Source organism: Pseudochaenichthys georgianus, chromosome 5, assembly GCF_902827115.2.
Source record: "Pseudochaenichthys georgianus chromosome 5, fPseGeo1.2, whole genome shotgun sequence".
NCBI lineage: Eukaryota > Metazoa > Chordata > Actinopteri > Perciformes > Channichthyidae > Pseudochaenichthys > Pseudochaenichthys georgianus.
In genome coordinates this window covers 12,875,793-12,947,881 of record NC_047507.1, presented here as the reverse complement: position 1 = coordinate 12,947,881, position 72,089 = coordinate 12,875,793, and the positions used below count along the sequence as shown (strand labels likewise).

The 72,089-nt window shown below is 41.7% G+C and overlaps 2 protein-coding genes across 5 annotated transcripts; one reads left to right on the top strand and one right to left on the bottom strand.

The window, feature by feature from the left end:
- The first annotated feature begins 8,679 nt into the window (after positions 1 to 8,679).
- LOC117447322 (twist-related protein 2-like) lies at positions 8,680 to 9,252 on the top strand. Its single transcript, XM_034084023.1, has one exon. It carries the CDS (start codon positions 8,680 to 8,682, stop codon positions 9,250 to 9,252), a length of 573 nt encoding a protein of 190 aa, XP_033939914.1.
- Positions 9,253 to 18,951: 9,699 nt separating this feature from the next.
- Positions 18,952 to 61,606, bottom strand: LOC117446538 (histone deacetylase 7-like). Of its 4 annotated transcripts, XM_034082782.1 has the most exons (26): positions 61,461 to 61,606; positions 54,875 to 54,954; positions 44,495 to 44,679; positions 44,009 to 44,075; positions 43,461 to 43,575; positions 42,254 to 42,333; positions 41,170 to 41,283; positions 40,866 to 40,963; positions 40,071 to 40,151; positions 39,544 to 39,697; positions 37,435 to 37,679; positions 37,029 to 37,268; positions 36,355 to 36,547; positions 36,085 to 36,218; positions 35,742 to 35,862; positions 35,597 to 35,646; positions 34,122 to 34,229; positions 33,831 to 33,886; positions 32,134 to 32,221; positions 31,119 to 31,238; positions 28,550 to 28,647; positions 24,029 to 24,147; positions 22,965 to 23,098; positions 22,781 to 22,865; positions 21,306 to 21,444; positions 18,952 to 21,210 (listed from the first exon to the last, which is right to left on the bottom strand). In XM_034082782.1, exons 3-26 carry the CDS (start codon positions 44,624 to 44,626, stop codon positions 21,168 to 21,170), a joined length of 2,814 nt encoding a protein of 937 aa, XP_033938673.1. In that variant the 5' UTR covers positions 44,627 to 44,679; positions 54,875 to 54,954; positions 61,461 to 61,606; the 3' UTR covers positions 18,952 to 21,167. The 4 variants fall into 4 exon arrangements, with proteins under 4 accessions (XP_033938673.1, XP_033938672.1, XP_033938671.1 ...); XM_034082781.1 differs by lacking the exon at positions 54,875 to 54,954; XM_034082780.1 differs by lacking the exons at positions 54,875 to 54,954; positions 61,461 to 61,606 and adding an exon at positions 47,001 to 47,103.
- Positions 61,607 to 72,089: the final 10,483 nt, after the last annotated feature.

Below are 72,089 nucleotides of genomic sequence, written 5' to 3'. Positions count from 1 at the left end.
CCACATCTCAGTTTTTTCTCAACACATTTTTATATCATACATTTTAAATTGTTTAAATAATCATTTTCGTGTAATGCTACCAAAATAACTTTGTACATCGGTTATAAGCATCAGGTTTATTGTGCCCAAAAATGTCTTTCCAAATGTCCTGATCTATTTTTTGTGTTAAGTATTCAAGGTTCTTTATTGTCAAACTAACATAGCTACAGAGTAATTATGTCGTTGAAAATCTTAGGTCACAGGCTTCTCCAACAATGCAACACAATAATACAGATAAGCAGACAATATTAAAACAATAATAAAGTATATTATATTAAAAGTAATACAAAAAAGAAAAATAGTTTTTAAAAAAGTGAAAAAAAAGAAATAGTGGAATAGTGCAATACGAGTTTATATACAAGTTATTGGAATGATATATTAGATAATAGATAAATAATTACTAAGTAGCAGATGAATGTTACTGCTTTGGAGCCCTCTTGAACGCTGGCCTGTGCAACGCCTATCCCCATCTTTCGCAATCTTTTGACAGCATGCTCCATATTCACCTATGTTGCCTCCATGTGCTATCTTTCACCCTCTGTTGCCATATTGCCCAAGTACACTTTGCATTGTCGACTGTCGGTATCGAACAACTGACCTTCTACTTGGTCGCCATACCAACACAATCATACCTCGGACCAGGTGAGTATATACCCAGTGCTTCGTTTGTTTAGCCTGTGATTTCCCTTCACTTTGTCATTTCACTGACCTGTGCTGAGTGGCAAATACAATTTCGGAGAGGAATTGTCAGTATGCGTGTTACAAATGTTGTCATGTCCACAGAATACAAGGCTATTAAAACACTTGAGGTCATGTCACTGGAGTCACTGTGTCCTTTAGAAAAGATTGGACTTAAGCCTTCGAGAAACCCGAACATATCTGATCTCTGAAGCTGAGCAGGTTTGGGTTAGAGACCACCTCTTCCTTTTTAAAATGTTTATAAACATGACATATATACTTCCTGATTACAGCCCACCCCATCCATTTCAAGGACTTATACTGATACAGATAATATGGTCAGTGAACCACTCAACCCTACGTTGTGTTTAATCCGGACCTATACCTTTATCTGCAGGGCGGATGTGGCTCAGGAGGGAAATGGATATCTAGCAATCAGAGGGTCAGTGGTTCGATCCCCGTTTTTGAACATAAAAGTGTATGTAAGTCCCTGATGGATTTATTTATATGGAGTTATTTTACATGAGAATAAAACTTCAAGATTCTTTAAAATATGTTTGGTTCAAAACAAATGAAAGGGAATATTTTGTAGTATATCTTTTAGGCACTTTGCAGACGGTCCCTGCACGCCTTTCTCTCCACCAGCTGCAGATAGAGACCAATGTGAAGAGTCCAGCTCAAACAACTGCATCTATTGACTTGTTTAGATGATGCTAGTTGTTTTGTTTATGAGTTATTGACCCATCAATCCATCAATATCTTCTAAATGGACCAAACTACAGTTTATAAATGACTTAACATTAGCTTTCTTGGCCAACATCAACATTTAAGAACTGCCTACATATCAATGCTTTATAATCATGAAACACTGTGTATTGCCTAATATTACAAAAACAGGGGATATTCTGAATAACTTATATTAATTCTGAAAACTTCATTTCATTTGAATGCTGATACTTCTGTCAGTAAAAAGGTTATTGCAGGCCCTTTACCTGCCATGAAATATGTGCATACTAACGTAAACGACAAACGTATTGCACCTTTAAAAAATATTTAATATTTCGGCTGAGATGCAATGGGGTGGATGTAAACATTAGCATACAATTAGATTACAACTATACTATAAATACCTTCAAATTGGACTTGAACACAAGTACTTAGTTACTTTCCCAGGTGATAATGGGTGAACAGGAATTCACAGCTTCGACTGATGCCTGTGATGCGTGCATGCTAACAGTTCCCATTGTGAAATATTAACATTCGATTTAATGCTGAAAAAAATGAAGCATTTGATCTAAAAAAAGAAGCGTCATGAGGAAAAACGCTACATGAAAAGCAAACATCTTGAATTGGTCGAGAACCAGATGGCCTCTTTGACATTAAGAAGCCGCTTTGGCATTTTAAGAAGGCAGTCCCAGAATGATTTCCGAGGAACTTCCGCAAAGCGAGGTACAAAGCCTACAGATATTTAAGCAATATCCAGCAATTTACTGTTTTATTTACAAACTGAAACATATGTTTCTAGACCTTTGCAGGCCCCCTCCCCACTCGTCTCTCCTTATTACCACACTGATTTACTGCTCCAGGATTTCTCGCTCTCTATCTGATTTCCCCTTTCCTTGCTTTGTCTCTGTGTTATCCTTATCATGTTCTCTCATCACTCACCAGTCATCCAAACTGTCCCTGCAGACCTGCCTGTTAACAGCACATACTCTACTTTTACACTCAGCTATTGTTTTCCCCCTCCCCTGATTCTGTGTGCGATGCTGCCTGTGCCTCTGGGACCACTGCAAGCTCGCATCTGAAACATTTTAGAGAGACACATATTTGCTGTTTTAGAGCACAAAGGGATATGCCATGGCAGAGGTTGTTTGAAGTGGCTTCACAGGGGAACCAGAACCAGAGCGAGGGATTTGAGAAAGCATAAAGAAACGTTAGCGCAATGTAACATTGGTGAATTCATCTAATCTAATGGAAGTGGGGATTGATTCAATGTGAAGGCGCGCCTCTTTGAAGCTGGCCCTGTTGATGTTTCTAATGCAATAGCTCTGTTGTAGAAACGCATGCATTCCTCTGTACCTCGCAGACAGTGCTTCACTGTGAGTTTGACAGGAGTGGATGCGTGATAGTGCCTAATCCTGCAGATCCCAGGTTGACACTGCTTCCAGAAACCAGGATATGAAGTGTGAGTTTATCAAGACGTTGTGTTCACATTGATATGTGAGGTTGGTTGTCAAACAAGGAGCCGTGCTGAGAGAGGCCATAGTGTACATTTACCTCAATATGTCAATATACAGATTTACTACAGCAGGGAAGAGAGCACATTGTGTCAAAACATGATAGGATGCATGGCCTTGTATTGTGTTGGTGTGAACATACAGTTTGCATTGGGATTGGTCCTGCTGTGTCATTCTGTATTTTGCTCAGCGTTAAGGTGCACATGTTTTGTAAACAGTTATTCTCTTAGCAGTAGTCTCAGTTGATAAAGAGTTTTCCAGCCCAGGCGGCTACATGGTCAGCTCTGAACTGCTGACTCACCGTGTATTATTGGTGTTGTTTACAGCTAAAAGTGGACTTAAAATAGCTGACACAGCAGTGGAAATGACTTTCATGTGATGATGTGCTCTCCATCAATTACATCAGCGTCTTTCCTGCTGGCTGATCAGTCAGCATTATTATCTGGAATAAGTCATGTTTTTTTCAATCCATATATAGAGGTTACGGTCCAGCTGTTTTTTGTATTGCCCCTGTATCTCCTTATCACATGCACATGGAAGTCATGTGACCGGCTGCTTGCACATAAGGACATAAAGTGATGTAATATTAAGGCCACCTTACGCATGCACACATAGCCTTATATTTAAAGATGATTCATGCGATATCTTCCACTTGTTTTTTTAACGTTTGTTTTTTGTGAAACAGTGATACACTTCATGAAGAAACTTCAGAACAATTTTAAGCTCGATTTAAAACATATGTATGTAATGCCTTGTAGAAATGTTTTTAGTTTTGTTGTTGTTAGGTTGAGACTGAATGGACCATATGACCACTTGCTTTCTGGAAAGGTGCTCTCGTCTACAAATATAAGTGCATTACTACCAACGGACAGGGGTTTTCACAAACTCAGATTTATAAAGCAGACACAATGACCTGTTAACAAGTGCTAAAGAAATGTGTCTGTACTACACACAGTAAAAGTCTTCTCTAACCATCATGCCTTGCTTCTTCCCTGGATGTCCCAGGATAAGCCACACAAGGTTTTATGCGGCCCAACCTGCTGCTCCACGTGCACCGGCGCTGCATGTGTATCCCCAGCTCAGCTGTGAGCTCCACTGGGACTGTGTGCAATGTACCATGGACGAACCCCGGCGCTTAAACACTGGAATCAGAGCCAGAGCAGGATATTGGCTAAATTACACATGAAAGCAGGGACATTTGAAGGAAGCTTGAGCACTAAATATTATGATAAATTACGACCTAATGCGAGAAGATAAGCCACAGCTAAACAAGAATAATACAGGCTTGCACGCAGCACGGAGATTTTTTTTTTTTATTGCACTTTTATATTTGAAAAACACACATGTTAAATGAATCTATAAACATTTGACAAAACACTTCAAGTTTAATTTTGTTTATTTTCTTGAGGTATAACTGTGCCACATTAACTTCTTCTGCAGAGAGAGGTTTCCAGACAAACAGAACTGTACACCTGATCTAGTGTTTATTATTGGATTAGCAACAAGCAACAAATAAAAGAAGAATAATCTAATCAATCATGTATTAAGAGTCTACCAGATAATAAAAAATATATGCTCATACGCACTGTGTGGATGTAGATGAGATTTGCTTGGCAGTGGCCTGATATTCATGACATTTTCGATCATTTTAATTCAAATACTATGTATACACATATGTTTTCCATATGTTCTCAGAGGAGTGCTGGAAAAAAACAATACAGACAAAAGAATATCTCATGCAAAGTAACTAACTTTTGTTTTTATTGTTATTTCATTCATAACGAGAGGCTGATTTAAGGCTTTTAAGGATTTCCTGTCTATGATGGCTTATTAGTAATATACATTTGAATATCCTATAAATTAAAATCTCTACAAACATATGTCTGTGCCTTTTTTACTACCACGAATCTCTGCAAATAATCTGTTTATGATTTGGATTTATCATTTGAAATCTTGGATTTAATGGGATAGTTGGATGATTTATGGAAATGCAGTTATTGGTTCTCCTGCAGAGATTAAGATACAAAGTTGGATGTCACGCTCAGCACAAACTTAGCACAAATACTGTAAACAAGGTAAAACAGCTCGCCTGGTTCCGTTTTAAGGTAACAAAATCCCTGTTTACACTTCTTTTGTGGATTTGAAAACAAGATACAAAAGTTTGTGACTGATCTTAAGAGGCCCTGATATGCTGATGTTGGCTACCTGTTTCCCCCATTTTACAGTCTTTATGCTAAGCTATCTTCATATTGAACACACAGACATGCGAGGGATATCAATCTTCTCATTAAAGTCTTGGCAAAATATAAGCTTATTTCCCAACTTCCTGAACTAGCTCATCTGGTCATCAATGGGAAGAGGCAGGTGGAGATAACATACTCCCTTGCACATTGTGCATTAGATTTGCTTATCATCCACACCTCTCTCATCCTCATTAGAAGTTGGCAAGCGCAAGCGCAACCCCCCCCCCCCACCCTTCACTCCACCATGTCCCATCACCAACCATCCCCCACATACCATGCACCTTCACCCCTCCCCACCCCCACCCCACTCCTCCCGAACCCCTCTAAGTGGATACCCCACAGGAAGGGCTTCTCCAGGGGGGAAATGGGTCCCAGATGTCTGCCTTTGTGCCACTACAGGCTCCTCGGGAGGGATGGAGCCATGGACGGGTGGCTGTGGGGTGGAGGAGGGTGCGTGGTGCAGTGTGCAAACATCAATAACGGCAGCCATGAGGGTGAAGAAACTCCTGGGGTGAAGGTGAGGAGGAATTTAATGATTAGTTCCTTTTGTCGAGCCAGCATGGATTTCCAAACACATCATTTATGATTGGTCACACTGCCGCGCTCCTACCAGCTGAGCACGTCACCGCAGCGCTACAACCTTTTGGTGTATGACGGTAATTGAATTGACTGCATTACGAACTTAAAGAAACTGTTTTCCCTCTTTTATTTTTTTTCCTTGGAAAACTTCAAAAGTTTCAACATGGCCGCCCCTCAGTGCAGTATTTCAGTCAGGAGCAAACCATATGTTGTAGAGACAGAAACAGACAATACATCCCTCTTCTTTGATATCCAAACCCCCATGTGTGTGTGCGTGTGCCTGTAAGCTCATATATATATAGATATATTGATATGTGCATGATCTATTTTCAGCTCCAGAAAGGGTTAATTACGACCCCCATGGAAATAAAACAAAGGACGAGAGCAGGGCCTGAGTGTTTAGTGAAACATTATGTCAAGACTCTGACAAGGAAATGAAATGTGCAACATCAATCAGCCTATGAGGACAGAGATCAAACGAGCCTCCACACTCTTGCATCTGGTTCTGTTTGGACAGCCTCACTTTTTTCCCCCTTCTCTCTTTGCCTTTCTTCTCCTTTTCTTTTCCCCTTTTCTTATTCTTCTTCCATTCTCTCTCTTTCTTTCCCCTTCTGTTCTTCAACGTGCCACGACATTCCTGTAGGCCTACTCGCTTTGTTAGCTCATTTTTTCCATGATGGTGGCACGGAGCCACGGTTTCGCTAAAAGGTAAGCGGCAGCTCCCGAGATTAGCCCGGAAAACAGTGACTTTGCTGTCCCTCCGCTGTCTCCACCGGAGCTCTCAATGAGACTCATTTCTAAAACCAGCTAATCCTGGAGATGACTCGGCCTGTTATGTAAATACAATCTCATACAATCCACTGTCTCTGGCCATGCCCTTGCTTTGATGGCCAGATGAGTTTTTTTTTTTTTTTAAAGTTGATTGAACCCAACTGGGATCGAGCTACTTTCCGTTGAAACATCCCTCTCTGACTGAAATGTAAACCAGTGCAATCACGAGGCTCATCAAAAATCTTCTGAACTGCTCTCCACACACGCGGTCCTTCGAATTCCGCGGCAATCACACACAAATTGTTGGCTAAGAGCTGTCAAGCAGCGTGTCATGAATGAAATGAGGCTTAGTTACAACCCAGGAAACTTTTGTAAGTAAATAATACAGGTTTCTGAATGCCATGTCTAGACGGCGACTGAATTTAAATCAGTATTGGAAACATCAAAGATGCACTCTTGTTTGGAGGTGATGACATGTAAATGCTACCATTAGGTATGCTGTCATCAAAAAGTACAAAGTTTCCGCAGCGTCGAGTGCAGAAAGCTCCCCACAACATTTCTCTGCGGTGATGCACACATGAGTCACTTGAGTTGTGACGCATGAAGGTATAAACGGATACAATGTTGGGAAACTGATTGGGATTCAAAGTTAGATAAAATTGTAGGTTGTCCCACGCAGATTGCTCAAACACGAGCGAGAAACATGTCTCGTCATCATCCCAAGAAGACCTCTCCGCTGTGTCATGACTGGCAACGCGTAGCAAATGTGTTTAAGTGGGTGCAGACCCAGATGGGTTCGCGGTTTGGAGGTAGAACATGTGTTGGCTTTGCCTCGGGGCCGTGGATGGCACAATTAGGTGCTCCCTCACCTCTGCAGACCGAGGTCACAGGGCCACTGAGGTCAGGGGTTATTTAGGGTCCTGTCTGTGCTGCTTTCCCAACCCAAGGTGGATGACAGGCAGCAGCTGACGTCATAGTTTTAACCCAATCACTCGTTTCCTGTTCTCGTGTTGGAGAACGGGTCTATAGAGAGTTGCTCAGTGTCCATCAGTATTTACGTACACATGATATTTCAGGAACAAAGCTCATCTTGTGAAATGATTTCCAGGATGTGTTCTTGCACAACTTCACATTTTCTCTCAGATATACCCAAAGCTGCTGTGGCCAAGCAAATTCATGAAAATAATTGTTTTGTTGCTCTGCAGGACTTTACAGTTTGTCATGGTCAAATGTAGAATTTCTACTATTTATAAACAACAGGTCTACATCATAAAGCACTTTGTTTAACCTGAAAATCCTCCTTGAGCCTTTTAATTGGCAGTATTTTCGATGACTCCGTCCAGCAGGTTTAACAGATTTGTTTTTATAGTGTCTGGTTATCAGCATGGTAAAAACCGTAGCAGTGTAAACACATGCTTTGTAAAGTAAAAATTAAAAATGTTTAGCACAACATTAATACACATGATTTATTGCTTTGAGTTACAACAAATAAAGCTGTTGTTTGTGTTCATAGAAATACTCAATGTAAATGTTGTATACAAAAGTTTACACTGCTGATTGTCAACATTTAGATTAATATTTTTCCTAACGAGTTGATGAATGAGAATACCAACATGAGAGCATGTGGACTGACGCTCCAGCCCCAAATCTGGAACCCATAAAGCCTCAGACATCCCTGCAACATTAGACACAGCGCTTCTTATTGGCTGAGAGCTCCACTTACCCCCTTCCTCTATCGCCCGCCCAGCGCACACACACACTTCCTGCTTCTCTGCCTGGCTAATGCCGGACCACGCCCTCTGGAAGTCCTCTCAGCCAAACAGAACTGCCCGCAGGCCTCGAGTTAGCGCTTGGGTATAAAAGAGGCGGAGGTGGACCTGCCTGTCAGATGGTTTGTTGTTGTTCTGTCTGCCAGGTTGAGAGGGGAATGTGAAAGTGAGATATTTAACAAGGTAACCAGGAAACAGGACAGCCAGAGCGACGTCCAATCCGATGGAGCTTCAGAAGCCGTAACTTTCCCTAACGAGAGAGAAGACTTTTGTTACACACACTTTCCAAGTCCAGGTTTGAGAGAAGCATCACAGCTTCTTGTCTTTGCAGTGGAAGCTGAGAGGCTGTTTGTGGACAGTACAATGAGAGAAGAGGTGTCCTGCACTAACTCCCCTGAAGGAGGTCTGGGGGCCAGCGAGGAGGAATTGGAGAGAGGATCGAAGAAGAATCACCAAGGAGGAAATCGGAAGCGTACGCCTTTCCCCAAGAAGGACAGCATGGGTCAGACAGAGGAGAGCAGCACCGGCAGTCCCACCAGCCTGCTGCCGTCAGGCCCCAAGAAGGTGAAGAAAAGCCCAACGACAGTGGTGTCGTTGGCCCCCACGCCGCTGGGGCCCAGACTCGATCAGCCCTTTGAGGACCTCCACACTCAGCGTGTTATCGCAAATGTGCGGGAGCGTCAACGCACTCAGTCCCTGAACGACGCCTTCTCATCTCTACGCAAAATCATACCCACACTACCTTCGGACAAGCTGAGCAAGATCCAGATCCTGAAGCTGGCCTCGCGATACATCGACTTCCTGTACCAGGTGCTGCAGAGCGACGAGATGGACGCCAAGCTGGCCAGCTGCAACTACCTGGCCCACGAAAGACTGAGCTACGCCTTCTCCGTCTGGAGAATGGAGGGGGCCTGGGCCATGTCCGCAAGCCACTAGGATCCCATCGAACTTCTCTCCTAAACCCTCTCGTGTCCACATCTCCACCCCACTGCCCGTGTCTGTGTTTGCACCCACTTCCTGACCTCTGAACCTCTGAATTCTTCCCCTCTTGGTCTGATCTTAACCTTTTCATCTCAAACCTCCCTATACATTCCTGCTCCATCTATGTGATCCATGATGGTTCACTTCCTCTGTATAGACAGAGTTGGATCTTTAAACCCTCTCAGTTCACCCTGTTCCCCTCCACTGTTTCCACTGCTCTCCCTTGTCTGTCTTACAGTTTAATCCAGTGCAACAAGACGCTCCACTGCAGCCCCCCAGGTATGGACAACATCTGCAAACACACACTCACACAGACTGCATGAACACACACAGAAATCCTACAAACATGCACTTTTGTGCACCCAGTTCTGTTTTGCCATGTCATGAGCACAATTTGTAGGTTATTCAATGTTCGTAATTGTCTTGTTTCAGAATATTATTTGTAGCTTTCAACAAAAAATACAGCTTAAAAAGAAGCAGACAGTATTACAAAAAAAAATCTGTGCTGGTCAAGATCTCTTTAAGTATTCTGTTCAAACTAACGCAATCATAAAACATTTCCCTAAATGTATAAATCTGTCCTACACGTAGAATGTAAAAATTGATCACAGATATTTTCAGACTAAACAACTTAAAGCAAGGTTGTTCTGTAAAGCTCCTTTAAAACTGGACATTAACTGAGATGTTTACAAATCATCGTAACGATCACAAGAGAATTTAAACTCATTTTAAACGTAGTTAAAATAACTAAATATCTACACATCAAAGCAAGATGAGGGTGCCTCTGTTTACATTCAGTACTTATCGGTTTGGATATTTAAATCTGTGAGTTTTGTGCAACCAGGGGAAAAAATATAAAATCTACCTCGTAAAAACACATATATACAACACGTGTTTTCCGAGGTATAACAGATTCGTAAAAAAAACACATTTACAGTTTTATAATATTACAAATGATGTTTCTAATTCTGATGTTTCAATGTTAGTATGTTTTAGTCACATGATAATATTATAATATAAAGTAAAAGATCACTGATCCCTAAAACTCATTATTTCTCTCTTTTTCTTTTTTTTCTTCCGGATTTTCTTAGAATATAAAATGCTGATATTTAGTTGCTTCTCGTTACATTAAAACTAACTTTGTTAATAAATGGTACGTGACTTAGATAACATAAAGGATCAAATCAAAACAAATATGTTTGTTCTGTGTTGGTTTGTGCAAATTATTCTGCCATTTTGGGTGCAACTCTTGCAAAAAGAGATGTTGCTGTCAAAGTCTTCCAGTCATGTAAAAGTGCTTCAAAAATATATTTGGCAACATTTAAAATACTGTTGCAAATAACGTGTTCATTTTCTCCATGTAATTGGAAAATGTCAAAATTATCAACAAATGAGATACAATGCAAATAATTATTTTATGTTTGTAAACGGTAATGAAATAAATATCTATAAATCCCGTACAAACAAATGCAGTGTGCAGACCCTTAAAATCATTGCCATGATTAAAACAGCTAACATAGTCAAATATAATGGAAGGTTGTTGCAATGCATTTTTAAACACTCTAGTTGTTTCACTTCATTGACTAAACTAACTAAACAGCACATTATCACCATAGCAATCGAAACTCTGCAGTGTTTGACAGACCTCTGATGTATTTGAGACAAATGTTTTCCTCCAGAATCTGAAGGATCAACTTCACACAGGGTCTGTTTTTTTTCAACCATTTTAACAGACACCAGATTCCTGCACAGGTACAGCATGAAAGGAAGGAGAGAAAGGGAGAGTGGGGAGAAATAAGTGGAGGCACATCTCCCTCTCTCCCTGCAGCCTTGCCCTCTCTCCTTAGGATCTTATATCGTGCAATCAGGCCCCGCCGGGGCCCAGACAAGCAGGAACCTTTAGATTGGAAACAGTTGTGAGGTATTAGGAAGGTGTGTGTACCAAGGTTAGGGTCAGGCACACAAGCCTGTGTGTGTGTGTGTGTGTCAGCACATGTACATGTGTAACGATGTGTGTGTTTGTAGTGCACTTTAACTACCTGTGCAGTGTGTGTGTGTGTGTGTGTGTGTGTGTGTGTGTGTGTGTGTGTGTGTGTGTGTGTGTGTGTGTGTGTGTGTGTGTGTGTGCGCGTGTGTGTGTGCGCGCGCGTGTGTGTGTATGTATGTGTGTGTGTGTGTGTGTGTGTGTGTGTATGTATGTATGTGTGTGTGTGTGTGTGTGTGTGTGTGTGTGTGTGTGTGTGTGTGTGTGTGTGTGTGCGCGTGTGTGTATGTATGTATGTATGTGTGTGTGTGTGTGTGTGTGTGTGTGTGTGTGTGTGTGTGTGTGTGTGTGTGTGTGTGTGTGTGTGTGTGTGTGTGTGTGTGTGTGTGTGTGTGTGTGTGTGTGTGTGTGTGTGTGTGTGTGTGTGTGTGTGTGTGTGTGTAAACATCTGCAGGTTGGTAAACAGGAATACACTTGCAGTTGTTGTTTAGGGGATTTTAATCTCTAAAACACTCCAGGTTTTAGTTTTACGAGAACCACAGTTTAAGTTTTGGAAAAAAAGGAAGCCAGGAAGAATGACAGCATACAAGATAAGGACTTAATTGAAAAAAGAGCAAAGGGGCAGAAATGTGACCAAGTGCAGAGACCTCCATGTCATCAGATAGATGATGGTTCAAAGTAAACTTTAGTACACTTTATTCACTGTGCAGGAATCACAAATAATCCTTCAAGTACTAACACACAGGCTACATACAACCTATATACATTACACTGTCCAGACAGACACACACACACATGCACGCGCAGCCTCCGGCCATGTGCACACTGCAGGTGTTCCACTCGCGTTATTATTAAACCTCTAGTGGCCTCAGTAGCAGACGTCCAGGGCTCCACTCAGTGCTGTGGATGGAATGCCAAGGCCTCTGCACGTGGTAGCTGAGTGTGTCCTTGAACACAACGCGGTAGTCATTACCTACCACTTTGCCGGCTCTGCCTGTTATCATCAGCTCTGCAGGGGCCGCCGCAGAAAGTGCTACAAATGTAAGGCCTGAAACTGACCTGAACGTCTAAGTTTAGGAAAGACGATGAGGTTAGAAAGAGTCCAAGAAACATCAAAGGTGTGTGTGCATGATGCATGTCATTTAAAACAGTGTGTACACATGCGTTAAATTACATATCACTCCATTATTTGAAAACCAACAGAAGGTCCAATATATCAAGGGTGTCATCAAAATATTAGATGCAGACTCTTTTAAGGTTTCTGAAAAATCTTAATCCACATCTCCTCTACAGAATGGCAGATGGTTTTCAGGGAGCGGACAAAAATAAAAGGAATAACTGACAATATATTGCGGTTAAAAAGCGTTTAGCAGTTTCATTAAGTGTAAGAAGAAGTGATCAGAGGCTGTATTTTTTGCAGCATTTTGTTTTAACAGTGTTTCTGTAATGTATTCATCTAAAGTATTCTTCCACTAAGAAAAAAAACTAGAAAGTTGTTTATATTCTATCTTAGACTCACTGAATATTCAAGTATTTCTAATATTTTGTTGTACTTTTTACTGGCAGAGATCCTTTTTCCTTGATAGCCTATCGCCTATAGCCTAAAGCATACCAACCCAGTCTCACGGCATTTCGTGTTCACCAACATGATTTTTAATCTATTGATTCGTGTTCACCAACACGATTTCCCCCTTTTCTTCGTGTTGCACAGCACGATTTTAAAAGCAATGTATTTCTACTGCCTGCAGCACGTCTTTTTCTCCGGTCGGGTCGTGGAAGACCGGAAGCTGTGTGGTTCATAAAAACATGTTCTTACTCAATATCAAGCCACAATGATTGCTTTTATTTTAAATCATATAATTTCTGACTTTTGTTTCCGTCTGGGAGGAAAATAAATGGGGCTCAGAGCCTCAGGATACTGAAATCTGTATTTTTAAATCTTTTTTTCCTTCTAATTTGTTATTCTTTTCAAAATAACACACTGTTATTTACTCACCAATAACACACAATTATCCTTGCTTTTATTTATTGGTTTAATTCCATAATCTCGGGGTTTTTTGGCGTCCGTCAGGAACTGAATTTCAAAATAAAAATAACCGGAAACAGATGTAGGCATTTCGAGCGATTACCCAAGATCCTCACCTATGGTTTAAGCTCGCTGATTGGATGTTTTAGCCGCAATGCATGCTGGGATTTGGTGTTTATATGATATGAAATCCGGAAAACATTTTAAAAGAATAAAATAATACTTAATTCCGAGTGCTCTTGCTTTTCTCTTTGAAAGTCATCACATAACGGCATTGTAATACACGGTTCGGCTGCATTACATATTACAGATCTGCCGTAGTTCTTTATTTAGAGAGCCCTGATGAGAAGACCTGGAAAAACTGAAGAAATGCCGCCGAAACTGAATACTTGACGTGGATCATAAATATATCAACAATTAAACAACATCTTCAATTTCTCTTCACACAATACGTCTCCTTGCAGTATCAACACTAATTCGGCTGACTTTTACATTTGATCTAATTTGTAGGTTATATTTACACCATAACGGTGCACAGCTGATATAAAAGGACTGTAGTTTTTAAAGATATTACTGATTTTCTTTGAATATAAGAATCTAAATACTGAGTCTGAAATAGTATAGCAATATGCTGTAAAACTATGTGAAAACATGAATAAAACTACACATCTTCAGATGTTGTACATACACACTAATAATACAAAGTGATTATGGCTGTGTGTACCTTGTGGTTAAAGCACGTTATTGAATTATTGTTTTTATGTGTTATATTTGATTAAAGAAATATTAAGAGTACAAGGTAGAAAGTAGAAGGTTTGTGATATGAATATAGAATATAAAAAATCAAGAAGATACTGTAAGTGATCTCGACAATAAAACAGTTTAGTGCAGGATGTACAAAGATATTAATAGGAGGAGGTGCAAAACAGAAAAACGAATTAACCTTTATTTAAACATTAAATAACAGATTAAGGTCTTCTTTTAAATAAGAAAAAAACGTTAGAGGTATCTATATACAGATAAATATTAAGCCTGACAAAGTACTTAACGTCTAATATATTGCTTTCCTGCAATGTTAACTATGTTGAAGCACTTATTTTAACTGATATTATACATATGAATTATACTCTTATGTATGTAGATAGAATAAGAAATGTGCAGAATATGACAGTTTAATGGTGGAGGTACACACATATTGATAGATGTCTTGTAATGCACTGTTGAGGAACCTGTGACCCAAGTGTTTTATTCATTGCATATCATACACCGTAGTTGTGTCAATAAACCTTTAAAATCTTGAAATCTTGAAAGGGATGTGCAAAATAGCCATAATATACAGTCTTTAATTAACTATTAGTAGAGAATAACGAGTAATGAATATACTTTATTACTCGTTTCCATTCATGTCAATTGCAGATTACATTACATTACATTGCATTTAGCTGATGCTTTTATCCAAAGCGACTTACAATAAGTACATTCGACCAGGAAGACACAACCTTGAAGAAAACAGAATCATATAAGTACATCAGGTTTCATAGAGCCAAGCATTTCAAGTGCTACTCAACTGGCTTTAGATAAGCCAGTCCTTTATTAGTATATAAGTGCTCTGTTAGCAGTTATTTGTTAGTAATTCTATCGCTCGAGGTGGAGTCGAGATCATGTTTAGTCTTCTCAAGCACCAACTATCAAATATCTCTCCTGATTGTTGGCACTTGACAATCACCTTCCCTGAATTTTACTCAGGTGTACTAAAGTCTGATTTAAGGGTTGTTTATATTTCACATCATTAATCAGAATCTGCAAAGTAACTCAAATAAGTGTAGTGGAGTAAAAATACCAGGTTAACCTCTGAATTGTAGTGGAGTAGAATTACAAAGTATCAATGAGCTGTCATGTGGGTATATATTAATGCTATATATTGATGCTGCGCATTATGGGCAGAGATTTTCACCCATTTATTAATTATATGTTTTAAATTTGATAACACCAATGTGTTTAATACTGGCAACTTCTAATTGTGGGAAAAACGAAAACGTTCAGTAGAGACGTCCCATAGAACATTTTGCGAAACACAATAGCCAGCATGTGTAGTTCTGGGGGGGCGTTCGATTCCAGTTTTGGATAGTCTGGCGTGGTTTCGTTCCATTTCACACAGCTGTTTGACGCTCTGCGTAACCTTACGGGGACTGTAGTCCTAAACGATAGCTGGGGATTATGGGTAGTGTAGTGTCTTCGGCCATCCTAAACTTATAAATGTTGACAATCGCAATGATGCTCGAAATGTCCCTTATAGGCCTACGTCTGTTTCCGGTTATTTTATTTTGAAATTCAGTTCCTGACGGACTCGAGATTATGGAAATAAAAAACCAATAAATAAAAGCAACGATAATTGTGTGCTATTGGTGAGTAAATAACAGTGTGTTATTTTGAAAAGAATAACAAATTAGAAGGAAAAAAGATTTTAAAAATACAGATTTCAGTATCCTGAGGCTCTGAGCCCCATTTATTTTGCTCACAGACGGAAACAAAAGTCCGAAATTATACGATTTAAAATAAAAGCAATAATTGTGGCTTGATATTGAGTAAGAACATGTTTTTATGAACCACACAGCTTCGGGTCTTCCACGACCCGACCGGAGAAAAAGACGCAGGCACGAAACACATTACCAGTAGAAATACATTGCTTTTAAAATCGTGCTGTGCAACACGAAAAAAAGGGGGAAATCGTGTTGGTGAACACGAATCAATAGATTAAAAAACTTGTTGGTGAACACGAAATGCCGTGAGACTGGGTTGAGCAGACAGACACATACACACCATCACAAATATGATCACACAGCGGACAGTTGAGTACATTTTGATGATTTGATTTTAGGACGTGTGGGTGTCTGGCTCAGAATGAGAGATGGTTCTGTTTGAGTTGGAAAAAACAATACTCTCCATTTTGTTTATACTATAATCAAAATGCCTGTCACTGCTCTTTCCTCTGCCGGAACTCCTAGCTCTGCTGTGTGCATGTGTGTGAATGTGTGAGCTTTTTGTTGTACAGTTTGCACTGACCAGCTGTTGGTGCTCTGCTGTGCATATTAAATCTCTGGCTTTTACTTTGGACTGGTCCACCAGATGTAAAGTCCTCTGCGGCTCGAATGCGTTTAAAAATAATGTTCATCCAAAAGTTGTGGCTTCTGATGCTCATCTTTATTTTTAGAGACTGTGAGGCGAGCACAGGTGGGAGGGTTGTTGTTGTGTGTGCATGTGTGTGTGTGTGTGTGTGTGTGTGTGTGTGTGTGTGTGTGTGTGTGTGTGTGTGTGTGTGTGTGTGTGTGTGTGTGTGTGTGTGTGTGTGTGTGTGTGTGTGTGTGTGTGTGTATATGAGTGTATTTGTATGTAACTGCTGCATGCATACGTGCTGTTGCAGTTGTGTGTGTGTGGGCCTCGCTCAGACAGCTGTAGGGATAGAGCCATGGAGGAATGACTTCTGGTTTGACACATAGGCGACAAAACGGCACATAACTTGAGTGAAAAATGCATCAGGGTCTGTCATCCATTGTCATTCATAAAAGTATCTTCGAATCACAGAAAAGTGCAAAATCTTGAAATAAAGAATGCCATACCAAAAAAACTCCAGAAACACATTTTAAGAGGTTTTCTTTAACAATTATATCCAGTGGATCTCTCTTGCTTATATCCAGTGGATCTCTCTTGCTTATATCCAGTGCAACAGTGGCGGAGTCTGCCACTACCAATGTAAACTAAAGAGAGATAAATACTAATAAAAGTAGATTATATTAATTCTTAATAAACAACAATTTTTCTGAATGACCTATATTTATATATTTAAATATCCTCCATGCTGTAACTTTAAAACTCAGACAATGTGAGATAAAAAGAAGAATAGAACAAATGTGAACAACAGATTAGAGGTCGTCCAGCACAAAGACGAGCTTTTGTTTGTCAATTTACACATTAGCGTGTTTATGGCATAATGAAAGTCATGTGATGGGCTGACACCCACAAACATACGTCTAACTCTGTCTTACTGACTTCTTCTTCTTCTTCTTCTTCTTCTTCTTCTTCTTCTTCTTCTTCTTCTTCTTCTTCTTCTTCTTCTTCTTCTTCTTCTTCTTCTTCTTCTTCTTCTTCTTCTTCTTCTTCTTCTCTCTGTGTGTCTTTCTTGAAGCACGGAAAGGCACACTGTAATTAGGGTGAACAGAAAATGCTCCAGATGAAATGTTTGCTTGTTAAAACAAGAGAAGAGAAGTCAAAGGAACTGTAGGGACTTTTCCGCTTTGCACGAAACCAAAGTGTTTGTTTGCTTTTACACATTTTATAACCTTAACATATCAGAGTTGTTTTTGAAACAAATATGCTTCAGACTGACACACAAGTATTACAAGTGTTATCCTATCAATGTTCTCATCTTTGGTTTCTTATCTTTGCAGAAAACTGACAATGGAAAATCCTCGACTCTCAAAAAAGAAACATCAGAAGACAATTCCCCGGCCTTTTATCTTTCATACAACTTTTTCTCTTTCTCTGGACACGTGCTTGCCTCATGACACTGAGATGTATTCTTGATTAACTGTGTTTCTGAAACATCAATGACTCCTCATTCGAGAGTCAAGAGCTGAACATTTTTGAATGATGCAAACAAGGAGAGAAACAAACTAACAAACAAACAAACAAACAGCTGGCCTGCGTTGACAAAGAAACAAAATGGCTGCTGGTTCGAGTGCCTTGGGTAACACCGTGATAACCATCATCCTCTTGGCATCGGATGACTCACTGCCAGACGGACATTAAGATGAGTAATGATAATGGCACAGTGATGGTTAGAGGGCGGTCACAGCCAATGAATGTTTACAGCTAAAATGCTAATAAGCTAATCGCTCTGGCTCTCGAGCCCCGTGTTGTGGGAGAAAGAGGAGCATGTGGAATCTGACGAAGATCTTCTGCTTGTTGTGCTGTAGAAACTGGATAGCTTTCTTTTTATTGTGTATGTCTTTTGAGTAAGTGTATGTTTGTGAATTTGGTGTATGCACACTGTATAACTTCAACTCTGCTCATGCATTACACTCTGCTTTAATGAAAATGCCCATGGGAAAACGTCTTAAACCACTGATCACAGTTCAGCCACTATTCTGATTATTTTCACTTTAGCGTTTGTTATGTGTCGCAAAAAGTTGTTTTTAAAAAAAGCAAAAAATACTGATTCATGTAGGCTATATCTTTTTCCCGCCGCTTTAAGAAAGCTGCTTTAAGAGTGTTTTCATTAAATAATGCAAAAAAATTGAAAAGCAGACCGTTTCTTGTAAAGTGCGCCAAAGTGTTGATATTGTGATTTCAGCCATAACAGAGGACTCATTTGAAACCATAAGTAGTCTGATTACTGTTTGAACATTTGTGTTTTGTATTGATTTGCATTTGCTTTTGATAATCTTTATTTTGTCAACTCCTGTGGACAATAAATATTTTCTTAATGCTGTATACGAGTGTTATATTTTGATAGTCAAAGGAATATTGCATTAGCTTTCGGCTTTCAGTCCAACAATTCCCATAGAACAGGAAGCCATGGTGAATTTACCGTTAAAGTGAAGCAAGTTTATATGTTTATAGGAGTAAATAAAAGCTCTTATGCAAATTAATAGAATCAATCTTTATTAAGGATTTTTTTGGAAACAAAAATAGTAGAAAAGACAAAGGCAGACAAAAAACAAAGTCAATATTTACACTTTACATAGTCAGTTAAGAATGAAACTGGCCTTTCAGTTTGTTAAGGCTATCTTCACAAAGGTTGGTCAGCATGACACTTCAAGGCACACAGGCGGACAATTTGGTCTCTAAGTACGCACAGGGTTCATTTTTGATATCAAATATAAAAATAAATCATTTGCATTAATTAAGACAAAAGATAAGACATATGATATCAGGTCGATGCATGATTTCTTTTGTAAAACTACAAAAGCTACACTCGGACTGTCCTTCATGATATGGAGCTGAAACTCGCCGTCATCACATTTTCATAACATCAACAAAGATTCGGCAGGTTTTTGGATGCGTACACAATGCAACATAAGGAAAAGAACAACAAAATAAAACATACTGCATTTTAAATCCATAGCACCGTCTTCATTGCGTTACACATGTAAAAAGCACTTCAAAGACACGGAATCTGAATGTATAAATAGTTTTTTTTTCAAGAAATGTGTTTATATATCCATCCTGTGCTTTTGGTGCTGTTCAACTGATTGGATAGAAAGAAGAAAAATTCACAAACTCTTCAAAGTCTTTGAAGTTCTCTAAGCCATGCCAGTCCAGGGACGGCACATTGTTCTCATAAACTTTGGTTGCGCTTAACCTGTGTCCAATTGCACTGTGGGTATTCAACTATCTCAGTGCTATTGCTCTATCTTAACTGCTAAAATCTTATGTTTGGTCCAGGGCGCAAAAACATCCCCGCTGCTGACGGTAAACAGAACGTTGCCACGTCAATGACAAACCAAGGACACGTCATGTCCTCGTTATAAAGGAAATATAAGGAAATAAAAAAGTACAGCAGGAATGCTCATCCACAGGTAGAAACACTGGTCCACTTATCAAACATCATCAAAGTTTAGATTTTAAGACCCCTCCCATCCTGAGGGTAAGTGCACTTTAGGTTTGTCTTTGAATGATCCAAAATGTGATCAGCATCGTCGTATATACAATCATTTTCTGAGTGGTCACGCTGTACTGAGGCATCATGGGTGATTTGTGTCTTTGCAGACGTGTAAAGAATCTCCTTCTCCCCTGATATTGATATTCCAATGACGAGAGGTATTAGCACTTCATTGTGACTAATGCCACTGTTACAAAACTACAGTATGTCTACACTTTAAAGATGCCCTTCATCAAAGGCTGCTTTTATCTGCCGGGGAGCCTCACCAATAACTGCAGCCGTCCACAGACTTTCTGCATGTGCTCGCCCGACAGGCCAAGAAAGAAAGAAAAAAGCGATTTAAGAAAATATTCAGACATACAAAACAATATGAAACACATGTATGTCGGACTTTACTGTAGCTTCTTACTGGATTCTTAAACATCTCCGGCTGATATTCGCAGAAATGTGTGCCGAAGGTCAAATGAGTGAATATTCAAAAACATAAAACATGAACAAACAAGACGTTTGATTGTCAAAATGGCCGATCTTTCATATTCCAGAACGGCGCAGTGCAAAGCGATCAGAAGATATTTTTCCTTCATTGGACCTTTGTCACGGTCGGACAAATGACATCATCATAGTGGGACGCGGAGGATGTGTCTGGTCTCCGTCACCGGCACGTCCTGCGGGGATGACTCCTTCTGCTCAGAGTGATTGGCTCCACTAAGCCAGGGTGACCTTTGACCCCACCTTCAAGGTTACAACAGTTCTTGTGGGAGTCATTTACAAGGTGAAGTCGCAGAGCTGTGCTTTGTCAGAAGTGAGTTGTCAGCTCCTGATGCTTCAGGAGAGAGCAGATCCTTCATTAATCCGCCTCTCGTTGTCTTTCTTTCTTAACGTTTTCTCAGATCAGGAACCAACGCTCCCTTCAGGACAACACGTCATGAGAGAGTATGAATGTTGCACAGGTGGATGTTGTATCTCAGTGTGTGTTTGAAGGTCTGCAGGTGGAAGAGTGTTTGGGAGGCGATGAATACAGTGGAGGACATCTGCTTCCAGTGATAGTCCAAATGCTGTGTGTGTGTGTGTGTGTGTGTGTGTGTGTGTGTGTGTGTGTGTGTGTGTGTGTGTGTGTGTGTGTGTGTGTGTGTGTGTGTGTGTGTGTGTGTGTGTGTGTGAGAGAGACTGGTCAAAGGCAGCTGTAGTAGACTCTTTCCTCAGAGAGAATCACCTTTTTCTGTCCGTTTTTCTTCCTTTTCCCTTAATGAACGAGAGGAGAAGAAAGACTGTGAGATACATGAAGTGCAGTACTGTGATGTTACTAAAGCAGAACATATTGGATATGTCCTCCCTACTTGTCAGGGGAAACTCCCATTGACAGTGAGGCGATGGCGTTGACGGCCTCGCTGTCCGAGTCTCGCCTCAGCCTCCGTCTCTGCGCCTGCAGGTAGGACAGGTCCACCGCCGAGTCCTTCACACTGTGCCAGTACTCACCTGCAGGAAGCAAGGGGAGAGAACAGAGGGAGAGGAGGAGAAGAGAAAGATGAATGGCCTTGGTATTCCAGTGTTGTTTTCATTGAGACTTGTTCCTTGAGGGAAAGTGCCTGCACTGCATTAATAAAAAAGCAGTTCTTGGTGTTTTATCCACCAGTTGTCGGGGTTTGATCTGAATATAAGCATTGCCTGTCCCATAAACAGCCTCTGGTCTAAATATCCTTGTTGATAGTTTCAGAAACTCAAATGCAATCCGTTCTCTCAGGATCTCCAGGCTCCTGCGACACACAGTTAAATCAATCAGTGTTTTCAAATGTGTTCATCTATGTGTGTGTGTGTGTGTGTGTGTGTTCTGGCTATGCATGGAAATAACATATATTTCACCCGGGGCCTAAATTATGGACTTAACATTCTTGCGGCTTTGCAAATATTTTTAATTAATCTAATTTGGTTGGGATAACATTTGTGTGCAATCAGGAGGGGATGTTGCGAAGGTCGTGTGCCAGAGAAGTGTTTGAAGATAATTGGAGCCATGGCGGTCGTGTGTGTGTGTGTGGGACGGCTGGAGGGAGGGATGGGAGACAGGGAGGTTAAGGAGGAGAGGTGTCCGGAGAGCAGGAGGGATATGCAGAGAGGAGAATGGAAATGTATACAACATTTGATCTTAAACAAGAAAAGTGGATTGAGAATTAAAAAAGTGCTTTTTTTACGCTGAAGGTGTGTGATGTCAAATAAAACAAAAGTAGCAGAATCAAGATTGGTAGCAGAAGGTTCATTTAAAAACTAAATGTTTTTCAGAAGATTCAAGGAATTTGTCTGTCCGTGCGGTGCCTGCTGCGAGTAATATCACATATGATTTTGGTTTTAAGGTGGTGTCGTGCATCAGGTGGAAACACAAGTGAAAATCATTTTCTTAAAACGTGAGGGGCATTCCTGCCAGCCAATCTGCACGTGCAACATGTTATTCCATACAGTGCCCAGCAGCCCGCTCCGAGCGTATATGGTAGCTATACTGTTCATGCTGCGAGTCTTATATTAACGTGTCAGGCCGGGTCAGGTCTGGCATTGATTTAGTGATAATTTGCAGGTAGCGGGTCGGTGCTGAGCTCTGCAGGTGAGCGGCTAGAAAGCGGCAAGACTTTTTTTTTTCACTCCACTGACCTATATGAATATAAGATGGAAATGTGTGTGTGTTAACATGTGGCTTATTACTTTGTTAATGCACCTGAAACTCATCACTATAGAAAACACTCAAATCACTCCAGGTGTTTTTCACGGTACTGCAATTCCTCTGAATACGTCCTGCTGTCGTTGTTGTTTTTTGTTGAGTTCTCACCCTGAACCTGGATGACTCTCTGCAGCGACTGGACGGCGTTCTCACAGGGCTTCTGGTCCAACACGGACTGGGACAGAGGCTCCACCTGGGAGAGGGCAGGGTCAGGGTTATAGGATGGAACATACTGTGTATCTCTACAGACACACACACATACATACTGTAGGTTAACACACACACGTCTCACCTCCATGCCCAGCAAGGCGCTGACGCAGGCTTCAGAGGCGTCACAGATGGCTTTGAGGTCATGCCCCCCCTCGAGAGCCAGGACCACCCGACCCCCGGCGAGAGACATCAGCTGACGTGTGAGGAAGCCAAAACCTGGACAACAACACACACATACACACGCTTTGAGTGGTTCCTTCATTGTTTGTGAAAAGTTCTCAACATTGAGGTGATTGAGGTCGCCATCATGAGTTCTGAGCTCTTCCTGACTTGTAGATACCAGCCACTTCCATTCAGGTCAATATTCATTATAAACAGATCTTTACAGATTTAGTGATTCTACATTTTATCTAGAAATAAAAGAAGAAGTTCCTGACAACAAACATTTTCTCAAATCAGTGCACAAATGAAGTCTAATTTCTGTATGAAGTTGCGCTGAAGAATTTTTGTTTCAATTAAAACATCACCAGAGGCCAAAATGTGCCATCTACACTTCTATTTGCCTGAAAACAGTTCTCAACTGTGAGGTGCGATTAGGCTTTATGACTTTAGAATTTGTCCTAAAAGTGAATTCAAACTGTCTATTAACGCAATCCTGCTTTATGTCCCTGCATTAAAAATATGGATATTATAAGGAAATGCAGGACAACTTCTAGCTCTACACAGAAGTGAACTTAAGACCTTCTTCGATCACATCTCTACAGTTGCCCCCTTGTTTCGAAACCAAGCCCATATTCAATCAGGACTATAATTGAGGTCTTAACTAAACATCTGCTAAGTTTTGTGACTGCATCTTGAACGGTTGTGACGCTTCTGCGGTGACAAAATCTGTCCGCAGAGATATAAACACATGGCAGACTTCTGAAAACCTCCCCTGTGGTAGTTCCCGCTACAGTAGGTGTCCATGGACACACACAGAGACCCACAATGTGAAAACAATATCCACATCGCTGTCTCGGCTGGTAATAGAAAACAACAGTTCATATGAGGCAGAGGTCATTCGAAGACTTTCTCCAGAGAAATCATTATCAGAGTGTCTGCCGTTGTCTGTGTGAGAGTGTGTTGTCGGGGTTGATTGAGGCTTACACTTTGCTGTGACTTTGTAGCCTCCCAGTGACGATAAATGTCCTTCGACGGCATCAAAGCCAGCGGACACCAGCACCACATCAGGGGAGAACTCGTGGGCGATGGGCATCACCACAGCTCTGAGGGGGAACAGAGGAAACAACACACTGTCAAACAAACATTACGTTCACTCAAGCCCCGTGGCCTGGCTGAAACAAGATCGTACATTCAAGAAGTCACAGGTGTTCATAGTTTGTGCAAGAGATGCAAACTTGGAACAGTGCATACTATATTGTAATGTGAGAGAGGAAGTCATTGAGGGATTAATTTAACATCAGACCAGACTGAAAAATAATAGTTATTGAAAAGAACAAACTTGGTTTCTGTTTTAAAAAACATCACAGGGTTGATTGATTTGCAACTGGAACGCTTTACAGCGAAATCCCTTTTTTTCTGGATTGTTAACTGCAAACATTTACTTCATTGCAAACTCCATTTAAAAATGATGAAAGATAAATTATCAAAGGCCTTGTGCCAAGCGCTTGATCTCTGTTCTCGATCCACTCCTGGGTAGCGGCCAACTGTAGAAGGTGGGGTAGCTCCCAGGTGTGAATGTGTGCAACTGTTTAAATGTGAAGCAGAGCACTGCTAAAAAATAAGAAGCATAAACGCCCTGCAAACCATTCCTGGGTATATATAGTAAAACACGGTCAGAGCAAAGCAAATTTAGGGCAAGTGGAGAAAAACGTCTGTATTTGAGAGTGACACGAACAGATAAGAATGGGACCCTTGACATATCTGGACTGAGACGCCCTCATACTGACTGCTCTGCTCAGGGGAGACCACTTTCCTCTCCTCTACGCTCTCCTCCTCACTTCCTCTCGTCTCCCGCTGCCAGTTATTTAGCCAGAGCGCACGGCCCATGCCGCGTTTGATTCTCTCTCTCTCCTTCTCCCTCTCTCAGCGGCAGTTCAAAGGCGTTTGTGTGCGTCTGGTTCCTATTAGGAGCTCGTCCCTCTTCTCACGTCACTGACAGCCAGCCATCTGGGATCCATTGGGCCTAATTACGCCGCCTTTGGATTCCCTAACAATGCACCCCCCACTTCTTCTCCTCTCTTCTGCTCTCCTCGTAGTTTGTCATTCGTCAGTAGCCACCTTAAAAAAACATGTGAAAATATGTGCATGCATGTTCATATATATCTAATGCACCAGGCAAAATGTATAAAATACTACAAACTTCCTTTAGTGTGTGCTGTGCTACTGGTGATTAGACTGACCTTAAAATCTGACCATCATCTAAATGGTCCACACATGCTATGTCATGACACTTAATCTCAACGCAGCTGAACTTTCTCTTTATTGAACGAGAGTCCCACCGCCACTTCTCAACCACATTATTCCCCCTGTCCCTAACACACACACCCAAAAACAGAGACACGCATCATCGACGACTGCCAGTTTTCTGTTCCATCATGAACAGAAAACACATAGTCTGGAACATCCCACCGTGTAAATCATGTTTTCAAATTGAATTAAAGTGCTGGCACCAGGCTCGATGCTTAATTGCATAAACATGGATTCTTGATGCATAAAATGTTGCCTGTAAAGCGTGTTATGCATTTATTTGCACCAGTGAATCCACAGAACGATGGAAAAATCCCTCCTGCGATGTATTTTGCTTTTCAAAAACGTTTTTTGCTGCACTTTTGCAAAATGATCTTTTTAATATCATTGTGGAATTTGTTGCTTTAATTAGATAGTTGATACTGGAAGTAAATGACACGCAACAAGGGTCTTCGGGTGGATATGGGCCCCGGACATCACAGCTACTTGGTATGTGCCTCAAACCACTGGACCACCGGGACACTCCTCCTCCTCAGAGCTTTGATACAGGGCAAAGTTTCTCGGGCTAACACACAATACGGTACAGTTCTGCAGTGCGGTCGACTGAGGAAGTTTTACACATGAAAACACTTGCCTTTTCCCAAACTGGATAGAAAATACCAAAACCAGACGCCTGCTCAGGAAAAAGACCAGTTGTTTCTTAATTAGCATCCGAAGCTCCAGTAAACACTGGACTTAGTGTTTCCGAGCCTCTCTATTGGCTCTTCGGGTTCTCTTTACCAGTATGGGTTAGCTCATTAGCATCTTTCCTTTGACGAGGGGCCCACCCACTGAGTCGGCTGCATGCAGAACTGTACAGAGCTCACATAATGTGTAATCATCTGGTGGCGAGCCGGTGTTGCTGACAGAGTTTGTTACCGCGTAGAGCGGAACCAAAGTATATTCATTCAGGAAAAATTAAATAAAAACTGTGGTGTGAGCAAAGGTTAGTCTTGTGTGTGGTTTTGTTTTTAGCACAACAATAAACGGAAGCTGTGGCTTAAGAACGTATGTTTTGAACACTGACAGCAGTTTTACTAAGAAAATCAAGTTATGGAATCTGTTCCAGATCCTACAGGTAATCCGTCATGGAGAAGGAGATCCAACACTGCATTGTAATAGTATGATAATACACTCTAAAGTCTGTCTCCCACACAGGTGTTGCATCCCACTGGACTTCAACCAGGAGGAGAAAAATAATGGCTCATTGTACTGGTCCTGGCACACACTCGTCTGATTCCTGTTCCTCATGAATATAATATGCTTTCTGCCTTTTCCTGACCTGGCTGGTTCTGCTCTTCTGTCATTGTGTGGATCTGGTGCTTTCATTGGCTTAACTAGCTCACCAGTTTGGTACAGTGCAGCATACCTCAGGAGATGTTCATTTTACCACTTACTATTTGATTTAATCTGGTGTTGAATGTCATTGTTCATCATATTAGTTGAAAAGTATCCTTATTATCTTTTCAGACACTTTTACTTGACTAAAAGTCTTTTGTCAACTAAAAAGTTTTAGTTTTTTTAGTCAGTGAATATTTGGGCATCGATCATCAGATTGTATGAACATTTGAGTCATTCTAGTCTTGCCAAAATATGACAATATATATTGTTTATTTCTCCTAAGTTCTGTTGTTGTTATGGTTAACTTTAATTTAATTAAGATAAGTAAGTTAGTCCTGACTGTGCTCATTGTGTATGAAAGGGAACTGGATTGTTAAAAATAAAACTAGAGTCTCAAAATAATTTATCTCCACTTTGAGTCAACGAAAAATAAATACATGTATTGGTATATTTAATTATATATATATATATATATATATATATATATATATCCTCCTGGGACCCGAGGAAGAAAAGTGTCTGCCAATTTCCTTTTTTTTGTGATTTCCTACCTATTTAGGGTTAAAAAAACATCTTGCAATTTAGACTTTTTTTATTTTAAAATGTTACAGTATGTCCACTGTAGAGGACGTCGGGACCATATTAGTTTGAAAAGACAGCCAAAATGAACAGATAGACTATGTAACGTATTATGGTTATAGAGTGATATTAATACAATAATACATTCACCTTTATTTAAAACATGAATAAGTAATTGATCTGAACATTGCTGTTTATTTGGTCAATACAAAACTAGTTCTAACTAATCTTTCCAGATCTTCAAAGACTTTGTAGTCAATGTAGTGGAAAAGTACCTCATTGACTCCAGTCAGCACGGGCTGTAGGGTCATCTTGACTAGTTTTATGGATGTTGTCTCCATTTGACCTGCTCATAGAAACAAAGCTTGCATTCCTGAGGCAATTCTCATTTGTCATGGCTCCACTTAAAATAAAAACAACAATAAGACATACGTGCTACTCTTGGCCCACAGGGCTCGTCCCTATCTGTCTCTCTATCTGTATCTGTGCGCTCATGGAGCATCCTGCATCTTTCCCCCCCTTCTTCTTGACCCTCTTCTATCCCAGGTGTGAAAGCCTCATCTCTCTCATCATCTGAGAGCTCAACATCTTAATCTCCCTGAACTTTCTGGTACAGAAAATGTCTGCTTCAGTTCCGTCTCCTGCAACAATATTGAGTCATAAAGTCCATGAAGATGGTCCTGACGTCCACTAGAATGGACATTTATAAAAGAGCTGTTATTTGAAAACTTGAATTATCTAATTGCTTTCAAAACTAATTATATAGTTCCTCACATGTTAATAAACAAGAATATATATGATTGTCATGGTAAAAATGACAATTATTCAACAATATTTGACTTCTCCTCCTGCTTCTATACAATTTTGTTTTTCGTATGCCAGCCATTTTGGATGAAAAGAAAGAGGAACTTCCCAGCATGCAATTTTAACCAATGACATATCACTGGAAAGACCAGGATGTCCTCTGTACAGCACATCAGGGATTGATAGAGTAGCTCAAAAGAGTAAAAGGAGATGCATGTTAACAAAATGTCCACTACAGTGGACATTTTCAATGGGCTGGGTCCGAGGAGGATATATATATATATATATATATATTATGCTTTTGGTAAATGTTTGAGAGACAGTGATGTGTAAGTATATGTCATTTGTAGCAAAAATGGGCTTGAACCTGCAGACACAAGAACAGCACATTTAAGAAATAAATATGAATGGGCTGATAAAGACATGTTTATTTACCTGAATGCAGCCAGGTACTCCGCATCACCCATGGGAGGGTTCAGACCCCCCGTCCATCCTACGTTCACATTGAAGCCCTCGCCTGCACCTGCACCCACCTGGATGAAGGGAGAGATGAAGGGAGAGAGAAAGGGGGGAGCAGGACCAAGAGAGAAAAAAGTCTCTGTGAATGTCTAGAAAAGTTAACGAGTCCCAGTGGAAGTTGAGAAACTGCGTGAGGATGATATATTTGTGTCAAATGTTCACAAAATAAGCACGGCCTATTTCAAAACCTTGTATTGCACCAATCGAGGAAAAGAGGCTGAATCTCTTTCAGGCAACACCAGGGAGTGATTACCATTCCTAAATGAAAGACGGATGGCTATTAATTCAACACCCCTGTCCCTCCATTTTGATTTTGATACAATTTGTCAAATAGGCTTATAAATCAGTCCGAGCCACAGCAGAGCTACAACCATTTATGATTCCCCGGCTTTAGGTTATAGCCATACTGAGAAATATTTCACTTTTGGAAATTGCTGCCTGATCTTGTAAAAGTTGTATTTATATATTGTTTGTATATAACTCGACTGTACTGTATACCATGTGTTCTGTATGTAGACATTTAGTAGATTCGGTGTGTATGTCATGACAAATAAAACCTAAATACTACTCAACGTTACTCATTTAGATTTGATGAGGTACTGTAAATGATTTTAGTGGATTTTATTTGCTGTATTGAGATTGACATATACTCCCAAAATGCCAGGCAGAGTGGATGAGGGTTTCTTAAGTTTGACCTCACATATTTGGGGCAGAGAGTGAACTGAGGCCCGGGTCTTGGAATGAAGGTTTAAAAGATTCCTGCTTTTCCCTTTGTAGTCCCGCGAGCAGCCATTTAGCCGTTCTCAAAGCTCTTCACCATCAGTCAATGTGTCAGTTAGAGAGCAGAATGAGGAGCTTGATTGACACAGTCTTGGCAACGAGGCGTGGTAATTTCCTTTGTGTGTGTGTATAAATATGTGTGTATGGGTGTGAGAGGATGTTTGAAAGAATTCTGATGAGCATCGCAGAGCGTCTGTCTCCATTCTTCTCTCAGTGGACGGGATGTTCACAGGGCAAACTAAAAACACATGAGGCCTCCTGTCCTTTGCCAACTGGTAATGTACCCGCATGGACGCGCCCGTGCATGCCGACACGCGCCCGTGCACGCCGACACACACACACACAATTCCTGCCTTTGCTCCAAGTCTCTTGCACTCTTCTCTATCCTCTATCCTCTTTCTCTCTTTCATGTTTCAAGAGTTGCTGGACTGGATTAGGCCGTCGCTGGTTTCTGTGTGGTACTGTGCGCTCTCTGTTATGGCTATGACATCACACCCCTACCCCATGGTGTGTTATATACCTACACGGGGGACAGCTAGACTCCAGAGGTTTACCACACAGCTCAACATAGGCTGAGGGGCCACTTAAGGCGAAGCCACATCCAAGTCAGCAGAGCGTTTTATGTACCGTCCCTCATCGGGGGATTTTATGGGAAAACATTGACTATTTTATCCTCATTATTGTGGGGGAGGATGGGAGAACGAGAGGAGGGGATGTGGGGGGTTGAATGGGTTGTGAATGCCACCGTGGGTTGGGGTCAATTCATCTGACTGGGGATAGTCATCACACTTGGTTTCTGGTAAGACCGCAGGCAGAATTCATAGGCATCTCAATTTCCTGTATGCAAACATTGGCATGCAATCCGACTGTACACATCCTGTTGTGAACTTCTTACATCCAACGCTCTGAAGTTTCTGCAATAAACTCCAACGGGGGAAATAAACCTGCTGCACACACAATCAAAGTGTGACGGGGCTTACGACGCAAATTCACTGGATACACATATTTGTAGCTTTTGGAAAATGCATGTTGAAGTCAAAAAGTTGCAGGAATCACAGGCAGCAAATGCAACAAGTTTATTTGAGCTATTTATTTTAAGATGGAAAAACACTAAAAAGAAACGCTTAAATACATTTTCCAATTAAACTTGAAGAAAGCACTTTGTTTTAAGATTTAATAGAAAGATTGCATTGCTAAGAATCCAGTGGTAAGTTAAGTTAGTTTGATCTTATCTTAACACCTTAATCCACAGCAGGATAACACACATGCTAACCTGTCCCATTTCCCCTCTGCACTGCAATGATCCATCAATATGACCAAATTGACATTATAATTGAGGCTTAACATCATGCAGATTATTCCTGGATTTATATGACAATCATTCTTCCTGTTGTGACATACAGTATATTCTAATACACAAAGCTCTTGAGCTTCCTAATGTCCCTCTGGAATCAAATAATTAGCCAACATATCCGTGCCCACATATCTTCACATGGGTGGTATTATCATGAAGTGAAATATATTCTCACGAGTCAGAGTGAAGGAATCCTCTGGACGAGGAGAACCTGCGTTGTGTTTCTCATGTGTTACTCTTTTGTTCTTTTGTTTTCACAAGGTACACACAAACACTCACAAACACCAGGCAGTTACCATGACAGCACAAACAAAGCACAACAACACAACACCGCTGTGAAGGACGACTTACCTCACTAGGATGTCCACTACCAGGAAAGAAGTTGCCATTGTCATAGCGATGGAGGGAGATGTACAGCACGCTCGGGTCATTATAGAAAGCCTCCTGGGTGCCGTTGCCATGGTGAACGTCCTGGACAATGATTGGATGACAGGTTAGGAAGTTGCGGTGGACATTTAAAACTTCAATTGATATTTTTTTAATGAAGATTTGAGCGTCTGTCTTCATATTGTAGGATGTGTAAACATTGAAAATGTTATTTTTTCGAAAGGCGTAATGTCATCAAATATGGAGCCGAACATTATAGGGAAGAACATTTTGTGAATCTTGGAAATAACCACACATGATTACATATATTGACTTTACAAAGCTCTGGAGTTAGAATTTCAGTTTCAAGGTTATGGATGAAGTTTCAAAGCTTGGACCTATCTGGGAAAGCCATTATGGATTCACATATTTGTTCAAAACAGCTAAATGACCACAACTCACAAAGGGGAGAAGAGGATAGTCCACTCTCTAATAATGAAGTATACATCAAAACACATGACCCATAATCCAGGGCAGCGTCTGTAAAGACCTGGAAAGCTTTATCTTGTCAAAGGGAAATGTGTTTAATTCTTAGAAGCCTTTTTGATGAAGCAGGTAGTAATTCATGTTAATGCATTAATCTGTCACAGAGCACAGTGTGTGTAATGACATGGGACAGACTCATATACACACACATGGCGAGCAGAGAGGACCACCTGGCTGCGGATCAATATCTGCATGTGTGTGTTTTTATATGACTGTGTGTGTTCATATGTGTGTGTGTGTGTGTGTCTACTCTAAGTGACAGTTCAGATCTGACATGGAGAGCAGAGAACACTTATTAAAATAAATGTTTAATAGAAATGCTACTGTAGGGGGCTGCTCTGCTTCTGGGACCGTGTGTGTTTGCCGTGATACATTTGTGTGCATGTGTGTTCTTCGTCTGTTTATTCCTATCCATGTGGGGACCAGTGATGCCGTTCATGCGGTGAGTCCTTACCCAGTCCACGATGAGGATCTTGCTGACGTGGAGTTTGTGTTGAAGCTGCTTGGCAGCAATGGCCACGGAGTTGAAGAAACAAAAGCCCCTGTGGACAGGAGGCCACATGTTTTTATCAGGACATCTTCAGCAAATTAATATCATACAAACACCACATGGACCTTCGGAACCTCTAAGTCTACAGTCACGTGGTGTCACATGGTGGCTATTCAGTCCAGCAGTGAATAGAAAATATATGTAATCAAGTACCATACTTAAGTACTGTTTTGACATACCTGTACTTTACATGAGTATGTCAATGTTATGCTTCTTTGAACCAAAATTGGTTTTACATCAACAATACTACCCGTTAATACCTTACATTACATTAATATCAAATATGTATTTATTTGAGATAAAATCAGGATAGTATAATATAATAAGAGTAAATATAGCTGATAATAGTTCTGTACTTGTTTAATTTGTTTAAAACTTTTACCTGTAAGGGAGGATTTTAACTCTACTTTTACATATGTAAAGGACCTAGGTACTATTTCCACTTCTGACTGACAGTTGCTGCAAATATGGGTGAAATGGATGTTTCATTTCAAGGTGATTTCTAATTTATTTCCCACTGCTGACAAACAAACTGTATTTCTCATGTGAATAACATTATGCCGAGTCTATAATTGTACCTCCGAGAAATGCAGAATTCACATATTTTGTGACAGATAGAAAACTGAGCTTATCATAAAATTCCCTTCTTATTCCAGATGATAGCATAGTGTGCTATTGCTGGCAGGACGTTTCAGAGAAATGCACTCACAACTTGGCGCAGCAGTTCCCTCAACACTCGCTGTCTACAGTATAGGTATGCAAAAAAAAGTGTTGATGTATGAAAAACAATGGAGGAATGTTGGAAGTGGCAGTGTCAGCATGGGTCGTAAACTTTGCCTTTGTTTGTGTGTGTGTGTGTGTGTGTGTGTGTGTGTGTGTGTGTGTGTGTGTGTGTGTGTGTGTGTGTGTGTGTGTGTGTGTGTGTGTGTGTGTGTGTGTGTGCGTGGACGGTATATTATTATGCTCTCCAAATCTGCTCATCAAGAAAAGTCATTATCATCCCATAAATAACCAGTGACAAGCACTGCTGAGCACACACACGGTCCCAGCTGTGGTTACTTGGCCAATGCCTCTTATCAAAGACTGACACAAATCTCACACAAAAACACACGCGCACACACATGCACGGCCGCTTTGCTCTGTCTCTTGAAAGCTTAAAAGAACCGGAGTGGAGGAGGTGGATCGCCTTGGGCATCAGTCAGGTAACACACGCACGCACGCACGCACGCACGCGTGCACACACACACACACACACACACACACACACACACACACACATTAAGACAGAGAGACCTAGACTCTCTCGCTCGCTCAGACGTGTATCTGATCTCTAATAAATCCTTTGAAACACTTTGTAGAGACCTCCTGGCTCCTGGTATGTATGCGTTGGTGTGTGTGTGTGTGTGTGTGTGTGTGTGTGTGTGTGTGTGTGTGTGTGTGTGTGTGTGTGTGTGTGTGTGTGTGTGTGTGTGTGTGTGTGTGTGTGTGTGTCTGTGTGTGTGTGTGTGTGTGTGTGTGTGTGTGTGTGTGTGTGTGTGTGTGTGTGTGTGTGTGTGTGTGTGTGTGTGTGTGTGTGTGAGAGTGTGTGTTGCTGTACTTACAGAGGGGAGGAGTGGTTTGCATGGTGTCCAGGAGGCCTCACAACTGCAAAACCATTCTGTGGGAGGAAAAAGCCAAAACTGTAACACCTTTCTGCTTTCAGGGGTCGCACAGTTCACATCTTCAGGCACCTGGCCAAATAGATGCTGTACTACAGTATGTTCATGTCCACCATCTTGCTACAGAAGGAGGGTTGCTTAGGCAATGTAGTCTTTACTTAATGGTAGTTTACCGCACAACCTGTTGCAACCTGATAATAAGATACACATGGCATTTAGTGATAAGAGACACACCTTCAGCTCTCCTTGTGCCACCTTCAGTGCCAGGTCGGTGACACATCCTGCAGCGACACGGGAAGCTACCCACGTGTGAAGCTCGTTCCAGACTGTATCGATGTCAACCTGTGAGAAGAAAAGGGATGAGATACGCAGAGTCAGTCCAAAGTCAGATGACGATATTTTTATATTTTATGCACTGTCTTGACTGATCCATAAAGAATTCCTGAGATGCAGTCAGACCAGTTAGCAGATGTGTACATCACAGTGACACTTAGACATGCCATTCAGCAGGTTTAACCACATTTCATTAATTCCAGCTGTTGTCGGTCAATGAGTCAGCTCATAGTTTTGTTTATGATGATCCATCAAATTGAAACATACATAAAATGAAATGTATGTTTAAACACACTTTCTTTATTTTTGAAATAATAAATAATCATTATTTTAGTGCAGTCTATTCTTGTATTTTATTTGAAACAATGTAAATATATGGGAGCAGACCTTCTTCTAGTCCTTCTGTGGATGCTAACAATTGTTGTGTGAGTCTTATTTTTTCCCACTTCATCGTTCTCTTTGTTATTCTATAAACCCCGTGTTGTGTTACTCCATGTTTCAAAACTCACTATGGTGGTGTGCTGTGGTGGAACAATGAAATCAGAGGAATTTCTTTTATCACAGACTTTGCCATCTTGTTCCAATCACCCCTCTTCACCAGAGCAGCCAAGGTCCGGAAATCCAGGCAGATCAGTCGTCTTATCAACTAACACCCAGCCCCCTCCTTCTTCTCCTTACTCTCCTCTCCTCCTCTCTTATCTGCCTTTTCTCCTTGTGCTTCACAAGAGACTTTTCAGGGCAGTTTTATCTGTGACCCGATCATCAGGCATTTTAGGTCTTTTTATGTCTCCTTCATTATACCTTCTTTCATGGTTGTTTACATTTAATACATTCTATTCTCCAACTTTAAACAATTGATCTCCTTCTTCTGTATTCTCCTCCCCTGTTTGCCCCCACCCATTCCCTCTAAATAAAGTCTAGCTTCACTGTCACGCACCCCTCCAAGCTACAGTCTCTATGTATACCCTCTTTTCTTCCCTTTTCCTATCTCACCTTTGTACCGCCTTTGATTTCATATTTGGTTTCAAAGTTATCTTAGCCAAAAACAATAGCATTAGCAATTTGTACTATTATTAGTTTAATTGTGTAATGAGGCATAATCAGCCATGTCATGTTTGCTGTACGCAATTTGATAAGTGGAAAGATTCCCACAGGACTTGTACTTTTAAAATGGGTAACAATGTGTGTGTGTGAGTGTGTGAGTGTGTGTGTGTGTGTGTGTGTGTGTGTGTGTGTGTGTGTGTGTGTGTGTGTGTGTGTGTGTGTGTGTGTGTGTGTGTGTGTGTGTGTGTGTGTGTGTGTGTGTGTGTGTGTGTGTGTGTGTGTGTGTGTGTGTGTGTGTGTGTGTGTTTGTATGGTGTGTGCGTGGCACTCACCCCGACTCCTCCACATGGTAGCATCACAAAAATCCGTTCAGATAAGATTCCTGCAGAAGAATATGTGTGTCATTCAACTGTCATGGATGTTTATATTACTATTATAAGAGCATCATTATTTTATTTTTTTTAATATTGATTTTACCAGCCAGTTTACGGTTGTCCAGCTTGAGGCGGTTGAGTGGGTTGGTGCCGAACAGAAGAACATGTTTCTCTGAATGGACTGACTGCAGCTCCTCTAGAGTGGCCTTCCTACTGGGGATGCGCTACATACACACAGAAACAAATACAAACTGCTTATAATACTGACTCTTGGGGTATGGATCTGCCAGTAGTGTGTAGTGTGTGTGTGTGTGTGTGTGTGTGTGTGTGTGTGTGTGTGTGTGTGTGTGTGTGTGTGTGTGTGTGTGTGTGTGTGTGTGTGTGTGTGTGTGTGTGTGTGTGTGTGTGTGTGTGTGTGTGTGTGTGTGTGTTCATGTGTGTCATACCTCACACTGGCTCCTGAAACCTGTTTCATTTAGTCTGGACCAGATGCTCTGGACCCTCCCAGCATGCTCAGGGTGGCGGCTGTTGTCCCCGCAGGTACACTGGTGCTTCTGCATCTGAGAGTCATAAACCAGACCTGGACACACACAGACACAACGGAAACACACACAAATAAACATTTAAACATTAGTTTCCTCAATATTTTATGTTTTACATCATACATGATTTGAACGTAACATTTGTCTTGAAGAAATGAGGAAAGCGCTCCTCACCTGTGGTGAAGCGGAGCTGGGCTTCTGCTGCAGGGCTGGACAGGGACAGGGAAGGTATGGCTGTGTGTGGGTGTGGAGGCAGAGAGGTGTAGGCCGGGGAGGACTGGGTCCGACCCAGCGGCTGGTGAGGCCAAATGAATGCAGGCCCACTCTGGGAGTCCTGCTGGAGACCTGATCTAAGGATCACCTGCCTCTGTGGGTGAAGGGAATAAAGGAGAGTTGAACAGCAGTAGCGCATGGTCTGAACATCAGACCATGCGCTACTGCTGTTCAACTCTAATTCAAATTTTAAAGATTTCTCCAGTTACTTCAGACTCTGAAGTAACTGGAGAAATCTTTAAAATTGAATGCCTCTCTCGCAAGTACTGATTATTTGGTCAATCTAATACTTCCTCTCTAGAACAAGCATCTGTTAAAGAAAACACAGCGTAAGCAAGTTTTCTTACACAATACTGTAACTCTCCTTTTTTTCACATTGGATAAATAAAGCTACAGCGCCCTCTGTTGTTCAAAACATGTGTGAATGATTGTATATAAGCACTTCGGATGCAGATTTTAAACTTGCTTCTAGAAAATAAGTCAAAGCAATATATAAAGCGTGCTTATCTTTTACTTTAAAATTAAAGTAACCCCCTTCCCAACCCCCCTGGAATTAAGTGAGTTTATATCCATACTTGGCTGAGAGAGTGTGAGGGCTCGATCAAGCTGTCCCGTGAGGAGGTGGTGGACTCAGTGTCGTAAACTGAGTCTGGGCTGGCAGTGCTCTGTCTCCTGCGGAAGCTGTCCTCACACATGGAGCCAGGTTCTGAATCACAGACGGACCCGGGCCCCGAACCAGATCCTGATCCGATCTCCTCCAGGTCCATGTCCTCTGATAAGATCTGTGTTAGGCGAGGCTTCTCAATGGTCGTCAGCTGATGTAGCGTAAAGGTTTTATAGTGTTAACAAGTATTAATGTGTCCATTGTTCTCTTTAACATGCATTTGTATCAACAACTGATAATAACAAATGATTTCTGTGTTTAGTCAAATTAAAAAAAGGCATTGTTTATTTGTATGCAACATGCCTGCCTCCCCTCACCTTGCTCAGGTGTGCGTTCTGTTTGAACCTCTCCAGCCCGCTCTTGTGGTACTGCTGAGTCAGCGACTGCTGGATGTGTGTGTGACGGCTGGCATGCAGCGTGAGGGGTGAGTGGCTGTAGGGCGAGGGCTCTGAGTGTGTTCGCTTCAGGGGTTTGTGGAAGGGAACTGCACCCTCCCTCCTGGTGGGGGAGGACAGGTGAGGCTGCTGCTGCAGCTGCAGAGCAATGGAGCTCAGACCATGAACTGCAGGGAGGAGAAGAGAGAGCAGCAGGTTATCAGATGGAAAACAAAGAGGCTGGCTGATGGAACAGGAGGAGGGTTGGAGGTTTGAATATCTTTTTTCAGTTTCTTTGTGAAACTGCATTTGGGTCAAGCGCCAAGTAGAGGGCGCCCTTGTTCTGTTTATTTTAAAAGTATTATGGCAAAATAAATCTAGACCCTTCAGATCAATATTGCTAAACTTTGTAATTTAATGTGCATCCACATTTTCCACAGCACATCATTTGACTTATTCAGCAGGCGGGGCTCAGGGGTAACACCACGACCCTGCACATGCAGACCTTAAAGGAGCTCATGACTGTATAAGTTACACATGTGTGTTTCCTGCTAAAGACAAGTTAAAATGTTTGCTGTCAAAAAGTTAAATTATTAGTATTTTTTTATGGTTATTACCTACAGCCGTTAGCACAAGATTAAATCTGAAGAAGGAGGGCTAAATAGTGCCCAATACCAAAATGAACAAACAAGGTGAAAACCTTCCGGCATGAATAACATTACTTCCTGACTACAGACAGTATAGAAAAACGTACACGTCCTAACAGAGTCCCTTGATCTTTTATGGTGAAGTTGTACCACACCAGTTCCTGTGTACCTGTACTACGTTTGACGGCAGGAAACAGATCTGAGTTGAGTATTGGAAGTTGGTTAATGTCTTAGTAAACCATCCTTTCTTTGAAATGCCTTGTATATCCTTTACATTGATCAAATATTCCTTATGGTTCTTTTGTAATCAATTATTAACAATTCACCCCGCTTTGAAAGCCCCCTCTGTCTTCTTTGAAGGGTGCTTCAATAATATCTGTGCTACTCTGGCCAGAATTCTGTGTTCATCCGTAAAATACTTGCATGTAAAGCATTGTGTATAATGTCACCCAAAGGATGCACTGGACATGTAAACCATCAACAGCAAGGTCCAGGGATTCGATATAGATCTCTTTGATCTACTGTGGCTTGGTTTGAACTTATTTGTATATCGCTTTGGACTAAAGTGTCTACCAAGTGAATAAATAATAAATAAATAGTAAATCTGCTTAATTCTCTATACCTCTCGGAATTCAGCGCATGCCAGTGTTCTTCACGAACAAAGCAACAACATTTGCCAAATATCACAGCTATCAAGATGCTTTGCATGAACCTTTTTGTAGCTGTACTGGATGATCGTGCTTGCATTAATAAGGTACTGTATGTATGCTTGAGGATTTGTAGAATAATTAAGACTATGTAAAGCAAGGGTGTCAACTCAATTTCATCGCAGGCCACATTAGCATTATGGTTGTACTCAAAGGGCCGGTTGTAACTTTAAGACTATGAAAAAATCTACATATATAAATATATATAATAAAATGTATTATATTACATTATTGCCTCTGAATTGGATTACAATCGGATAGGGTAATAACTTTATAATTAACTACGTCTGAAAGCAGAAGTCCAGGGCAAATAATTGCAAGACAGTGCGCATGTCACAAAATGAGATGCATTGTGGGACATGTAGTTTATGGCCAACGTGCTTCTGTAAAGCGGCATCTAACCGTATAATAAACGGATTATATTCTTTGTAAGCTCTTGCGGGCCACATAAAATGAGGTTGCGGGCCGGATTTGGCCCACGAGCCTTGAGTTTGACACTCCTGATAAAGCATTTACATTTTGCTCTGTTTACAAGCGCAGGGAAATGATAGCTAAATCAGGAATACATCGTGTTTACAAGTTTTGAAATTGATGTTGTTTTTTTACTGCAGAAATGTCTGATATTCCGTCGTAGGACCTTTTGCTATTTTACTTGAACCCTTTTTGCTTTGCATCACATTTACAGCTTCACAACTCACACGAGACAAGTTGTGTGTGCACCAGGCCCGTGTGTGGTTCCAGTATGAGCACAGGCTGCAGGTGCTGACCCAGGCCTGGATTGCTTCCTTCCAGAGGCAGGTAGACCTGATGCAGAGCCGATAGTGCATACGGCCGGTTGACTCGCTTATCAGCCTTGAAGAGAGGGGAGGAGAGGAGACATGATGGTAAGAAACGCAGGACAGATCACAAGGAAAAAGGAAAGCTCTTTTCCTGGTTGCAGCTTGGAAAATGTGCATAAGTCTTAATGGTCACGTTAACATTTTCATCAAGTGAGTAAAGTACCACATGACTGATTCACTAGATATGAAAGCACCACAGAGATAGAGAGGGAAGTGAAAGCCTGAATACACCACATGTTTCTATAAGTGTTCTAGTGAGCAGGCACTTTTTTAGACATTCAGTCTTACACATATGGCATGAATGTGTGTTGCTGTGATATGTACATATTTGTTGTTGTGAAATGGAAGCAGTATATATCTTGATTCTTGAAGGTATCACTGCTCACCTGCGCAGGAAGTCCAGCAGTGATGTTGGGCATGACAGTGGAGTTGGAGGGCAAACTGAAATGGGCCAGCAACCTCTGCGCCTGCATGAGAAACATATTCATTATACAGGATCAAAAAACATCAAAACACATATTTGCATAACAACGTTTAATTTGTCCTCTCTTTTTGATGTCATATATTAACTTCCACAATTCTGACTGTATTAAAAAAAAAAATCCAAACAAGACTTGTGTGTTTAAAACTGATAACACCCACGTTACTGTAGGCCATCTGGCCTTCTCATATCTCCCTGTTTGAAGCATTGGACACCATTACTGCCCTGCATTAAACCCCCCAATTCATATTCAACTGCAGGTCGTTGTCCTTTAAAGAGCGGGGATGAAATCCCATTGTTTTTTAGAGTTACTGAATTGATCTGGTTGAGATCTACATGTCTCTTGTATAATACAGTGGAATTTGATTTTGTTTTAAATAATACTAATTTGACGCCCATCGATCCTGCTTTTGCATTTTGTAGTTATCCCACTATTTATTCATTACCAATTTTCTCTTTCGAAAAAAGTGGGCTACGCATAGGTCTGTCATCTTTAATTTCCTTTCATTCTGTTGTCGTCTTTCTTTGAGAAAGGAAACCGATTAAACAATTTGGAGCCTCTCCTCACCCGGATCGGTTCTCAATTACCTTCGCTAATTGTGTTAAAGTATTCTTGAGCAGAACGCTGATCCTTAATCACTCCTTATATGTAAATGCGGTTAAGAAAGTCTGCTATTAATAAATATTAAACAAGGCTCACCTCATGAGCCAGCGGGAGGTGCCCGTTATCTGAATGGAGGCTGTCGTTGGGTGAGCTGCACCCTGATGCTGGGTTGCTGCTGCTGCTGGTGGAGGAGTCTGCGTGACAGAAATCAAACACGCCCATCAACTCATGATAGCTAATAGTGAGAACAGATGGGTTCATACATAGAGTTGAATCAAACTGCGTCAGAAACAGTTCGTATTGAAATCACATGTGACAAAATAACAGAAGTAGAAATGGCATATCAAATCAGCATACACTTGAATCATGAGTGTCCCAGATAAAGATGAAGGTACTGTACCCAGATTTTCCGTCCTGTGCTTGACGGCGGGGGGGGCACTGATCTTGCGCTGCAGCGGGTTTGGCCTTGAACTGAGGAGCTTCTTCAACTTCCATTTCAAACTGGGCTCAGAGACTGCACACACACACACACATACACAAATCAATATGTGAGGAAGCACACACTGACGGATATTATTATCTCTGACGGACCTTATACTATAAGGACCCACTCAATATCCATAACAAAACTAAGTCAAAGGAATCTGTAGCACAGCTGAACCAAGCAAATACCTCAGCCCTGGTCAATAGTAAAAAAAAAGTCTCATGTTTACATTGGTCAGGTTCCAGTAAGCTCAAACAAGACAATCAATCAGTGGCCATCTCAGAGCAGATAAAAGGCAGCTTTGTGTTGTCACCCTGCCAAAAAAAGTACTGGAGGGTGTGTGTGTGTGTGTGTGTGTGTGTGTGTGTGTGTGTGTGTGTGTGTGTGTGTGTGTGTGTGTGTGTGTGTGTGTGGACAGGGGCGTAGCACAAAACTCCGGGCCCTATCCAGCATTAGCTGACACTCTTCTTCTTCTTTGAATTATCTGCGTTTAGAGCAGGCCCCTCAGGGCACCTAAGAGTTCTAAGGCCAACGCAAACAACACATGTGTGTGTACTCGCAGCGAAGTACAGTAAGACGAAACCACTCCCCCTCTCATTCACAGGGTGAGACCGGTTCTGGACTCTCACACGGTTCATTTTACAAATACCTTCTTTCGAGGTATGTAACTGCGTTGGTCTTTTTGTCTCGTTGTCATTTTGATGACTGTTCGTTCTCTCTCCAGCCCTGCAGGCCTGGGGCGTAACGAGTTTCCTGCGTCTCACTGGAAAGGGCACTTTCTTTTTCTTACGTGCAGAATATGTAACATAATGCAAGTTTGCTGACAACACTGAGAAGCATCGCGCTGAGCAATGTTTCCCCACAGAGCTATGCAGTCAGATGACTTTGAATCTTACTCAAAAGACACAGTTCAGACTTGAAATGGAAAATCACCAGTGACCTTCAGGGCTTTAAGGGCGTGAACCCTCATCACAGACACAAATAGGCAGAGGTGTCTCACCTGTCCTGCGCAGGGCGAGGTCTTTGCGCTGGTCACACACTGTAGGCTGAGACTTTGGGGACATGTCAGGAACCGGGAGCCTAGGTAACCAAAACGATATTGCAAAAACAACTTCACTCATGAACACCTGAAGATGCATCGTTACAAAGCGTAACCAAGGGCTGTTTTTGAGAAGTTCATGTAACGTTTCTGAGAGATGAAAGGTTCTCACAGGACAGCGACAAAGCATCAAGCATGTGATGAACTTATAGAATTTGATGCATTGTTGTATATTATACTACTCGGCAGTTTATTAGGGAGTTGAAATGAGCACAACCTAAAACATACGTAATATAAAGCAGTAATATAAATCCAAAAACATCATATACTTTAGTAAAACACTAACAGGGAACATTTTACTGCACAACTGAGCATTATAACTTTACATTTTTATAACCACTATTTTACCTAACTAAGGTTTTAATGCAGACTTTTATTGTGGTGGAGTATTTCATCAGTGTGGTTTAATAAATCTTTTTTCTGTTTTATTGTTATTGTATTACTTTCATCAAGAGAATAGGCCGTTCTTACACAGGGTATATGCAGGTAACCTGAAGTCAAGTTTAAGACCTTTTAAGACCTTTTTTAAAACCCTTTCCATACATTTTAAGACCTCATCGCCACTTCGAGTTTTAACCGGTTACATTGGCGACACACTTTACCTCACATTGACTATATACAGTATTGATTGTCCTTCTTCCTTATCTTCCAACCATTTGGACACAAACTTGCATTTCCCCATAACGACGTTGTTTAACAACCGGCGCAAAGGGACCGCCGCGCGCTATCAAGCAGTGAGTGTGCGATGTCCTGTTCAGATGATGTCAAATCCAACGGGATGCCATAAATAAACTACACAGAATCACACTACACACCTACGCCATGATTACATTCAGGCAGACTGTAGAACACAACCTCTTTGGACAATTTATATACTTATTGAAAACAAGCTACAAAATGTAATACCTTGGAAAATGCCGTTTCATACTTTTTAATAGCCTTAATTTTCGCTAAATTGATTTATCAACTTTTAATACTTTTTAAGACCCCGCGGACACCCTGTTACAATATGCCTTAGTGTTTGCTAAATGTGTAATGTGTTTGCAGTTGCACAGTCTAAGTTGAAAGTTAAGCATCATTGATATGTTTGTCCGTTTGTCTCTCTCACCTGTATCCTGGGGAAGGACTGCTGCGGGTGGGGGTGAGCCTGTCATGGGTGGGATGGTTCTTCATAATGATGTGTTCCCGAAGTTTCTGTTTGACCAGAGGACTGGCCACAGCACCTATTCACAACAAAGTCACTTCCTCAGGAAAAAGACAATGCAGCCGATAATGTAGAACAATGTTTTTTCATGGAGAAAAGGCACTATAAACATTATCTTGTATCAAAACCAAGTCAGTAGACTTCTAAAGCAGGATCCAGGATATTTGTCCCTTTCCTTCAAGCTCGCTTCATTTCCTCGACATGGTTGAAACTAAAAACAGCACAAAGTGTTTCCTGAAAGAGATGTGTTTGTTTGACTTTTGGTTTGATATGAGTACACATTTCCTTGGAATCTGAGAATACATCACAGCGCTGTTGGAAATCCCCTTCTTTTTCACTGAAACATACAGTGTGTGCTATGACTCAGATGACGAGCACCCCAACAGCCAACTGGTCTTACAGAGAACCGGTGAAAGCCCATTACAGTTGTAAAAAATACATGTCATACTCACTGTGTTCATTTTTACTCTTTTGTATCAGCTGTTGTAGCTCTTCTCTTTTCTCCAACTCCATGTTATACTGAGAAGAACAAATGAAGAGATGTGAACCCTGACCAATACAGTCATTTTCGACTCGGCATGTGAGATATGCACAAAAAGAGACAAACATTGCTACAGCCACAAACACACTGTGCCTGAGATTTGGATATAAATTCATGTTAAAATATAGAAATGTAGCACGACATGTGAAAATCCTCATCACTCAGAATCTAATGCTGAGAAGATGGGCTGTTTACAGTAACCTGGCCTGCTTCTTAATAATTTCTGCTGAGAAATCATTAGTCTGTGTAAAGACTGGAAAATTAAGTTTAAAGAAAGGTGAAAGAAAATAACCCTAGTTTGTAGGTTTAGCCGATGTATTCACACTGCTACTGGGAATGGTTTGCGCAGCTAAAGCTTTCCGCTGTAACCGTCCAACGACACTGGCTCAGGACTTACCTGCAAGTGCTGCTGGGAAAACTGGGAGCAGTGCTGAGAGGTGAGGGGTCCCAGAAAAAAGGGAGGGTGGGGGGCCAGCATGGCCGAATCTAAGACTGGATGTAACAGCCTCTGGGTCACACTGAGGTCCATGGGCTGCTCCCCATGTAGGGGAAATGAAACCTGGTTGCTGATGATCACATCCACTACAGAAGGAGAGAAAGAACGAACAATTAGATATTCATTTTACTGAAGGGCAATACTTTCTATGCTTATGGATGCCAATGTGGGGTTAGGATGATCTGTCTCTGGAGCATCTGTTACTTTCCTTATATGTGACTTTTTTCGGTACCACTTTACAATAAGACTACCCTTATAAAGGATTGATAACGGGTTTATAATTAGGTTGTAAACACTTTATTAATCATTAAGAACCATTTATAAACCAGTTCTAACATACATCAACACAGGCTCACTATTTGGCAAGACGACTAAGCCTTATATTGGCTACTTAGCGAGAATCAACTCAGTGAGCAACAGATACCAAGGATGCTGGCTGATGAGGAAGACGAAGTAAGCTAGGTAGCCAATATAAGGCTTAGCAGTACAGATAAATGTGGGCTCACTATTTGGCAAGATGACTAAGCCTTATATTGGCTACTTAGCGAGAATCAACTCAGTGAGCAACAGATACCAAGGATGCTGGCTGATGAGGAAGACGAAGTAAGCTAAGTAGCCAATATAAGGCTTAGCAGTAGGCCTACAGATAAATGTGGGCTCACTATTTGGCAAGATGACTAAGCCTTATATTGGCTACTTAGCGAGAATCAACTCAGTGAGCAACAGATACCAAGGATGCTGGCTGATGAGGAAGACGAAGTAAGCTAAGTAGCCAATATAAGGCTTAGCAGTACAGATACATGTGGGCTCACTATTTGGCAAGATGACTAAGCCTTATATTGGCTACTTAGCGAGAATCAACTCAGTGAGCAACAGATACCAAGGATGCTGGCTGATGAGGAAGACGAAGTAAGCTAGGTAGCCAATATAAGGCTTAGCAGTACAGATAAATGTGGGCTCACTATTTGGCAAGCAACCGGTCACAGTTTCCCTGTTTATCTCATGTCTTATAAAAGCTTATTCATGATTTATAAAGTGTTCACAACCTAATTAATAAATTAATGACAAACTATTCGTAAACCCTTATAAGGGTAGCCGTATTGTAAAGTGGTACCCTTTTTTCAATGCCCTTCATGCTGGTTAAAAGATATATCATCATTATAGAGTAGGAAAAGTATAAATATCTTGGATGTGATAACACAAGGGGAAGCATGTTTTTAACAGATATTCACACAAATAAATACAAGAACAATGTGAGTGCCATTCACAGTTTGTTCTCTACATAAACACCATCAAGAGTGCACTCGGTTTATTTGGCATAAGTGTATGCCCAGATGTGTACTTGAACTCTGCACATTCACCAGTCATATTTCATTTCATTCAAGTCTTCCTGCCTCAAGTGAACTGGCCATTGTCCAGCGCTGCATTCAGAAAAGCCGAAGAGAAGGGTGTTTGTGTGTGTTGGGGTTGGAGGGGCACAAAAGAGAGAAACAGAGAAGAAAGAAAGAATGAAGGAAACAGGGTGGGGAGTTGGGTCTGAACATTGTGTGGTCAAGGCATTTGGGTCAGGTATATAAATCTGTCATCTCCTTCCATGTTTCACTAAAATTAAAGAAATAAAAAGCTAAGTTTAGCCCGAGTGAGACAATTGAACCGAGCTTCGGTGCCCTAACGAAAGACAGATGTCTTTTTATAGGTGCAGGGGAGTGCAAAAAAGGTTTTGATCCATTTATGCAATCCAAAGCCCACATGCATGGCACGGTATGGGCTGGGTGGTATGACCTACATAATAACACCAGCCTTACATTTTATGATGCACCAAAACATCAAGACTAAAGCAAATTCAAGCTCACAGATAACTTGCGGCTGACACCCGAAACCAATAAACATGATGAGTAATGTTATGGTACCAATACAAAAGCTGAGAAGGAGACACCTAGCTCCCTCTGGGGTTGTGGGACAGTGGGGGGGGGGGCTATGGAAATGTACTAAGCCTGTACGCCTGAATGACTACAACCCCAAATATTACTCAACAGTAGTATTAGCTGTAACTGGACACTACTTTACTGGCACACCCTGCTTACTTACAGTAATGCTACAGAGAAACAATGAAACCAGTCACTTTCTCATCGCAGTATCTGAGAAAAAAATACTTGTATTACAGTTATTCATTTGTTAACAAATAGAAGATTACAATATCAAACCAACTACTCAGATAAGCCAAAAATGATATAATCACAAAGATAAGTGGAGTAGGATGTGTTTCCAGAGTTGCCACATAATGTTAAGGCTTGGTCTCCAACATTTGCTGCTAGAATTAAGATCTTGTATTAAAAAAAACACTTCCATGAGAGCCAACAAAATCAGATTTCAGCAGTTCAGATCTAAAAAGCATCTCAAAACAAACCTGCTGTTACGTGCAAGTCCAACTTAACTTCCATCCTGCAGCAGCCATGCAGTCAGTCCTATCAGACCCAGGCAGCGTCATTTGGCCCTTATTCCCAACAGCAAGGCTGACTCTGAGTGCGAAGTATCCATGTCTGTGAAGGCGTTTTATGTTGTCAGGATTCCTCTTAAGAAGAAAACACTCCCACGCTCTTAATAGTGCAGGTCAAGTGAGACTTACACGCAGAAGAACATGACAAAACAGGCGAGAGTTAATAAGGCCCGGACTATTTACAGTACGAGATAATATCACACAGTTTATGCCAAGTGGATTCAGTTCTGTTGTCCCGCCTGATACCCAAATCCAGGGTTCATAACAACAACAGTATCCGTTACAGGCATACGTGTTCTCGTGTTGTTTTTGTCATGTTTGTAACGGAGAAAAACAGAAATACAGTTTGTGATAAAACTTTGATGCATGTTTTTCTGTGCAGCTCATACTAAAGACGGGACAGGGAGATGAGTCTGCTCTTTACGCCACTGGCATCTTACCTGGCAACTCAAGGAAGCCTGTCAGACATAACTGAATTTCTAGAATATTTGAACCTGTCCAACACCTGTCTCATGTCCGTGCAACCTCATGCCAGTGATGAAGTTGACAGGGCTCTATTTTAGGCTTTGAATGCCTTTTGTACGTCATTTTTGTAACGTTCAACAGGAAATACCTGTTGCAGCAGAAACATGTGTATTAGCTAGAAGCATGCCTGCGTGTTTTCAAAGGAAATCAGACAATCACTGGAGCAGCGGGACTGTGGTGTTAGCGGTGGTGGGGAGAGGGGACTCAAATAATCTGCACAAACTCTCACATAAACACACACACCTGAATACCAACAAGTCCCTGAGAGAAAGGAAATGATCAGGAAGTCAGTGTTTCTTCTCATCTAAATAGAAAAACACCTGCGGTATATTTGTACCTTGAACATACAGCTAAGACCAGGCTGCAGCAAACACATAGCTGACTTCTTAAAACAATGTGATACTAAACATCCTCCCTGAGACGCACGTCTACACTGACTGACTCAACCCTACATCACGGTATCTCACACGCCCCTACAGCTTTTTAAGGGTTAAATTCAAGCACTTCTCAAGCTATTTGAAGGTACCTCAACCAGGGATATCTCGACTCATGAAGATTATCACTTCAGCTAGACAGTTACATTTTGATTATGAATGCAATCGTAAAAGAAATATAGCTCACAGAATTTCCTTACACCCAAAGCAATATTTTTGGATGATTTATGTGGTTTGTGCGACACCAGAAGACCAAACACATGAAAACACCTTACAGGCTATGATGGAACCCCGTAATAGTACCCCGGAAAATAAAGAATATATTCAAATTCAAGCATATTCTTAACCTTGAAAACATAATGTCAAAAATGTCCAGACTTTGTAGACTTCTTGTATTTGCAAAATGTTTTATATCTTTCTAAAGTTTAAAAATCAAGGCAAGTCTTTGTTACAAATGTGTTTGGCAGACTGTTGTACTGACTGAAGCTGTGAAGACATGCAGCATGACTCGTTAAATGTCCAGGCACAAAACAAGAAGTCGCCTCATGATCCATTCAAAGAACAGTCGAGGTTAATTTCACCCTGACCCTGAATGTTTTAATAATCTGCTGACTACTTCCTATCATGGAACTGAGACTACACCCCAAAGGGACATTTAAAGCTCACAATTAACAGAATAGAAGTTTACTGATTCAGATTCATCAATTGTGGTCTAAAAATGCAAGCTTCATATTGTTAAACTGATAAGAAAAGCTATATATATGTATATGTAACGTTAAAAATAAGGAGAACTCCATCTAGATAACATCTGCGTTCGTGCTTCTGTCTCTCTCATTTGTGGTGCTAAAAATAGGCAGGAGACAAACTTCTGGTTTCTGTAATAGCATATTCGTTTCACAACCATCATCCTCTTTCTGTGGGCCTCTGCAGCAACACACTGAAGCAGTGACACACACGCACGCGCGCACACACACGCACACACTTGCACAAACGCACGCACACATACACACAGAAAGAGTGACTTCCTGTTTCTAAAGTTAGTCTGCACCATAACATCCTCTCAGTTCATTTAGGCAAGCAGAAGCTGCTATTTTGGTTGAAAGGGTTCATTTCTGCAGCTTGAGAGTTACGGCAGTATTTATATCCACACTGTGGCCCTGAAATGTGCTTTGTTTATTGTTGCCGTGAACTCCACAGCGGTAATTGGATAGAGCTACGGCTGGAAGTAACACATCAGGTTAAATGCTAGCTTCTATTTGTATAACACTGGCAGCAGGCCTGAGTTTTATGCCTGGGTAAATAGGCAAACACGCAGTAAAAGTTCAACGACGGAATGTCATGTGTTAAAAATATAAACAAATAATGTTAGTATTGTTTTTAATAAGATATCACAAGAGTGTAATAACTTGTCAGGCTGACACTGCGCTCTGTATTACTGTAACAAACCTCCTAACTCAAACACACAATAACAACTCTATGACAGCTTCTCCCCCATGCTGGCCACCTTCACCCCTCCACCTATCTCTCAGTCCTTCCTGCGTCCCCCACCGTCCTTACGTTGAGAGGAATCCACAGCTGTTGGGGACATTCTGTCCCTCTGCTTCCGAGCAGCTGGAGTATCAATCTCCGTGTGTTCGCATCCGTATGAGTGTGAGCTAGTATGTGTCCTATACGCGCCAAGGTATTAATAGCGTGCAGTTGTTTCTTTTGAGTGTACACAGCAGGTCTTTGTGTTTGCATAAGTAGGATCTGCCTGTGCGACAGTTGAGGCCGCGTGTTCACGGCGCATCGGTGCTGGCGTGTGTTGGTGCCAATTTATTAATAGTGACTGTCCATTTGTTTCTTTTGAAAGAACACTGTGGTTCATTGTGCACGTTTCAGTATGTGTTACCATGCCGGTTTATTTTTAGCGTCACCTGTCAGTTAACACTTGTGTTATTGTGTGTCATCACGCACCTGGGTTTTAGGACATTGAGATGCGTTGCTGTTTCTCAATATATATAGCATCACCACTTGTTTTTATGAGTGCGTGTGCCTATAAGTGTATTAATAGCATTCCCAATTGCCCACACATGCTCTGTATTTGCATGGCGTGTGAGTCTGTCAATTATTGAGCCTCATATCAGAGTTTCTGGAAATGAGTAATGGTGATATTGGCTTATGCTTGTTGGCATATTGTTAGCAGAAATGTGTACAGAAATTGGTCATACATACATCACATTTGTCTTTATTACATGCATTTGTTCTATTATGTCTGACGTACCATTTGACTTGTATATATAATTTAAGTTGTAAAAAATCATGTTATTTTTAGACAACTTTAATTACTATAAAATGTACTGTTATGTCAATTATTACATTTTTTGTAAATGAATGATTAATGGTTTGATAATTATTTGGCCATAAAAAGACACATGTCAGCCACAGTTTTCCAGAGTCCATGGTGATGACTTAATAAAGCAAGAAGTTCTAAGAAACTGGAAATATTCAATATTTGGAACTTTTAATATTTCAAATAACGGTTTAATTGTAAAAATAGTTGTAAATTAATCCACTGATCGATTAAGCGACTGATCCTTTCACACATCTTCAGAAACAAAATGTGAAGAATCCTGGTCATAAATGTTTGTAATGCCAAAAATGTGTGTTCTTTATGTCATGAGCATGTGTTCGAGCCATTGCAATAAACTCTGTAAAGCATACCACACATCTCACTTCCTTTTCCCTCAGGCTTAATAAGTTACAACTTATTATGCCACAAATAAGCCATACTTTCCTACACTTGACTGTGAACAGGATAATCATGACACACAAGTAAAGATTCCTTCATCATCTAGCCTTTTCTTTTTTTCTCTCATCAATCATCAGTACAGTTTTGTAATGCCCATGCCACTCTTCAACCTAAAGGTCAGAGGTCAGACAGTTAGAAGACTTCTCTTGAAGTTGTGTCCCTGAGGCGGCACAGGAAAAAATACGAGGGGTCGCCGGCTCAGAGTAGAACTGTGTCTAAACGAGAGTGTCACAATCTACAGTAGCATGCACATTACTGTGATTCTCCAGCTTGATTTCTCACAGCCAATACAGACTGACAATTGTTGAATGGGTTCATTTTTTTCTCTTGTGGGTTCTAAAGGGTCATTTTTTTGGAAGGGGAAACCAAAGCTACATTTGGCCCAGGGAACTGCCATAGGTTGGCATGAGACTGAAACGCTCTGTCTTGTTTTGCCGGGAATATGTGCGACTGCCAAGAAAATGGACACTGGTGCTAGCAGGTGCTGAAAGATAACACGGTTCATTAGTGCCGATACACTGCCTCATTCAGACAAATTATTACCTCAATTATGCAAATCATGACATGAACCACTGTTTGACCTGAAGGGAACACCGGCTGACTTCCTTTATGCATCTGATTCATGTCTGTACACGTTATCTCCACCTACACAGCTCCACCCGTGCTCCATGATCCTGCCTTACCAGATGTTACATGAGTGAATGTGGTCTTTATGCAGCCACACACACATGTACCATACAGAAATGCTATATTATATTAGTTTGTTACATGTAAAAAGACACAGGGCATGAAGGTGATTTGCCTGAGAGAACAGGCTCTCATGCTCACTTCTCTAATGAGTCGCCCATGTGTCTGCAGTATACTGTGTATCACAATCTGTTATTGCACACTGGGTTAGAAGGCTATCGACACAGAAGGGCTTCTTTGTTTCAAATCCACCCTGCTGTCAGTGAGAATAAGGTTACTGTCTTCTGGTAATAGCCGGCTTAACTGATGGATTTTAATAAAGTTACTGTCGTTGTTTGAACTTTCCCTAATAAGCTCCATTTTTCCCCATTATCTCACGCACACACTCTTGCGTGATAGCACAAGCAGAGTGACGGTCCTGTTGCTGTGTTTTTGAGGAGCGGCATCAGTAGTCAGCTGAGTTGATCTTAATAAATCAGGAACAGGAAATGTGATCTGGGGCTCTGGCCGGCCCAGAACACTGTCCCTATTGTCAGAGCACCGCTGTGGCTCACACTGGGAAACACAGGAGACTTTTAAAGGTTATCTGTCCTGGGAAAAGGTACATATTCACTTTCACAACTAGAATGTTTATAGCTGCACATACAACATTTCTTTACATAAAACAATGATGCCCTGATCACTAAATAGATCTATACATTGATGTAAAAAAGCCTTTCTGGGGTGGTCAATAAAAGTTCTTCTACCAGTTTTATAAATGATTGAACATCTGGTCAAATACATTTGAAAGAAAGATTATCACTGATGGTGAAAAGTCATCTTAGTCATCAATGCAGCATTCACGGTACAAATATAGCACTGAATTTATCATGACCTCATTTTATTGAGCTGAAGACTTAAAATACCTTGTGAAATGCAGAAAAATTTAAATAAGGTCATCAGCTTAGGGTTTACGAAATTGTATCTGGCATTTTTCACTTTTTTAGACATCTAACACTTCACCTATTAATAAAACAGATCTATCAATAATGATAATGAATAATACTTCAGATGACCTTCAATAAATGAACATGTAATCACATCTTTTTTCATACGCGATAATGTTTAGTAATCAAAAGGAAAAGACTTTCAGACATCAATCATTTAAGAAAAAGTTAGCAGATTACTTGATAGGGGAAAATATTGCAGCCCTACTTCCAAACCTGTTCTCAACATGACATAGACACTGATAAGTATGTGCAATTCCTTGTTTCTGGCTGAATGAATTTGTCTTACTCGATTACAATACAACACTTTTTTCTCAGCCAACACCTTAGAGAAACCAAAACAACTCTCCACCTCTCCCCTACAGTATCTGTGTTAACCACATGGTGATTTGCATGCTCAGAAAAGCCTATAAACATTATAATATTTGTGTTCTTTAAATATCCTGTATAAGGGTTACCCACCAAGCAAAATGAAACCCATGCTTCATACCTCAACTGCAACACATGAAAAACTGACTGCTCACAACCACATCGCACTGTAAATGACTAATACGAATTACAGTACAACTAGTTAGGCCAGAGCATGACTCAGGGGAGGGCACATGCCAACTGTAGAATCACATAGGCGATTTGTGTTGACATCAAAATAAATATATACCTCTATTATGATGATGTGTCACTTGAACCTGCATCCATTCAGCGTTTATGACTTTGACAAAGCCAAACCCAGAGGCTGTCACAACTTGTGGAGCAAAAAGGTTTGATGTAGGATGACACTAATCATGTAGCATTATGATCCGATGCCTGGATACAGTATTGTCCATGCCGCAAAGACAACCATGCATGCAAACAGGTAGACATTCAAAGCAATAATGATCCCTGCTGGTTATCTGAGATGATGAGAGGAAAAGAAAATGAGGTCGAGATCTAAAGGGCAACAGAAAGGGGGCAGAGTATAAGTGGTGTCGATTCCTTTGGCATGGCCCATGAAACTAATGTAACTGTATCCCCGCAGCATTGAGGCTATGACCTCATCCCGTCCAGAGAGGGAACCTGGACACATGAGAACATTATTCCACGCATGGATGCCCTTTGAGCGTGTGTGTGTTTTCATTTTCTGGGGACTGAAAGGGGCACATTTTATGACTTCTGTCATAATACAGAACACACACTCACACAACACAGCTGCCTGCACCCAAAATCCATCAAACAACCAAACATCTGTTGCCTAGTAGTGAATGAGTCAAACTTTTCAATGACGTTATGGGCAGAAATACATCCAATAGGAAATTCTACACTGGCACTCACAAAGAGGACTTAATACCATAATTACATAGGCTAATTGTTTGGTCTGTTTATCACAATCAGCACGTTGCCTGTCAGATTAGGATAATTACCACATTGAGTTACAGATCCAGGCAGGTAATGAAGCTAAGGTTGCACTCTGGCCATATACTACATTTATTCTGATCAAGGAAATCATTATGACTGTTTTATTTTAAATTGGTGTAGCCTACTGCAGTTATTCAAGTGAAAGGAGCGGAGGACACTGCCTGCACATTTCAATCTCAGCCATGTGAGCTTTTACCAGGGGTGTAAAGTAACTAAGTACATTTACTCAAGTACTGTAATTAAATACACATTTAAGAGACTTTTAATTGACTTGAGTACTTCTATTTTTTGCTACATTGTACTGCTACTCCAGTACAATTCAGAGGTAAATGGTGTTCTTTTATTCCACTACATTTATTTAATACATTCAGTCACTTTTCACATTTGATTAATTATTTGAATTATATTCAACACTTTAATAAGACTTAGTTACACTGTCAGTAACATTCACAAGCTACCCTGCAGTATAGAAAGGTAGCTCTGCACCTTTACAAGCTTTGAGAAACAAATTACTGCATCAATAACTATAATCAAAACATATAATATATATTATTCTGAAAAATACTTTTCTTTGTTGGTACTTTTAGTGATGCTAATACTGTACTTTTACTTGAGTAACATTTTGAATGCAGGACTTTCACTTTACTCAGGTACAGTATCTGCGTACTTCTTCCACCTCTGGCTTTTACACCTGTTGAGTTTGGAAGGAAGCCAGAAGGATAACATGGATTTCAAAATGTTCATGGTAGGCTACGCAGCTGATGTTTATCTACATTTTAACCACACAAATAGTTAAACAACAAATTCAAGAATGTGAGCTGAGATACGTCTTGTGCTCAAGGAAGCAGAACACTAGCAGTCGAGTTTCTTTTTGATAAAGTTATTACCTTTAAAAAAAAAAAGTGTTAGGTTTGCTTGCTTACTGCCCGCTCGGTGCACGTTATCAATATAACTGAAAACATCGCCTACCGTTTGGAGGTGACGTTCAACCGCGACGTATTTCCAACTGCATGCCACACTGGAGAATCTGACAGCCAGGTTTAAGGCAGCTATAGCAAGTAAGAAAAAAGAAAAACAGATAAAAAACGTCGTCCCACTGAATGTCCTTGTTACTTTGACTAAGCTGCTCCGGTCGTTTTAGTGTCAGTTTAGCTGCCTGGTGTTTATAAAATCAAAACGTTGGTTCCAGCCGTTAGTTAGCACGCGTCTCTGTCAAAGCTGCTACACGGAAAGCTAAGCTAAAACTTTAAAAACGCCTCGGTTTTTATGTAAGATAAAGACTGAGCTCCGTCACCGAGAGCTGCTATCCACTTGTCTGTCTCCTGCTCACTGAACGACGGAGGTGAAACTGCAGATAGACCACTCTCATCCGCCTGTGTGAAGCTGTGCGAGGGCTCCATCTGCTGAACTCAGCTGGGTAAGAGGGATGCTCTCTTTGCGTGTGTGTGTGCGTGTGTGTGTGCGTGTGTGTGTGTGTGTGTGTGTGTGTGTGTGTGTGTGTGTGTGTGTGTGTGTGTGTGTGTGTGTGTGTGTGTGTGTGTGTGTGTGTGTGTGCGTGCGTGCGTGTGTGTGTGTGTTTACTAGGTACATTTACTGAAGTCTCAAGTTTGTTCTAAAGTGCAAATTTGAACAGACTTAGCTATCTCCAATACTACTTTATATTTCTCCTCCATTGCTTTTCAAAGGGAAACATTACAGGATAGTTTTACTCTGCTGCTACGCCTATATTTATTTCAGAAAATATGATATATTGTTATGGATACATGTAAGGCAGTAGAGTTTTGATCCTTTGAAATTCCCAAGTGACCTGGAGAAAGACACATACAAGTAGATAAAAAAAAACTAATCATAGTGAGGAGCATATAAAAGAGGGCAGTGAAAAAGGAGCAAGTAAATAGCACTTTGAGTATTATCCTATTATCCCTATCACTTGTGCCATCTTGTTGATGGTACACTTTAAGGTCGAAACAGTATATGAGTTTACATTTGAATTGCTTTTGGCTGTGTGTTTTACAGCAATAAAGCTGTAAGCAGTGTGTATCTTTAGGACACTTTTATGGGATCAGACAAGATACTTTTAAAGGAAAAAGGCCAGAAATATAAATAAATCCAGATGAAACACAACATAGTTAAAAGACATGTGCATATTCGGTCATATAGAAGGCTTTACATATAATTCTATACATCCACTTTACAAAAAAAGTACATTTCATTGCGCAGGAGGGGGTTGCAGAGCCCTCAAAAGAGAATGTAAAAAGTAATTTGCCTTTTACCTGATTTCCCGGTATCTTTATTTCTGGCTCTAACGACTTTGTATAGCCAAAGGCAAGTTTTCGAGTCAGTGTCAACAAAAAAGTTATAATCTATTTGGGACGTACAAACGCCTGCAACAACTCTTAATTCAGACAGTGATGCCACTCCTCACATGTCCTCTCCCAAACTAAACTCTCACTGTTTCTCACAGTTTCCTCATCGCGCTTGTGGACAAATCCACTACATCATTCGAACCATCAAGATAATCCAATCTGGGACATACCAACCAGTAAAGCTGAGCCAGTTTTTATTTCATGTGACTGAGGCATGTCCTGGTCAATGACTATACTGTTGTTCAGTTAAAATGGTGTAGCTAAGGGGTAAATGGTGGCCTTAGTTAGAAAAAGGCTGTCAACATAACTGAGTTTAATTTCAACAACGGAATGTCTTTTCCCTTGTGCTCTTCTTGGCAGGGCTTAAGAGTCCAACCCCTGTCACGAGTGTTGACTGTGCCCTGAATCATTTGTGATGCGTAAAAGCAAATTGAATTTCACAGCAGATCTCCCATTTTCAACTGCACATGCTTAACACAGAGTTTCCTCTATTTGCAGATGTAGAGAGAGCTTGGTATCTGTTGCTTCTTATATTACTTTCCCATTTTAAACAGATTATATTTGAGAGATTGTTTTTTATGGCCTCTACGAATAAATTCATCAACCATCAATCATTCTTGTCAACAAGTAATTCAATAAATTGTCCCTATCCGTATGTCTCTAGCATTACATGCTGTACTAACACATTTGGATACAAATATTTAAAGTGCCTGATATCTGATTCTAAAATGCAGCCCTGTTGACATTTTGATACAACAATGGAAAAGTTGCACAATGAGTCATTCAGAAATGTCTACAATGAAACTATAATCTGCCACGAAAAAAAAAAATTGAAAAAAATGTACACAATAATGAACAATAGGACTTCTGAGAGGTCACTGTTTTTATAAAAAATGCACTGATGAACTCCGCACCAACATTTGTGTTTCTGGTAACAGGTCATTGTCAGATGTCATTGGAGCGCTCATTCTTTTCTTGATGCATTACACTGTTTCTGTACTGTTTCTGTGTCCTTAGCGCAGTCAGCTTGTGATCATTTGGATCTGTGTGACTGACTCAGACAGAGAGAAGGCCAGTCATGAGACCGCTCAGTGAAAGCGAACAATATGCTGTGGTAAAGTCATCCCAAGGCTTTATCACCAGACGCTTATAGAGATGCAAGTTTTGGATTTTTTTTAAATGAAAAGCCAGAACAGTGAAGAATGGAAAAGACACATATATGGCATACATGGTTAGGACTCAAAGGTGGAGTTTTGTGGCCAGTATACGACTCACTCCTCTTCCAGTCACAGGAAGCCAGTAGGAATGAGAGGAATGCAGTCAGGCAATACGGTGATGGAGGGAGCAGCAGTTGCAGGGCAAATTGCCAACAAAAAGTGAAAGAAAAGGAGGGAGTCAGGGAAGTGATAGTGAGAAAGTGATTAGGGGGTGAAAAAAGGCTTGGGCACGAATAGTTAAGATGCACATCAGGCATGGCTCCAGAGCCGCAACGACACATGTAAGAGTAATTGTTTCGCTCTGATCTTTACACAGTTTAATGTGGCTAATGTGGGGGATATTGGAATCAATGACGGAAGTGCCAAGGTACATTTGTGTGACCCCTGGAATGTGTGGAGTTATCAGTCAAACACATGTCCTGGTGGAGGCTTCGGGTCCGCATTCAAGAATGTGTTATTCACTATGCAGTGGGTCATACTACCTCACATGCACACACATATCGCAAATTAAGACATGCACACAGAAACACATAACACAGCCACAATTAAAAAAAAAAAAATGTAAGCTCATTGTTTTGATTTTACTGCCACTTTCGCTGCACTAATCAAACCTGATAAGGCAGATTATCGATTTATTTCTAGATTACTGTGTACAGCAATTCATTGATTTTGTCAGAAGAAAGTAAAAAATGCCTAGTTATTGTCATGTAGCTCAAAGAAATTCAGTGCACTTTAAAATAAAATAAAATGTTTCTAAATTATCAATAGGTCGACCAATCATTGCAAGTCAATTTATTTTATTGTGTGGACAAGCTCAGGATTGATCTCAGTAGATTCAGTATAACTGTACTCAGCTTTCCAAGCTCAAGGCAGCAGACAGACAGAGTAAGCAACGAACTCGCTGGTGAACATGGTGAAGCATTAAGCTGCTGAAGAGCCAAATCCCTCAGCTGTTGGAGGACACCAGAAACACAAACACTTTCAAAGGAAATAATCTGTCAATGTTGTTCCACTCCCCCAAAATGGCCAACAATAGCAGTTTATGCAGTTTTAAATCCCTATAGTTGAATGATTAAAAGAGAAAAGACATTCAACCAAACTATGAATCTACAGATCGTTGCCTTGTTGTATACATAAAAGAAAAAATGCTCCATTACGCATGTAAAACAGTGGTTGTGAAGTTCTTTAACTTTGCTTAAAAGAACATTTCACGTGAGCAGGTAGGCCACGCGAAGCTCCTGCTGGCAGCTGTGAGGTGACTTTGAAGCGAGAAGGCGCTGGAGGCCGCTCGCTGCGGTGCGAGCTCTCTAAAGCCTTTCCATTCCAAACAGCAAAGCAGATTCAACCCACAGAGGGGATACATAGCATTCAGCACTCGCCTAGTTTCTCTGGAAACTGACTGTGATGCTGGAAAGTGTTGCTTTACGACGCCTTCACACTCCTGTGTGCACACGTGTGGAAAAAGGTCAAAACATAAGAGTTGAGAACAGTGTGTACCCCTTTGAAAAGGTTTGTGGCGAATCTCTAAATTACATGTCAAACTGAAAAACCTGAGGTGACGATTTCACTGAAACTGCTGTGAAGTGAATGCTCATTTTGAAATCTCCTTACAATGTACATTCTTTATTGGGCTGTAGATACATTGAGAACTTTTATTTTCTAAAACATCCACATTTAATGAGAGAAAGTATACAAGTAGAGTGCCATATATAATGCATGGGGTGATTATGTAAAGGAATGTAGTAAAAGGCACAACGTATCATTAACATTAACTTTATACTTCCTTCTAAAAGGGGTTTCCATCGCTGTATAGTTGTTGTTGTTGTTGTTGTTGTTGTTGTTGTTGTTGTTGCCACTATAAATCTCTTCATCCACTCCACAAAATGTTGACCGTTTTTTCATGTACAATTAAACTTCCCAATAGCAGTTACATTTCATATCCAGCGGATTCTTGCAATTGTCCACAAGGGGATGGGACACAAATAAATGACTGCATATATTGATTGTTATCTAAACAGTAGCAACTGCTTGTTCAGGTGAACTTACTGTCAACCACATATTTGGGGATCCTTTTTTAATTCCTTTCCAGCACTTACTTGACCTCAGTTGGCAGCCATTGCTGTGATGAAGAACGGTTTTAAGAACCGAGAGGTGAACTTTTTTGGGTCGTCAAGATTTTACTATAAATCCTGATTACCGTACGGCTAAACAATTTGGAAAATGTGCTAGAACAATTACAAATGCAGTCATTTTGGTGACAGAAAGCAAAGATGCATTTAAGTTTTGATTGATTGGATATTTGGATAAAGTTGTCAGTGGTGTACGTTTCTAAGTTTTATATTAAATGTTTAAAAGAAAGAAACATTGTTATAGATATTTATCAAAACGTTTGGTTATAGGCTTTAATACTGTATGCAAGATTGATGTCACAGCATCACAACGTTGTTTCTAATCCCTCTGTGCCCTAAAGACACAGTGTCTTGATTCAGACACTGAGACGCAGTGTGATCAGTGACCCTGACAGAGTGAGAGTTACGTCCCTGAGGGCCACTCCCAGCGCTCTGTGGCCTCTTAACCCCTCGACCTTCACAAACCAAACAAACTCAGTCTGATGATTTATCACAATGACAGATATATCGAACATCAAGTTCATCAAGACATTTTTACAGCTTTGCTGCTGAGACTTTCCACGTTGGACGTTTCCTTTTTCTCCCGCGACATAATTAAAGATGCCTTCACTTATCATATTGCGATTGGCAAATATGTTAAAATGATTACGAGATAATCTGAGGTGCAGGCGATTGATCATGCTTGAAGGTTGATCTTCTAGAAAACACTGTATGTTTTTGATGGGGTGGAATCTCTCTGTTTCTGCATCAGTTTAAAACTCCCTCAAACAGACATCTGTGTTCATCACCACAGGCTAAATAAACCATGAATGTTATCATTATACTCCTATTATTTTTCAGAGACAGGAGTTACAGTCTAATTTATAGCCCAACAAACCACGTACACAAGTCTCTAAAAATGGAGCAGCACCAAGAGTAAAAATAGAGCAAACGTTTCGTGTTTTGGGCGAGAGAGGCTGAGGCCAGCATTTCATCTTATGCAGGAAGATTTATGAACAGAGCACAACAACAAGGAAGGAGCGGTGAAAAACTAACCCTGCAGCAGACTCTTAACTTTTGAGTTACTTTATAATGAGATTGACCAAGAATATGTAAAGCATGTGGCAGTACTGATGTGATGCATAGCGCTTGTCTAGACTTCTATAAAAAAAATGTGTCCTGGGCAAACATTCACAACTCAGACACATCAACTTTTTTTCCAGTTGTTGCTGTCCTTGCCTAAAGGTCCATCAGCACAGAGGACAGCCGCTGGAGTGACAGCAACTCTCACTGTGTCACATCTTTACATTTTTCTGGGCAAATACTCATTTCCGTCTCTTTGATCCGTCTAACTTAGTATTACAGTGAGGGACTGCTGTTGTGCGTCTCCCTCATTCTTTGCACTTTAATACTTTTTCTGGACAGACTAGCTCTCCAGGGTGGGTGGGTCTGTTTCCAATTTTCACCCCTTCCCCGTCCTGAGAAAGGACACTTTGAAAACCAAACAAATAAAAACCCCAAAAATGAGCTACAGTTATTTCCTTTTTTCTCGCTGCTGCTCACCACAATGTTTCTTCTTGCACATGTTATGTGATTTGCAGATATAGGAATGTAAAGTGTAGCAGCTTCACTTGAACAAACCTAAACACATCTTAAATGAAGCAAAACAAAAACTGACCATCTGCCGATAGTCACAGTGAGGATGAACCAAAGCAACACAAAGATACAACACTTTTTCCTCAGCAGCTAAACTTCTAAAATCCTCTCTTTAAAATATAATAAGATGCCAAACTTCCAATTCAGTCATAACAGCACACCTTAGCACTTTTTCACAGATTGATATATTATGTGAACATTTGCCTACCAGTTGTGGGTGCTGACATCCAAAGAGGGGTCCGTCAACAGGCCAGTCCGTCACAGAGGCCGCGGTCCTCGGGGGGTGAGATAGATCCTGCTCTGACAGGGGAGTGGTGCGGCAGCCCGGCTGTGCACTGACACTGGGAGTCACAGTCAACCCTCTGACTTTACTGTGTCTGGCACTTCCTCTCATGTGAGCCTTCTCTCTCTCTCTTTCTCTCTCTCTTTCTCTCTCTCTCTCACACACTTAATCACTCCCCCTTATTCTCCCTCTCAGAAGAGACACAGTTGCTCTGCCCTATCAGCCCCATGTTACTTTTTGTCAGTGCTGCCCCTGCACCAGAAGCGCTGGGGATGGGGGGGGGGGGGGGGGGGCTGGGTGTATCTTGGGTGTCGGATAGAAAGACAGATTGTGTAGTCGCTTGTGTCTAAAAACACAATAGCAGGAAGTGGTGCCTTAGGATGCATAATGTACATAGGACCGAAGTAAAGAAAGCTACATCAAGCATTACAAGTGTTAAAATACATAATGGTACACATATAGTTTGTCAAAGGCAGACCAATTACACTGCAAACACAGATCTACAAAGCAATGTCTGTTGTTGGTGTTCCCCACTGTCTTCTTTGATTTGACACCATAGCAGTTACACCAATTCACTATGTTGCTAGAAATGTGTGAATGTGAGTTGGAAATGGCTCTAAAGATTTTTAACATGAAGACAGACAAAACAAACCATTATATCACATATACATTTTTTTTTTTTTTCTTCTTGAAGTATAGATCATTTACTTATTTAGTTGGATTGAATTAGCGTGGGAATTTATGAGACTTTTTGTAAATAGTTTCAGCAGGTGGGATATCCGATTCTCATGTTCGAGCAGCTGGAACCAGGGAATGTTGTTGAATGTTTTGGTTAAAAAAATGTTCACTGAAATCATTTTTAGTATGTGATGAACAGGATAGAAAAGTCAGTTTTGACATTCGATTTTTCAACTTCATCAGTGATGAAGTGATTTCAAACAAACACACTGAATACATATCTCCCTTGGCGAAGCTTTAGTAAACGTGCTTAACTTTCAATCCAATGAGTAACATTTTCAAATTCCTATATTGCAATAATTTTAAATAGTGATGTTTCAGACTTTTTTACAACAACAAAAAAGAAATGGTGATGGGAATACACTCTTTGGAATACATTCATGTCATTGAATGTGTTTCCTGTCCTCTTATTATGAAATGATCAATACCATCAACATGTTTGCTCTTATCAAATCAACGTATCTTTCATCTGACCCACCGTAAAGCTTTCAGCAGACATTACATGCCACAGACAGACATAACAGGGCAGTAGCAGGCAGCAGACAGCAGCTTCAACAAACATTAGTCCTGTTTAGTTAAATTAACCTGAGTGCACTTCCCTCTGTCTGTCCGAGAGAAATGTAGCTAAAGAGGTCGACAACCCGACTGACCTCAACTGCTGTGTGGTCTGGCCGCCTCAGATACCGCGCTGTGGATTAGCTTTCTGGATCAGATGTAACTTCATCCTTTGGGAAAACATACTGACCAAAGGAAACCCATGTTTGGGGGTTATGACCCTTTATCCTCGTGGCAAGTGAGAGGGATTCCGAGGTTAGCGTGACTCGGTTTCTCCTCAAACAAACGATATGAAGAGAGGAGGATTGTGATTGTGAAGAAAAACTTAAAGGCAACAAATTGACGTTTGTTTCTAGAACTTCAGTGGTAGCATGTTCTGCCTCTTCAAACAAGTATTTATTAAGTGTAAAGAAAAGTTTTCGTCATGTGTTTCAGAAACTTCCCAGAATGTCAACTTGAGAGCATGTGGGTTTTATTATGCATAAAAGAAACAATCTGCAGTAGATACACTCATTTTGAAACCCCTGTGGACACAAATTCTTTACAATCTGGTGTAATCAAAGGGAGTTTGGAACACTCACAAGTCTGGGGCTGGGTTGATACAAATATGTAACCTGTTCCTTTTGGAGCACAGAGGAAAAGGAGACAAAAAAGACGTGAAATCTGATAAGAAGCAGGTTAGGAGTCCTTGAGGAATACAATGCATCATCTGGAAACGTGAGGTGCATGCAGGCTGTTAAAGCTCCCCAAAGAGTAGCGTGAGGAGACGCGGTAGGAGAGGGGGAGCCTTTATCTGCCAGAGCAGTAGTGACGGATCACAAGAAGAGAACATACTGAAAAGCTCCTTTATGATTGCCCATCATGGCATTTGCCAGAAAAAGTGAACAGGGATGACGATATTATACGAAAATATGATATACCATATTGCCACCTTACTTCTTATAGAATTTGAAGTGTTACATGTTTTTGAAATAGTGTGGATTTCTGAGTTTGACAAAACCAAAATATTATTTAGTTTTTAGAGAAATATAAACATACCTTTCTGCACAACCGTTTTTTTCAATTGCTAAAACCTTTTAGATCCAGGCCTAAAAATAGAAAAAATGTCTCCAAATGTTACATCTGTCCAAAAGAGATGGTTTCTGATATTTTATATTTTTGTTTTAGTCAAATAATCACATGAAAAGCCCAGCGTCGACTGTGCTACAGTCCTTCTCTCAATACCCTGTCTGTGGCTCGTTGTCAGGTCACAGATAAAAACCTTGATTGTTTAAAAAAAGGCAAAGTTTTGTTCTGTTTTTTCTACAAAATCTTTCTTAAACCTGAGTCATTATTGTATTTAACAAGGACTTATTTCACCTTCGATTTACACGTGTGGTCTTCTTGTGCAAAATCAACCATAGTGTCTTTGTCATTTTTTAATGTGGGACTAATCACCTTTTGCTATGTTTCTATATTTATTTATAATTGTGTTGGGAAACAATGTAGGTCTAACTCTGGGGCTTAAAGGATGCTATATCACGACTTAACTAAAGAACAAAATGTTGTTCGTCTTTAGTTCATCTTTCATTGGATTTGTTTAAAAAAAAGAAAAACAGAATGCCACCAGACTTTTCCTTTATACAAACAATATTACAAATACAGTCATCCTTTTGTCCCGTGTCTTTATATTACATTTAAAAGGGTTCAATAGCAAAACAACAAACAAAGCAACTGTTGCTGTCTAGACCACAAAAGGTCGACATCGATAAGTCGTGGTGACCTCCTGAAGAAAGCGCTCACACACTTCCAAGAATGCTGGCTGTTGTGCTGCGGCTCGGCCGTCTCTCACAGGAAGGGGGGGTTTCCTGAAAGGTCACGGTTGTTCCAGCAGACCAAACACTGGCTAATTGCTTTGTTGTTTGTCGGGCTGGTGCCTGTTTTTCTGTTGCACTTTTCCTTTGTTTAGAATTCCCAAGTATATTACCTGAGCCTGTGGCTAAGAGATGTGGAGGACGGAGAGGGAAGTTTGAAGCGTGGGAGACAAAGGAGGGGGAGGTTGAGCGGTGAAAATATGAAGGCAGCGGTTGCACGGTGGATGCCGTGATTAGGCCGTGAAGGAGCCCCCCGTCTCTCAGGCTAAAAATAGCGGGAGTAGGAAGGTGCTTATGGGACCGGGGGGGACAGGACAAGCAGAGAACGCAGTAATTGGCGAGAGGCAAACAGCTGGGGGAGTGTGTGTGTGTGTGTGTGTGTGTGTGTGTGTGTGTGTGTGTGTGTGTGTGTGTGTGTGTGTGTGTGTGTGTGTGTGTGTGTGTGTGTGTGTGTGTGTGTGTGTGTGTGTGTGTGTGTGTGTGTGTGTGTGTGTGTGTGTCAGGAGGCTCTGTTCTATGCAGCTGTGCTCTGTCTTTCAGAGTCTAGATCTGTCTGAAAATGTTACATTGCCTCTTTCCCCCTCTCTCTCTCCATCTCTCACTCTCTCTCACTCACACACACACACACACACACACACACACACACACACACACACACACACACACACACACACACACACACAGCAGGAAGGAGAGTAATGGGTCCCTGACAGACAGAGCCCTAAAGAATGAAAGAATGTGCAACATGAGGCAGGGGAACAGCTGTATAGAGGGGGGGGTAGTTGATTCACAGAAGAGGGCGAGGTACAGCCGCAGACGAGATGAGGAAAAAAAAGGGGGGGAAATACATACTTGGCAGTTACAGTATGAAGAGAGGGTGGACGTTTCTGGAAGTGGAATCAACAAATGTATTGGTGTGTGTCAAACATTGGTCTAAATCAAACCCAGAGCGTCCCGGCAGATGTTTAGCTCAGCTGTTGCGGAAAACACTCGGCTGTTGGGTGGATGCGCCTCTGATTAAGTGGGCTCTCTGTAAAGAAACGGCCTTGGGAACTCGAGGCTGAAAGACCAATGCAAGGACGACAAATTGCAGATCCCTCGTGTGTGTGTGTGTGTGTGTGTGTGTGTGTGTGTGTGTGTGTGTGTGTGTGTGTGTGTGTGTGTGTGTGTGTGTGTGTGTGTGTGTGTGTGTGTGTGTGTGTGTGTGTGTGTGTGTGTGTGTGTGTGTGTGTGTGTGTGTGTGCGTGCGTGCGTGTGTGTGTGTAAAGTGAGCAGATCTTGAAGCTGTGTATTCACGCTCGTGTCCAGGGGGACACCGGGCAACCTCCTCGGCAGCCCTGTGGTCAACCTGGCCTACATACAACCGAGACAGACAGTAAACACATCTGACGACGGGGGTGGGGGGAATATTGGCTGCAAAAAGTCAGCATTATATGGACAAAATACGAGTGGGGCGTTTTCTCATTTTTTAAAAAGCCATTTGGGGAACAGCGCTGCAATGCAGGGAAAAGCCTAATAATTCACGAATGATGTCTTTAAACTTGGCATTACTTAAGCTGCACTTGTTCAAACACTTCTAAAGTGAAGGGTGAAGGGATTATTTCAGTTTTGACTGCAATCCTGTGTGTGTGTGTGTGTGTGTGTGTGTGTGTGTGTGTGTGTGTGTGTGTGTGTGTGTGTGTGTGTGTGTGTGTGTGTGTGTGTGTGTGTGTGTGTGTGTGTGTGTGTGTGTGTGTGTGTGTGTGTGTGTGTGTGTGTGTGTGTGTGTGTGTGTGTGTGTGTGTGTGTGTGTGTGTGTGTGTGTGTGTGGAGGTAGTGGAAATAACATGAAGTCACTCTGGCTAAGAGGGTACTGGGCACTTGGTTTTGGCTCCATGCTACATCCTCATGTTAAAGCTCGACCATGGAAACATGTCTGATCCTTAACTACATGCTTATCCACATGAATTTACACCTCAACACTTTTATGAGCTGCTTAACCATCTATTTGAAGGGAGACCCGGCCAAAATATACATCTGTCAGTTATGTTTTTGTGTCGCTGACTCGCAGTCTGTATTTTAATGCCAAAAAAAGAATCTGCATTGTGCCGCTCCCATTTATGGAGAATACGAGCTACGTTTTAGTTCCACGTTCACACTGCGAAGGGAGAGTCAAAAGGAGGAAAAAACAGCACAGCACAAACCACAAGCAATCATGAGATACAGCCGCACTGCCACACATGTAATAGCCTAGATACAAACATGCACAATTATGCATGCACAGAACACAGATATGCAGACGCTCTGGCTCTGTCACAAGTTAGACACTTTTATTATTGTTTGTTTGATGCCTCATCTAAACTCTCCTGTCATTTCAGATCCCGCTTTCCTCCAGGCCCTTGTAATCAGCTCATTTCCCTCACCTGGTCTCCTCAGCCCTTCCCCTCACCTGTTACTCATTCCCTCATCACTCCACAGTATTTATACTACCTCAATATCAGTTGTCCTTTGCCAGATTGTCTTGTCGTTTCCGCCAAGCTCTCTCTGCAGGAGATGGCCGCTCGCTACGAAAGGACCTTTGTGAATCTCCGTGATCATCTTCAGACCCGTCCTGCAACGGTCCATGGCCCGGAACTAACTCCAGCTTCCGCTGTTGGAATCCAGAGTCCTCCGGCATCGGATGCACGCCTGCCTCCTCCGGAACGCTATTCTGGAGCTCCAGGTTCGTGCAGACCATTCCTGGTCCAATGTTCCCTCGCCTTCGAGCTTCAGCCTTCCGCCTTCCCAACAGAAAGATCCCGGGTGGCGTATATTGTCTCTCTTCTCACGGGCAAAGCTAAAGACTGGGGTACCGCCGAATGGGAAAGACAATCCTCTGCCTGCCCGTCTGTAAGCGTATTCTCCGATGAACTGCGTAAAGTTTTTGATCACGCTACACCCGGAAGAGAGGTAGCTCGGGGACTGTTTAACCTGGTGCAAGGAGGGAGATCTGTGTCCGATTACTCCATCGAGTTTCATACCATAGCCGCCGAGAGTAACTGGAATGCTTCTTCACTTCTCGATGCCTTTTACAACGGTCTCTCGGATCGCCTTAAAGACGAGCTGGCAGCTAGGGACCTTCCTGCTGATTTAGATGAGCTGGTGGCTCTCTCCATCCGCATTGACTGCCGTCTGCGGGAGCGGAGGAGAGAGAGGGTTTTCTCCGTCGCCCCTCAGGCTCCGCCTCTCCCGTCAGCGCATGCTCCTGAACAGGTGAGAGGAGGATTTTCTAACTCGTCTGAACCAATGCAGCTGGGGCGGACCCGGCTCTCCGAGGCAGAACGACAGCGCCGCCTGCGGGACAACTGCTGTCTTTACTGCGGCCAGCAGGGTCATCTTGCCTTCTCTTGTCCTGTAAAAGACAGGGCTCACCAGTCATCCAGAGGGCGCTGGTGAGCCGTATGATGACTTTAGAAATGCCCTCTCGACCCCTAACCCATGCCCAGCTGAGCTGCTTGGGGAAAATGCACACTGTGGCAGTTCTTATTGACTCTGGTGCTGATGCCAGTCTTTTGGACATAACACTGGCCTTTCAAATGGGACTTGGTCAGGAGGCTTTGGAGAAGCCCATCAATGCTACAGCTCTAGATGGTCGTCTTCTCTGCAGAGTAACACACCGTTCAACTCCAGTTCAAATGAGCATGTCAGGTAATCACAGCGAAACACTCTCTTTTCACCTTATCCATGCACCACATCAGCCTGTCATTTTGGGGTTTCCTTGGTTAAGGAGGCATAATCCTCATATAGATTGGGCTTCAGGGACTATTAGAGAGTGGAGTGCTCATTGTCATGCTGTCTGCTTAAGATCTAGTTCCTCAATTGATTCCAGTCAGCCGAGTATCTCTGAGTGTGAAGACCTTTCCGGTGTTCCCAAGGATTACTGGGATCTTAAAGAGGCCTTTAACAAAGTTCGGGCCACCTCACTCCCGCCTCATCGTGCTAATGACTGTCCTATTGACCTGTTACCTGGTACTTCTCCTCCTAGAGGTCGACTTTTTTCTTTATCGGCTCCTGAAACTAAGTCAATGGAGAAGTATATCAATGACTCTTTGGATGCAGGGCTTATCCGGCCTTCATCATCTCCTGCTGGTGCAGGTTTTTTCTTCATGGGTAAGAAGGATAAGACTCTGCGCCCATGCATTGACTACAGAGGACTCAATAACATCACTGTCAAGAACAGGTACCCCCTTCCACTTGTTTCCTCTGCATTTGAACTGTTACAAGGCGCTACTATTTTTACCAAGCTGGACCTACGTAATGCGTACCATTTGGTGAGAATCAGGGAGGGGGACGAGTGGAAGACGGGATTTAACACTCCTAGTGGACATTATGAGTATTTAGTCATGCCTTTTGGACTCACCAATGCACCTGCAGTTTTCCAGGGGTTGGTGAATGATGTTCTGCGGGATCTTCTCAATATCTGTGTTTTTGTATACCTGGATGACATTTTGATTTTTTCCAAGTCTAAACAGGAGCATGTGGTCCATGTTCGCCTAGTCCTCCAGAGGCTCTTGGAGAACCACCTCTTTGTCAAGGCAGAGAAGTGTGTTCCACACCACAGAAGTCCCTTTCCTGGGATTTGTGGTCTCCACCGGAAACATCAAGATGGATCCTGAAAAGACCAAGGCGGTCACTGACTGGCCACGCCCTTCAACACGCAAGGAGCTCCAACGCTTTCTGGGTTTTGCCAACTTCTACCGGAGGTTTATTCGAAACTACAGTTTGGTGGCAACCCCTCTCACAGCTCTCACCTCTCAGAACATTCCCTTCCGGTGGTCCTCGGTGGCCGAAGGGGCTTTTGGTGAGTTAAAGTCACGCTTCACCTCTGCTCCCATTTAGATTTTTCCAGACTCTACTCGGCAGTTTACTGTAGAGGTAGATGCGTCGGACACTGGAGTTGGGGCAGTTCTTTCTCAACGGTCGGCCAAGGATCAGAAGATGCACCCGTGTGCCTTCTTCTCCCGGAAGCTGTCTCCAGCAGAAAGAAATTACGATATTGGAAATCGAGAACTGTTGGCAGTGAAACTTGCCCTGGAAGAATGGAGACACTGGTTGGAGGGAGCAGAGCAGCCTTTTGTGGTCTGGACGGATCACAAAAATGTGGAGTACATCCGTTCAGCTAAGCGGCTGAACTCTCGTCAAGCCAGGTGGGCTCTGTTTTTCACACTCTTTGATTTTTCTTTTTCATACAGACCTGGTTCTAAGAACATCAAACCTGACGCCCTGTCTCGCCAGTTCCAGCCAGAGAGCTCTCCATCTCATTCTGAGAATATCATCGCTTCTACATGTGTCATTGGTCTGGTGACCTGGGAGGTGGAGGATAAGGTCAAGCGCTCTCATGCTGAACACCCAGCCCCAAGTGCCTGTCCTGTTAACCGTCTGTTTGTTCCTGCCACTCTCCGTACCCAGGTTCTCCAGTGGGGTCATAACTCCCGCCTGGCTTGTCACTCAGGAGTGAGACGGTCCCTAGCCCTGATTCGACAGCGATTTTGGTGGTCTTCCATGGAGAAGGATGCCAAAGAATTCATTGCTGCTTGCCTAGTCTGCTCCCAAAATAAGACCTCACGCCAAGCTCCCTCCGGTCTTCTTCATCCCTTGCCTATCCCTCATCGTCCCTGGTCCCACATCGCCTTGGATTTTGTCACCGGACTACCACCCTCAGACGGTAACACAGTCATACTCACAGTCATAGACCGGTTTTCCAAGTCTGCCCGGCTTATTCCATTAACCAAATTACCTACTGCCAAGGAAACAGCTGAAATCATGCTACAACATGTGTTCAGGCTGCATGGTCTCCCCAGTGACGTTGTGTCTGATCGGGGACCACAATTTACTTCTCGTTTTTGGTCCGAGTTTTGCAGGCTGCTGGGAGCCAGTGTCAGTCTCTCGTCCGGATTTCATCCCCAGTCCAATGGTCAAGCAGAGCGAATGAACCAGGAGATGGAGACTGCCTTACGCTGTCTAGCTTCCTCCACTCCCTCCTCCTGGTCGAGGCAGCTTCTATGGGTTGAGTATGCCCACAACACCCTTCCTAGTTCTGCTACTGGTCTTTCTCCATTCCAATGCTCCCGCGGATACCAGCCGCCCCTTTTCCCGGCACAGGAACGGGAGGCCAGCGTCCCATCTGCACAGGCGTTTGTAAGCCGATGTCGACGCATGTGGTTAAAGGCCCGCTCCGCGCTCCTGCGCTCTTCCGACCGTTATCAACGGACCGCCAATCGCCGTCGCAAGCCAGCTCCACAGTACTCCTCAGGGCAACGTGTCTGGCTCTCCACACGGGATCTCCCTCTCAGAGTTGAGTCAAAGAAGTTGTCTCCCCGTTTTGTAGGGTCATTTCCCATAGCTAGGATTATCAATCCTGCAGCTGTCCGCCTGCGTCTGCCCCCTTCTATGAGGATTCATCCTACCTTCCACGTGTCCAAGATCAAACCAGTTGATGTGAGCCCTCTTCAGCCCCCCTCTACACCCCCACCACCACCCCGGACTATCGACGGGGAGACTGTTTACACTGTCCGTCGCCTCATCAAGTCCAGGCGACGTGGTAGAGGGTTGCAGTACCTGGTACACTGGGAGGGTTATGGTCCTGAAGAGCGGTCATGGGTGCCTGCTCGCAGTATCTATGACCCATCTCTCATTACTGACTTTCACCAGGCCCATCCCGATCAACCCCGTAGGACGTCAGGAGCCGTCCATAGAGGGGGGGGTTCTGTCACAAGTTAGACACTTTTATTATTGTTTGTTTGATGCCTCATCTAAACTCTCCTGTCATTTCAGATCCCGCTTTCCTCCAGGCCCTTGTAATCAGCTCATTTCCCTCACCTGGTCTCCTCAGCCCTTCCCCTCACCTGTTACTCATTCCCTCATCACTCCACAGTACTTATACCACCTCATTATCAGTTGTCCTTTGCCAGATTGTCTTGTCGTTTCCGCCAAGCTCTCAAGTGAGTTTTGTCCTGCCCAGTTTTGGATTCCTGCCTGCCTGTCTGACGGATTTACTGGTTTTGCCCCTGCCTGTCCTTGACCTGGAATAAACTGAACATTACTATACTGGTTGTATCTGAGTCGTGCTATTGGGTTCTGATCTGTACCTGTGATCGTGACAGGCTCAGATTTAGACTTCATTTATTTTTCCTGTCTTTGTGTTGCTCCAGAAATTGTTGATAAATAGCATCAACACACCGCTGGATCTTTCTAACACACTGTTTAGAGTTTTTTTTAATTCTTGTGAAATCCTCTCACTTACTTTCGTATCTCTGAAAATACCACCGTCGCCGTGGTTGGAGTCGGAGATGACACTTATCGCAGCATCTGAAGTTTTTTTTATTTGGTGTGTGTGTATGAGATCAAGCCTGTGCAGGGTCTACATATCACGCTGCACCTGTGTGCTGGC

Bases quoted from the DNA above. Each gene is read 5' to 3' on its own strand.
- LOC117447322 (XM_034084023.1), top strand. From the start codon at position 8,680: ATGAGAGAAGAGGTGTCCTGCACTAACTCCCCTGAAGGAGGTCTGGGG.
- LOC117446538 (XM_034082780.1), bottom strand. From the start codon at position 47,034: ATGGAAGTTAAGTTGGACTTGCACGTAACAGCAG. The intron at 35,647-35,741 runs GTAAAATCAATA...ATTCTTCTGCAG, and splicing joins GGACAACCGTAAACTGGCTG to GAATCTTATCTGAACGGATT. The intron at 21,211-21,305 runs GTAGGGAGGACA...TCGTTCATTAAG, and splicing joins ATGGGAGTTTCCCCTGACAA to GGAAAAGGAAGAAAAACGGA.